The sequence below is a fragment of the Bidens hawaiensis genome, unplaced genomic scaffold (assembly GCF_021521415.1).
Source record: "Bidens hawaiensis isolate Kalapana, Puna unplaced genomic scaffold, B.hawaiensis_p1.1 tig00024256_1, whole genome shotgun sequence".
Lineage (NCBI taxonomy): Eukaryota > Viridiplantae > Streptophyta > Magnoliopsida > Asterales > Asteraceae > Bidens > Bidens hawaiensis.
Window position 1 is genome coordinate 244,381 of NW_027493822.1, and position 70,115 is coordinate 314,495.

General features: G+C 34.0%; 4 protein-coding genes and 1 pseudogene across 7 annotated transcripts; all 5 read left to right on the plus strand.

The window, feature by feature from the left end:
• Positions 1-38,126: 38,126 nt before the first annotated feature.
• On the plus strand, positions 38,127-43,402 carry LOC143568950 (uncharacterized). The gene is made up of 10 exons (XM_077054974.1): positions 38,127-38,196; positions 38,310-38,405; positions 39,227-39,316; positions 39,403-39,531; positions 39,619-39,747; positions 40,418-40,856; positions 41,157-41,696; positions 41,783-41,928; positions 42,082-43,007; positions 43,397-43,402. The coding sequence occupies exons 1-10, from the start codon at positions 38,127-38,129 to the stop codon at positions 43,400-43,402; spliced, it is 2,571 nt and encodes an 856-aa protein (XP_076911089.1).
• A 92-nt stretch (positions 43,403-43,494) lies between these two features.
• On the plus strand, positions 43,495-43,899 carry LOC143568951 (uncharacterized). The gene has a single exon (XM_077054975.1). The coding sequence runs from the start codon at positions 43,495-43,497 to the stop codon at positions 43,897-43,899; it is 405 nt and encodes a 134-aa protein (XP_076911090.1).
• Positions 43,900-44,081: 182 nt separating this feature from the next.
• LOC143568952 (uncharacterized) lies at positions 44,082-45,202 on the plus strand. The gene is made up of 2 exons (XM_077054976.1): positions 44,082-44,175; positions 44,346-45,202. The coding sequence occupies exons 1-2, from the start codon at positions 44,082-44,084 to the stop codon at positions 45,200-45,202; spliced, it is 951 nt and encodes a 316-aa protein (XP_076911091.1).
• Positions 45,203-54,376: 9,174 nt separating this feature from the next.
• On the plus strand, positions 54,377-60,062 carry LOC143568958 (heterogeneous nuclear ribonucleoprotein 1-like). 3 transcript variants are annotated; one of them, XM_077054981.1, is made up of 5 exons: positions 54,377-54,511; positions 54,624-54,713; positions 54,823-55,124; positions 56,421-57,600; positions 59,678-60,062. In XM_077054981.1, the coding sequence occupies exons 3-5, from the start codon at positions 54,873-54,875 to the stop codon at positions 59,689-59,691; spliced, it is 1,446 nt and encodes a 481-aa protein (XP_076911096.1). In that variant the 5' UTR covers positions 54,377-54,511; positions 54,624-54,713; positions 54,823-54,872; the 3' UTR covers positions 59,692-60,062. The 3 variants fall into 3 exon arrangements, with proteins under 3 accessions (XP_076911096.1, XP_076911097.1, XP_076911098.1); XM_077054982.1 differs by having other exon boundaries at positions 54,834-55,124; XM_077054983.1 differs by lacking the exon at positions 54,377-54,511 and having other exon boundaries at positions 54,569-54,713; positions 54,834-55,124.
• A 3,621-nt stretch (positions 60,063-63,683) lies between these two features.
• LOC143568959 (kinesin-like protein KIN-12C) lies at positions 63,684-69,269 on the plus strand (annotated as a pseudogene). Its single transcript, XR_013141654.1, has 15 exons — positions 63,684-63,993; positions 64,066-64,200; positions 64,280-64,363; positions 64,437-64,562; positions 64,747-64,806; positions 64,896-64,949; positions 65,052-65,144; positions 65,255-65,350; positions 65,840-65,988; positions 66,103-66,249; positions 66,763-66,892; positions 66,990-67,700; positions 67,792-67,877; positions 68,060-68,716; positions 69,015-69,269. The product of XR_013141654.1 is annotated as a kinesin-like protein KIN-12C (transcript).
• The last annotated feature ends 846 nt before the right edge of the window (positions 69,270-70,115 follow it).

Sequence of the window (70,115 nt, forward strand, 5' to 3'; positions counted from 1 at the left end):
TTGTGTTTTGCACGGTTAAACCTTCATAAATTATATAGGTTATGCTCAAATTAACCTGTTATATTGTTTGATTAAACATGCTCCGCCAACCCATAATTATAATCAACTAAAACGGTTAACATGTTTATAACTTGATTATACTCATTACAATTTGTCAACGGTTTGAGTCATTTATGGAAATGTGTAGAGTTGAGGCCGAGGATTCAAGTGCTCTATACGAGCCTGAAAAAAAAACGAATTATATAAACAGGTTTCTTTAAACGACGATTAACGTTGTAACAATAAACATAGCAACACCATAATATAAGTTTTAAGGTTTTAATGTTGTATATAGAGGGCTCAATAAGTTTTTTGATTTTACTTTTTTTAATATAGGTATAGGGGAAGGTTCAAGAGAGAACTCGAGAGCTAATAAAGAACTTGCAAAAACTTAAATTAAACATATATTTTTCATCATTCTTATATGTTATTATTCCTTACCAAAAATTTTAGAAAAATAAAAAAAAATGTCGATCATGATCTTACATATATGTTTTATCGTTGTGTTCCATATATGTAATATTATTGTATTATATGTATATAATAGTGTTAAATTACATGTATGTAATACAATAATACTGTTATATTACATATAATATGTTAAATATCGCGATCAACTTTTTTTAAGAAACGTAACTTTATAATAAAAGAAATGAGAATTTTTTATAAAGAAATTATGTTTGGGTTGAGTTTTCGCGAGTTCTCTTTCAAAGTTTTATTTTTAAGGAATAATTTTCTCATGATCCTTAAGAGTCACCAGAAGAAAAGTGCCTAGACGGGTAGTCTACCTCGTCCTTGCCTGGGTCGGACCCTATAAATGAGTTAAATGAGTGTGTCTGGGTAACTCGTTTTTAAGTGTGTTTAGGTTAAAATTAATATCTTTAACACATATTAATATACTAGACGGGTGCCCGTGCGATGCAGCAGGTGTTTGAACGCGAACCCTATTAATCACATAACAATTATGAGTGTTCATGGTTCGGTTTAAAACCTTGAAACCGTTTAAACCGGTCATCGGTTTAGTTTCACGGCTGGAAATTTTTCTTTCAGTCGGTATTTTTACTTCCTTTATCATTTTAACTATCATATTTTGACTTAGTTGGAATTGATGATACGGTTAAATTAATAATCATTTTAAACAAATTTTATTATCAAAGCTTAAACTGTTAAACCAAACCAAACCAAAACCAGACCGTTAGTAACAGTTTGACTTTCAATTTTCAATGGTTTAGTTTTGGTTTTCGATGACAAAAGATGGGTACTAATGGTTGGGCTCACAAGCTTAATTTAAAAACAATCAAAACCGGCTTTAAACACCCATACGTAACATATTAATTTTTTTAATTGAAAAAATTATAACAATATTATACTCAAATTAAAGAGAATAAAATACTCGTTTTTATGATGCAATAATTTTACAAAAATATCAACGTATGAAAAAGTTATTGATGTTTAAAAATCGTGGGTGAGAAGTTGGTTTAAAATTGAAACTAAAAAGAGAATATGGTTAAAGATGAGGGAGGCAAACTTGTAAGTTGGATGATTTGTGTTTAAAAGAAAAGTTTACCCGTAATTACACATTTACTTTATGTATTAACACTTGAAAAACTCTTAAAATCAAGTATTTTAATTTTTCCTTCCTTGATTTATTATATATAGTATAGATGAGTAATGTTCGGATTCCACGATTCAATCTACAAACACGACATGACTGACGTCCTTTAGGAGTGAGGTAGAATGAGAACTTTACAACTGGGGTTATAATATTTCTTTTACATTTTGATTATCTACTTTATCGATAATAATATATGGCAACAAAATGAAATAAAAAGAAATACTACTAGGCCGGGATGGGTGACGGTGCAAAGTCGAAGTGGATGTGACTAAATTCAAATCGATCAAAATAGTGTAGCCCAGCCTAGTTGCCTAATTTTGTGCCGGTTTGCTCATTTTAAACGATGTCTTTGTATTTAAATAAAAGAACAAAATCCGGTGTAGATCGATAAACTTTACGAGAACTAGACAGGTACCAAACCAGGCCGAATCAATAATTGGTTTTAGAAATTGTGTGAATATAATTTTTCTTGTAATGCACATTTGTGTATTGTTCGTAATTGTTAGGGCTGTTCACGAGTCGAACCGAGCGAAGGCTTGCTCGTTGTTTGGCTCGTTTACAACCGAACCGAACGACTAAAATTCGAACCGAGCGAAAAACAAAACGAGCCAAAATCAAATCGAGCATTTTTCGATTCGACCATTTTTTACTTTCTTTTTCACTTTAAAATTTTCAACAAGAAACAAGTGTATACTTATATTTTATATTTGTTGCCTGTATATTTATATGTTTGTTCATATATAATATATATAAAATAAATTAAATAATATTCGAGTTGAACCGAACCGAGCATACCTTTGCTCGTTGCTTGGCTCGTTTACAAACCGAACCGAGCAGAGCGGCTCATTTATAATCGAGCAAAAAAACGAGAGATCATTTTCCGAGCAGTTTTCGAGCGAGTGGCGAGCGAGTTCGAGCGACGAGCGATTCGGGTTAGTGGTGGCGGATTGAAGCTAAGCCTAGTGGGGGTAGTCACTCACTCAAATTTAATGAGACTACGTAATGATTAAGTTTTATGGTGATAATTTTGTCAAAAAAATAAAAATAAAAATAATCAATTAAGACTCCTTATGTTTTGTAATTAGCCATGTATTCTGTATTTCTTAGAGCCCTATAAAGTGATAAATAAGCCAATTCTTTCTTTTTTTAATGATCAATTACTGTTAAATGAATAAGAATATACGATGATATCTTATGATCTAACTATCTATATAATTGCCTACCATAAAATCCTATGTGTCGCTCATAGGTTGTCCCCCCCCCCCCCCCCTCCCATTCCCTAGAGCCACCAGATTGCCTGATTTCTAAATGGAGTCTTTTCATGCATTTGACCCGAATTCGCGGGTATGGGTCTTACCAAACCCACATAGTCTTTAAATGAGTTATAAGTTATAACATCTCATTTATTTGTGAAACTCTTTCATAATCAAACAATAATTTTCGCGGGTTATGGGTCTCACCAAACCCGGATAACCCTTAAACGGGTTATAACATCTCATTTATTTGTGAAATAACCCCTTAATCATCAAAGAATAATTTCCAAGGTTATGGGTCTTACCAAACCCTCATAGCTCTCAAATGGGTTATAAGATCTTATACATTGGTAAATACTTTCATCCTCAAACCCTAATTTAATTTATCTTTTTTACATGATCTCCATTGCTGGTCTATCATCTCCATCGCCGGTTAACTTCCGATACTACTTGCCATCGTCGGCTACATCAATGTCCGCTTTTTATTAGACAAATATTTGTATTCATGTTTGTTCATTTAAAAAATCAACATGTTCGTGTATCTTTATTCGTTAAAAATCTAAAAAACCTACACATCTCAATTGAAAATACCCAAACGCAAAAAAGTATAATAACAAACTAATATATATGTATTAAGCTAAAACAAACTACGTTAAAAAATAAAATAAATCATCATAAAATAGCAAAACGATTAAAAACAAAAACCTAAGTAAACTCCCGTAACACGGGAGGATCAAACTAGTTTAAACTATACGTCTCTCTATTTTGGTTACTTTAACTCCCCAGTTGACTTGGGGATAAAGTTAGAATATAAAGGGAGACAAAAATAAAAAGTGTAAGAAGAGTTTTTGACCACACAAAAAACCCTTTAAAAGCAAATTTTAAAAAAATAATTAAAAAAATCATAACTTAAAATATAAATAAAAAACGAAAAAATTTAAAAATTAAGGTGTTTCCGTCATCATTCCCGTTCAAAAAATATTAAAAAATACAAAAAAAATATATAAAAATTGACAAAAAGACACAATGTTGAGATAAAAAACACAATGACGAAAATGAACAAAATATAACTAAAAAAAGACACAATGACAAAGTTATAACTAAAAGAGACACAATAGATCGCAAATTATAACACAATGCCGAACAAAATATTGCACAATGTTGAGTAATAAAACACAATATAAAGAAAAAAGACACAATCAATGACGAAAAAAAAAACACAATGATAAACTAAAAGACACAACACACTTTTTCACTTGCCATTGTGTTTTTTTATGAGAACGAAAAAGACGTGAAAACATTTTTATGTTTTTATTTTTTTTCGTGTTTTTGTTAAATTTTGATATAATTTTTTTAATTTTTAATTTTTATTTTTATTTTTCTTTTAGGGGTTTTTATTTTTGACCTATAAATTCTTTTCATTCTTTTTATTTTTGTTTCTCTTTATAGAATAACTTGACCCTTAACTTGTAACTCTATGTACCAATATATATGCATAAAATACATACCAGGTTTAATATTAGAAGTATTCGAGCATATAGGTGAAGAAATCCCTCATTTTTTATTCTTGCTTTCATGTAGGGATGGCCCATTAACGATGATGGGGAAGACAAGGGCTTAGAGTCCCAATTAAAATAAAAAACTATACACGCTCCAAGTATATGGGCCAAGTCTATTAATGATAATCTTCGGGGGATTATAAGAGCATTACATATTTGTTTTTTTTTTAATTTGCTTTTTTACCTACTGAATCTTTATCAATAATTTAAATATTCAATGACAAGACGGTTTTAACTATTTTCTCGATTAAAAATGGTTTGTTAGATGACGGTGTTTTGTTAATCATTTGCATCCAATAAAGCTAGAAAAGTATATAAAAACATGAAAGAAATTAACCCCGTCAAGGCGTCAACTATAAACTTTCTAGTTTATTATTGTTAATTACATGTGCGGTTAAAAGATGAGTGTTTATAACAATAACATGTAAAAAATGGCTTCATTTTTATTTATATATGTTTGACTTAAATGTCACAAACACAGAATGTCATGTTATTAGTCCCAAATTACAATTGCGTTACTCAAGAACAATAAAATAAATGAAAACATACAAACCGTAATGAACAAACAATAAACTAAGGATGACATTTTCCCAGATTAAGATGTGCGTTATAGACTTATAGGTGTGACTTCAGCCCATGAACATTGCTACAAGGCCATATCCTTCTTACTTGCTTTCAAGCCCAGTAGCTCTTATTAATAAACAAATAAGCTCATATGCAAAATGGAAAAGGAAAAAAAAGTAAGAGAAAATTATGATTTGCCTCCTTGGGTAAAATCATTGGGAGCACCATAGAACCCTAAAAACTAAATTACGCTTGCTGCGCCCTTATCTTTCTCCGGCAGGCTTAGTTTGATCGTTTCCGTCAGTTGACCGTCGTTGACTGACCGATGCCAAGCGTATTTTGGTAATCCTCTCTTAACCTAATAATAATAATAATAATAATAATAATAATAATAATAATAATAACAATAACAGATCTTTAATGATCTTCATCATCATTAATCTCATTCTGGAAAAACATATTTGATGTTCTTCATCATTATCAACCTCAAATCCTCAAACCCATCACCAAGTAATCCCTCTGAATCTCATCATCTTCATAACAAGTAATCGAAAACCTTATTTCTTTCAACCCTAGATTTCATCACTCAAACCCTCAAATATCTCAAATCCCACCACAAATTTCTTCAATAATTCAACCACCGCACCCATAACTCATTCTGATCAAAACCCTCTAACCTCCAGCACTATACCGCCTCCATGGATTTCGGTCATCTCGTTTTTCCGGCATCAAGTAGGGTTCTTAAGACGGAAAGTTGATTAAAAGTGGGAGTTATTGGCTGGTGGGAGTTTGGGGTTTGTAAATGCGGGCGGAGAGTGGGGTGTCCGGCTGGATAACGATGTGTCTTTGGAATGAACGCCGAAGGCAGGGTCGATGCCGGCCGGGACGGTTTCGGTGCCAGAGAGTTTTTCGATACGGCCGTCTTTGTATACCCGGATGAATCTTGGGATTTCTACTTCGATTTGATCAGGTGATGAGTCCATGTTTGGATTGGATGGATGGTGTATGGGTGGTGCAGGTTTTGATTGGTTTATATTTGGATATGGATATCAATGATATATTGGTATAGTGATTATTTGTGATGTTGATTTAGATCTTAATTGTTTTGTAATTACATTATGGTATTGTTATGAACATATGATGTTGTTCACGATCGTAATCGAAGATGAAAAATGAGGCTCAAAATCTTTGAAAGGTGTTAATAAATCTGGAGATGATGATAAACTTGAGATGATGATGGTGATAATGATGATGATATGGTGATGATGATGATGATGAGGTGTAAATAAATCTGGAGATGATGATGATAATAAACCTTTAATGAAGTGATGAAGTGGTAATATATATTTCATATTATACAACTATACCAAACATCAGATTAGGGGTGTTCAAGAAATCCGAAATCCGAAAAAAACCGAAATCCAATGTAAGGCCCCGTTACCGGTAGCCCTACTTTGGTTTTGGATTTACTCATAAACGCAGTTCTAAAATCAGAGTTAATTAAAAACTTTCGCGGAATAATAAAATAGTCAACCATTCGATACAATCATTCATAATTTGTCCTTTTAAAACATAACATAAAACATAGTGTCTAAACATCACGACAAATCTTCAGATGCCAGCCTCTTCAGTATTGCCATGTGTCTCCCTCAAGCCAGCTGTCTCAGTCGATTAGTCTGCGTGCATACTAAAAGTCAGCTACGCTGAGTGAGTTCTAGTTAATCAGGCGACGTACAATACATTCACACATTCACATATGCACCCGAGGGTACTTACCTTCATATTGTCTTACATACTTACGTACTTTCATTCTTTCTTTCATATTAACATACATACTCTCATTCATACACATACATTTTAAAGAGCCTTCCTCCCTATAACCTTCGCCGATATTATTAGGGTCGGTTCCCTACATTCGTCGATATTATTAGGGTCGGTTCCCTACACTCGCCGATATTATTAGGGTCGGTTCCCTACATTCGCCGATATTATTAGGGTCGGTTCCTTCATTCGCCGACATTATTAGGGTCGGTTCCCTTGTTCTATCTATACCTTTTGTACCTTTCTATACATTCATAGTTATAACTTTCATACGTCCATGCATCATCTATACATCATATATATGTCAGTCATAACTTTATACTATCCCTTGACGACACATGCAATATCCGAAGATCGTTCATGCATCGTCAAACATTCATTCATACATAAATCACATAAGGCCTACACTTACCACTCAAGGTAAATGTATTAACTAATCACATTGAGTATGCACACAGCCCCGAAAACATAGCAAGGAAATGGGGCTAGAAACTCACCTGAATGCGGTTACGTTCACCGTTAATAGTTATTCCTTTCTTCAGTTAGGCACGGCTAACTGTATAATAATTACATGCATCAATTAACTATTGCTACTCATATCGCACATCTATCTTTATATAACCCACAACGAACGGGGGTCCGGGGGCAGCGCCCCTGGCAGCGGGGTTCTAGGGGCGGCAGCCCCTAGCGGGGTCCAAGGGACAGAGCCCCTGGCTGGGGTTAAGTTTGGAAAAAAATTTATTTTCATTAACTTGGAAATATTTTATTTTCATTAACTGTCTTAACACATTTTCCATTAACATTTTAAAACATTTTCTAAGTTGGACTTATTTATTTAACTTATGGAAATGGGCCAACTAGATTGTTTGAGGCTCACTGTTTGGCTTTTGGGTCCAGCTGGGCCAAGCCCACAGACCATATTAATTCATTAAGTGGCCGAGAACATTGGGTTAGCCGAGAACATCATGTTGGCCGAGAACCATTAGTTTGACCGAGAACTGGTCCTGGCCGAGAACTCCACTTAGCCGAACACCCATGTTGACCGAGATCACATGGTTACCGAAATCGATGGTTGACCGAGAACCACGAGGTTTGACCATGGATTCTCCTCCTTGGCCGAAAACCCCCAGCTCAGTTCACCCTTCAATCCTTTTTCATTTTTAACAGCCTCGTAACATGTTCTATGGTTCATATTATGAACTTTTAATCATCATTCATCATCATTCTTACCCGATTACACCCATTACTATCATGGTTTCAAGATCTATCCCGTTTTTAGGCATAAAGTTCGGACCTTTATAAATTTAAAACGTTCTAGGCTAGATCTAGGGTTCATCTTGAGCCGTTTATACCTATGAGTCCATACCGTCCATTTTAATAATCAAGTTTGCATTTTTACAAGATATCTAGGTCCAATCTACTCTAGGGTCAAGTTTCATGGCTAACTGATCATAAAAACGTAACCTTTAATCATAGAGAACATACCTTTTGATGCTTCTCAGTTACGGCTAGCTTGATATAGGATCTTGGACTCGTTGTCTAGCTTGTATGGTTGAAGATCTAACGTGGTTATGATCGATTTAAGGTTTGGATTTGATCTCGGCTCCTAGTTCTTGCTTGAGGCCGAAATGGAAAAGAAGGGTGAGGGTTTTAGGTTTAGAGAGAGAATAAGATGGATATTATGGATGGAAATGGAAAGATTTAGGGTTTAAGGGGTATTTATACTCCCTTAAGCCCATGGACCTAAGGCCCATCTTTCCTTTTTAGTCCATGATTAATCCATTTAATCTACTTACTTATCTTTCTCTCTTATTATTATTATTTACTAACCCAAGTAAACTTTTCCATAACATAATATGTAAAATATTATTATTTTAAAATTTGGGATGTTACATCCAAATAAACCGATCCGAATTCTTATTCGGATATTCGGATCGGATCAATCCGAATATCCGAATAACTAATTCGGATTCGGATCGGATTCGGATATGGTATTTTAAAAAATTTGGATTGTTCGGATTATTCGGATATCCGTTTAATCCGATAAAAAACATGTTTTAGTGGTATTTTCCGGTTTGGTATATTTATTAGACTATTATTTGAAGTTTAAACTTTAAATTTGTGTTAAGAGTAATTTGTATTTTTTGATTTGTATGTTTATTGTGATTCTAAACTATTAAATGTTATGAACAAAAAAATAGGAAATTGTTTTAGGTTTATTTCGGATTATTCGGATAATTTCGGATTATTCGGATATTATCCGAATCCGATCCGAAATGAATTCGGATAGATTCGGATCGGATCGGATTTCGGATAGGGTCCAAAAATTTTCAAAAAACCCGAACCGAATAACCCGTTATCCGATCCGATGAACACCCCTACATCAGATTAGCTTACCTGGTAGGTTTTGTGTGTTGTTAAACTGAAGGTCGGGGGTTCGGACCCCATCATCTACACGATTCTGCAGTATAAATTTTATAATTAAGTATATGTATAGGGGTAAAATGGTCATTTCAACCTTTTTTTGACAAGTCAACGGCGGTCAACTAACGGTAGGAGCAACAATGACCCTGGAGGTGTACAAATCGTTTTTTTTTAAACCGGTTCGGTTTTTTTTGTTAAAAAAACCGGTTTTTTTTAACTGGAACCGGTTTAAACCGGTTTCAGAAGTATTAAAACCATAACCGATACTAACCGGTTAGAACCGGATTGTAACTGTTTTAAAAAACCGATATAAAAGACCAGTCTAAAGGACCGGTCTAAATAACCGATCTAAAAAACCAGTTTAAAAACCGGTCTGCTGGGCTGCCGCTGTTGTTTTTGTTCCTCTGAACACTTCGCTCAGCAAACTATAATCCATACCATGATGATAATATAATGATGATAATAGAAATCTAAGATTGTTGTTGCAATAAGGTCAAATGAATAAATAATAGTCAATCTTGTATATATATGAATATTTTTACACTCATCTCTTATAAGTATCAATCAAAGGCCTAACAGAACGTTAAAAAACATAAACGGACTCGCTTTACGATCCAAAAAAAGACTTATAATATCACATATTGAGCTTTTTGCTGTTGTTTTTTTTAAGAAAATGTAGTTTTTTTTATAAAAACATAACAATGAAAATGTAAAAAGTGAACACATCATACGATTAAGTCTTGGAACAAACGGTTACATACATAACTGGCTAAATACGAATTCCCACTACTAGTATATATTATTTTTAGTGGGACTAATATATGTCTTGATGACCGCGTTTAATCTTCTTTGCCCGAACCCGAACCCGAACTAGAACTATCGCGTAAGAGTTCATCTAGTTCGGCTTCTTCTTCGGTCATTGGGGTAGTCAATCCGGCTTCAACCTCGTCCTCGTACGCTTCGGCTTCTGTAACAACCCGGACTTCTCGAAAACTGTACCTTTATTAAAACTGTAAGGCCCCGTTACCGGTAGCCTTACTTTGTACGTTGGATTTACTCATAAACGCAGTTCTAAATATCATAGTTAATGAAAACTTTCGCGGAATAATAAAACTTGAACCATAACATTTCACATAACCATCAAATCATGTCTTATAAAATATTCGTAGTTAATTAAAACAAAACATAGTCTTTAAAACATCACAACATTTCTTCGAGATGCCAGTATCTTCGATTCCATGCCATGGGTCTTCAGTCACGCGAGTTGCCTCGATCTATTTGCCTGCGTGCATACTAAAAGTCAGCTACGCTGAGTGAGTTCTAGTTAATCACATAACTTACTTTTCATTCACATATACGTGCCCGACGGTACGCATTACATACATATCATGTTCAGCATTCGTCCATACACAATCATATCTAACCATACATTATAAAGGGCGTTTCACCCTACATACCTCGGATATTATTAGGGTCCGGTCACCCTTCATCCTCGGATATTATTAGGGTCCGGTCACCCTTCATCCTCGGATATTAGTAGGGTCCGGTACCCTTCATCCTCTTATATTATTAGGGTCCGGTACCCTTCATCCTCGGATATTATTAAGGTCCGGTACCCTTTCTTCCATTGCTTCATACTACACCTGTTCTTAAATACTCTTCCTGACAATACGTGCAATCTCCGAAGAGCGTTCACGTACCATTAACATGTCATACGTACATTACGCATACATCATATATATTATACCTGTTCTTAGATACTTTTCCTGACAATACGTGCAATCTCCGAAGAGCGTTCACATACCATTAACATATCATACGTACATTATGCATACATCATATATATTCATACATGCATTTTATCTTACATCATATATAGCAATCACATCTTTAGCTACCACCTGACGGTACATGCAATATCCGAAGATCGTTCACGCACTGTCAAGCAATCATCATACATACATCATACAAGGCATACACTTACCACTTGAGGTAAGTGTATTAACTATCACATAGAGTATGCACACAACCCCGAAAACATAACAAGGAAGTGGGGCTAGAAACTCACCTCAATGCGGTTGCGTTCACCGTTTACGTTTATTCCCTTCTTAAGCTGTGCACGACTAACTGTATAATAATTATACGTTTAAGTAAACTATCACTACACGTATCGTCTTTCTAGTTTAATTATTACCCTCAGCGAACGGGGGTCCGGGGGCAGCGCCCCTGGCAGCAGGGTTCTAGGGGCGGCAGCCCCTAGCGGGGTCCAAGAGGCAGAGCCCCTGGCTGGGGTTAAACTGCCAGGTCAGCTTGGAAAAATTTTATTTTCATTAATAGTCTTAACACATTTTCCATTAGCATTTTGAATCATAGAATAATTTGCTACTTAAAAGTTCAAGGGCTTATTTGTAATTAAATCATTCTTTTCTAAGTTCAGGGACCATTCTGTCATTCTGCTAAACTTCTAATTCGTTACTGGTTCACAGCGAATTGGATTATCCTAGCGAACTGGTTCCTATAACGAATTGAACCCTTAACGAACTGATCTCCTTAACGAATCCGTCCATATAGCGAACCAGTCCAAGTAGCGAATAGGACCTTCTAATTCGTTATTTCTTTTAACGAACTAATCATAACGAATCAAGGGTAATTCGTTACCCTTTTCCCTTAACGAATCAGAGACGAATCATAGGTGAAGTAGAGCTAGTTCGTTGTGCCCCCATATGAGAATCAACTAACGAATCACCTTCCAAAATGTTAAGTCCCCATAGCGAACTAGGGTTAGGTCAGGGAATGTCAGAACATTCCCTGACATTCCTTATCCTCGTACCACTATTCCGGCGCCGCCTTTGTCGGAAAGCCACGGGAAAACCGCGAACACGTCGGAAAAACGAGTTTTAACTCGTTTTTCACCGTTTTTCGTCTCATTCGATCCAGATCTGAGCTAGGGTTACCCCTAAGCTCATCATAGGTTCGGTTTATACCCGATTCCACTCGGATCTCGTGACTTAAATGGTTTAACGGTGTCGGCTCGTCGTTTCGTGACCATAACTAACGAATTTAAACTCATACAACAAAATACTATCATACCTTAGGTCGGGATCCGTTTCTTTTTCTATATTTCGGCTAGAGTGAGAAAGAAACTAGAGAGAGAGCTTAAGTGTGTGTTTTGGTGGTGTAAGGGATATGTGTAAATGAAGGATTAAATGGGTAATTAATAGTTTATATAATTATTGATCATGGGCTTAAGCCCATGGTCTTTCCTTATTTCCTCCATAACCCAAATCCATAACCCATATCCATTTACCCAACACTAGCCCGACTCCTAACAACTCAAATTTCGTTAATTAACTGAAATCAGAAAACAGGATGTTACAAAAACCCGACCCATTTCGAAGCTCGGGAGATTTTACTGCATTTCTCGAGTAATTTAATTATTTTTTACATTATTATTTAACTAATTATATATTATAAATAAAATAACTTTCTTAACTTGGCAAAAACCACCCAAAACCAAACCTTAACCTATTTATGCTTCCACTTTCACTCTCTAGGGGCTATAGTGCAAATTATATATAATAATATTATCCCAACCCCTTTAACCCGTTTACCCTGATCCAGACCCAAACCCGATACCCGTTCACGAACCCGATTACCCATTGGATTAGCTTGGACCTCAATCTTCGCATCTAACATGGTAACTGAATCAAGGGATGTATTATACCTTCAATGAACGGCCAAACCGACACTCATAATATGTTAATTAGATCATATCAAATCCGCAAATCGTATTTCTTAAGCAGACCCTAACCCTAGATTAATATACATATTAATGATGTTATTAAACCAATTAATCTTCCAGTAACCATCCACTACCCATCGCCGACAATACCCCCTTATATAATTGTATTAATTTGGTCATTTTTATACTCGTTCATCACCTATTACGCCGCCCACTGTAGCGTCGATTTAACCTAGATCCGATCATCATAAGAGGTAATTGATTACATGGTTTAATTCGCGATGTTGTCAGGATCAAAAGCCTTAAGATCAATTTGATTAATGTTAACTGGATTAATCAAATTAAGTTGTTAGGGTTCTTGACCAATTTCGTTTGTTTCTGCTTCTGTATATTAATTTTGGAAACCAACCTCTAACGCATGTCGCTTGGTAGCCTGCTGGTTTAACACTTGGGCTATGGGGGCTGAGGTCGCGGGTTCGACCCTCTGCACCCCGTTTTTATTGTTTTGTTTTTGAGAATTAATTATATTATTAATTAATCATATTAAAAGCATTAAGTAATATTATAAATGTTTCAGAAACCTGTAAATAATGTATGTGTATGTTAAAACCGACATATTAACTGTTCATTTTTCTCGAAGCTTGGTTACAACTATATATACTTGTGTGTGTGTGTTAAAAGTTGCTAAAGGTTTTAAATTCATAAAAAAGATTTCTAATTTAATATATAAACTACGTTAATACACGTATTAAAAATAAAGTTACAAGTATATATAAAGGATCATATTTATATATTATTTATTATCAATTAGTTGCTATTTAAGCAATTAATTTAAAAGAATTTTTATTAATAACAAGAATATGTATTAAAAGTGTTTTAGTATAAAATAAATTATAATATTAAATATTCATTATATATATATATATATATATATATGAAGCAACTAATCGATTTTACAAAGATGTATTTTATAACCCTTTTATATTAAACAAGTAAAATTATATAATACACTTTAATAAAAAATAAAAGATCTATAAGTAAGTTTAAATAACTTAATAAAATAATATTAATCATCTAACTCTCGAACCTTATCTTATCCATCGGCTTCATTTATTTATTTCCACATTCAATATCATAATAGGCTTTACCATCAACACTTGATCTTCAATCCTCGTTCTTATAATTATCTTATTCGCGTTTGCTCGTCTGATAAGGTGAGTACCACATTCCCCTGTTTTTACTCGTTTTCCACGTTTTGTGGACATATGCGTAAATTGTATTTCTCATATATACTTATACACAAGACTGCAACTATTGTCTTATGTGTTAACAACTTATACTTTATTTGTTTATGTGCTTATATGCTTTCACATTCGGAGAGGTCCAGCGTAATCGCAGAATAGTATGATCATACGCCAGTCGTGATAGCTTTGTGCTTCTTGACATCTCAGTTATACTTGCTCATTTGGTTAATTTGTTATTCTCATATGACTTGTTGCAAATACTTATTTTCTATATGAACATTTAAACTGGTGTGTTGCTCACTCAACCTTGTGTTGACAAAACCATTATATTTTCAACGCATATGCAGGTTATCGTTTGATGTGAAGTAATTGAAGTACAAGATCACTTAAGGATTTTATGCTACAAGAAAATTTATTGAGACATATTGTTATTGATTGATTTATGTACTTCGTTTATTTGGATTTTGTATGGATGTTTGTTATTTGGAAATTTATTTAATAGATATCAAAACTTTTAATAATGCATGTTAGTAACCTTGAGAGCTGTGACAATCATTTCACGCCCCGACATTTCCGCCGTAGGTTGGGGTGTGACAGCTTCGTAATCTAATTCTCCCTCGAGTGAGCGTATGTGTTGACATCTCTCCGCCGTATCCAAGTAATCTTTCAAGCAAATCGACATCTCAACCGCCTTTGGTGTTAGTCGAGTCCTCCTTATCGAAATCACCCTACCACTTATAGAAAAAACACCTTTCGAAGCTACCGTGGAAGCTTGGACCGTTAGTAAATCTCGGGCCATGGTGGCTAAGATCGGAAATTGATCTTCCTTACTTTTCCACCAAGCCAACAAATCAAAGTTTTTAAATTCTTGTGAAGTCATCGATCGTAGAAAGTTTGACCCACCATACCGACCGAGTTCGCTACTGATAGTGTTACCATGTTGCATTTGACTCGACTCATCAAGCAATTGGTTATAAACATACAAATCTTGATCTTCCATATTTGATGAACCTTCGATGAAAGCGGCATTTCTCATTGACTCGTGAATGTGTGACGTGCAAGAATCATATTTTGATACATAAGCATCAAACATTTGGTTAAGTAGAGTATTGAATTTGGCACTTGCGGCTACTCCAAAGTTTGGTTCTTCGGGGGTGTTTAAATCCAACACATTTGCAATTTTTTCAATCAAAGACCCGGTCCCAAAAATATTAAAACAAGGGTTTAAAGCGGCGGCACAAGTGAAAACCGTGGGTAGTTCTTTAAAATATTTTCTTAATTTTTCCTTCATCGTATCCGCCATATCACAATATGTTCTACCTCTACCTGCCAACTCGTTTAACTTTAAACACATTTTAAACAAATTGTGAAGTACCAGTGAACTTGTTGGGTAGTAAACCCCCGATAAAGTCTTTGTTGACGTTTTGAAAACATGAAGCAATTGTGTAACCGATTCAATAAGATTCCAACTCGATGGGTGGTAAGAAGAAACCTTTCCACAACTCGACAAAATGTTATGAAATTCTATTAAACTTTATTTTTAGATAATAGCTTTTTCAAACATGGTGCAAGTCGAGTTCCATCTATGAGCAACGTCCCAATTGGGTTTGTAGCATACTCGACCCACTTCCTTACACATTTTAATATATTTTGAATGTCTATGCGCATGACTATATATATGGCACAACATTCTTTTGAAAGCTTCTTTTTGTTGTTCAATAACCTTTAACCATCTTGAACGGCCAAATTTATGATGTGTGCGACACATCGACTATGGAAAAAAATACCCTCACAAATCGGTTTGTACTTTAATCTTAAATGTGACACCGCAAGCGTATTGTCTGAAGCGTTATCGAAAGATATTGAAAATATTTTTTCTTTCAATTTGTACGTTGCAATACATTTGTCGATTGCTTTATATATAGCTTCACTGGTGTGAGGGTAATTGATGTGCTAAAAGTAGTTATAAAATTATTAATTAAAAATAAACTAATCTAGACACTAAGTAATACTCTAGACCCTTAAACTTAACTTAAACTACTAACCGGCAAGTGAACCGGTCGACTCTAGTACAGCTAAGTAAGTCCGGATATCGAACCCACGAGACTCTTTTAATTAAGTAAACTAGCTAAATTAGACTCAACTACAAGACGCGACTATTTATTAATAATATTTGAGGGGGATTAAAACTAATTATTAAAACTCTAATAATAATTAACTAATGATTACTTAACTATTAAACTAATAATAAACTAATTAAACCTAACCCTAATAATAATAATAATAATAATAATAATAATAATAATAATAAAACATAATCATTAACTTAAACTTAGATAATTAATTTAAACTTAACCTAATTTAATTTATCTAATAAACAATTTAGAAAACTTAGATTAATTCAGATGATTAGATTAACTACCCAGACCGGAATCCCCAAAGTTACAGTTATTATTTTAAATGGAAAAACGCAAGTTATGGAACCGGGATCATAAGATAGACCCTTGACAGAAAACCCGAAAAGGACCCTTGAACTTCAAGAAGACGCCTATGGGTTTCTAACAAGTTTTAAGACTCACCAGTTTTATATTAAACTTTCTTACGGTTATTTAATCGCTTATGTCTGAGTATCTTTTATGACGAAAACCTACCTTACAGCGCGGAATTCAAAATATAGCAAAGCAAACCCAATTAATTTAATAGACTAAGCTGACAATCAAATCTAGACGGACTCCTTACGAAGAACTAAATTTAGCAATCCCGACAAGCAAAGATCTATTAATAGCCTATCACATTACAGCTTTTTAGACTAGCAGCTCACTTTTATTTGTTTAATTGATTTTACTGTTTCTATGATCTTAATCGATATCAATCATAAACTAGTCAAGAACACACAGTAAATGACCTAACAAAACCCTATCCTATGAAACAATCAACAAGGGCAATGTGAAACAATAAATAAAAGTAAACAAAACCAAGCAATCATACGCATCAACTAAATAAAACTCAACCGTTTACTTAGAACATAAAATCCATAACAAAGCAAAAATCCAAATAAAATCAAACCGAACTAAGGTTCATCACGACCTAGGCAGTCTATGGAATTTAGCCTAGCATATTAAAATCTAAATCAAACAAAACAAATAATAACTAAAACATGGTGAAAGTATAAGAAGCGGGAAATCGAAGATGATAAAACCCGTAAACTAGAACGTGAACGTGTAGCTCTTCACCGGATGTTCTCTCGCCTTCAAAATCACCAACAAACTCGTAAAATAGCTCCAAGAACTCTCCAAAATCGGCCAAGGGTTTCAGGTTATGTCAGGTTTAAGTTAAAGGTGTTTAAATAGCTAAAACAAGGCCCGACAATAAGCAAAAACGAATTAAAAACCCATCAGCATTGCCTAGGCGCCTCGCTAAGGGCTTTTTGCCTCCCCCATTCGCCCGACGTGGCGTGCTTCTTCAAAGGGGCCGGTCCGGTCTGAACGGTTCTCTGTTCTGGTTCTTCCTGACGCGTTCCAGATCTCCGTTTCGGCTCGTTTTTCGCCCTTTTTAATCACGATCAAATCCCGGAACCTACGAAACATAGAAATGTTAGTAGTATACAAATCTCGACTAGAAACGAACAAATGATATTAAAATATTAATTAAAATATATAAGGGAAACATAAACATTTAGCATTATATCAGTAATCAAAAAGTTTAAACAAATCGTGCGTTTTATCATTTTCCACGTCGCCGGTTCAATCCAATGGGCGGTGACACAAAGATATGAGTCGAGTGAACCGTGTGGTGCGGACCAAACGTCGCTGGTCAAGTTAGTATTGGTTTCTAGTTTTTCAAAATAAGAAATTAATTCTTGTTTAGCATTTTTCCACAATCTTAACAATCCCTCCTAAGAGTAGCACGACTTACATGGGTGCGTGGTTAGAGCGTTTTTTGAATCATCTTTGTGTATTGTTGGTTGTCGAAATGGTTGAACGGCAAACTTTCTTGGATTACAAACTTCGCCATTTCCTCCCTTGCTAGATCGTAATTGTAGGCGAAAAGAGAAGCGCCTTCGCTTCCCATGGAAGCTTGACCGCTAGTGGTTTGTTGTTTCAACACCTTGCAATACGGTTTTTCGAAGTGATATCTCAATGTGGAGTTTGCCCCAATGGCGTAAAAACCATTACAATGGTGACAACGCGCTTTTCTTGACCCGTTCGCCATCTCGCACATATCAAAATGTGACCAAACTTAGCGGTTGCGCTTTGTTGGAATAACACGAACCACTGTGTCGGTTGTGGACTCACCAACGTTGACCGAATCTTGACGAATAGAGCTTGCCATGCTTTTTTACGAAATATCGAATAAGAAAGTGAGCCATTTTAAGAGTTTTAGGAGATTGGAGGATGGTGTGGTTGAACCCAAACACCCACCACACTTTTATACATAATTGGCGAGCATTATGGGCAAAAAAACAACAAAAAAACGGCTAGTTTAGCCAAAAAACGGCCATATTTGACCTAATGGTGCAGCTGCCATAAACCGGTTTTTTTAACCGTTAACGATTAACCAGTTATATAACCGGCTTTTTCCTAAATCGGTTTTTAACCGGTTTAGGAAAAAACTGATTATGTCACTGAACTAGCATAATATACTCAAAATCGGTCTAACCGGTTATAAAAAAACCGGTTTTCCATCCTAACCGGTTTCGGGTTTTTTTTCGATTTCAGTTACATGGTCAGTTTTTTTTGCACATCTCTAAATGACCCCGCCGGAGAAAGATAAGGGCACAATAAGCGCAATTTAGTTTTCAGGGTTTAATGGTGCCCCCGGTGATATTACATAAGGAGGCGAATCATAGTTTCTTAAAAAAATATGTAAGCACCATCATTCTTTTGGATATAGATAGAAAGAACGATGCTTCACATTTTCAACATTAAATTACTTGTTTTATTATTATTTGTTATTTAAAAAAAATGAAAGAAAGATATTTACCTACAAAATTTTTAAGATGATTACAAACTTGTATCTGCTTCAGGTACTCATGTAAGTTATATCGATTTCAACATGTTAATTATTATACGTGCAACTGTCAATACAAAACATTCAAATTCGTACAAGATAACAATTATGAAAATACCATATATTAAAATTAAGCAATTAATAAAAACCCGAGAAGAACCAAAATAAAACAACAAAAAGAAGACAACGACTCGTTAAGTAGCCAACCATCTTAAACTAAATCTTGTTTTTTTTCCTTAAATAATTCCAAAAAAATCCAGACACACCGACGAACTCCCTTTATAGGTTATATTTTATGGGTAATCTTCCTGGATAAATCAAAGTATTTAAAAATTCAAATAAATCATTTTTCAAGTTGTGGTGGACGGGTGGGCGCTAAGCCGCTAACCCCATGAGACGACGTTCATTAATGCTGAAATTTGACACCTCCTAACATTAGCAAATAACTAGTTTTTTTTACCCCCGTGTTGCGGGGGGTGGGAGATTCAAAAGTGTCAAACCATACAAAGACTAATGATGACAAACCACGAAATCAATGTTGATTAACTTTGACTAATGATGTCAAAAAAAATTATCACGAAATCAATGTTGATTAACTTTTGTTTGTAACATTGGAGATTGTTGAGTTGTGATAAAATTCTCTTTTTAATCTAAAACGCAAGTTTAAGTTTTATAAAATTTGAAGATTTCAAAGTATAAATCCATAAAGAATACCATGAACATAACATCAAACATAATAGTATTTTTGCCAAAAAGAAGGCTGGCATAAATTAGAGACACTCTACTTAATAAAAAACACAAAGCTCTATTTTTAAGAGTACCACCAACATTCCATTAAAACACAAAAATTACAGAAAATGTACAACAGGAAGAGGCTGACTAACAACACTTGCATACAAAAATTAAGTGCGGGAAACCATGGGATCCTACAATACTCTCCATGAACTCAAGCAGGGTACCCGGTTTTTCTATTGAAAGGCTAGGCCAGTAGGCCAGTATTGACCGAGTGGCGGCCCATTATTGGTTCTTTATCTTCTTGCATTATGTATAAGAAGAACCGCACAAACCAAAAACATATCATTATTCTTATCATCGTTATTAAATTACCCAATGATTAATTATTAAATCTTGTAACTCAAATATAACTTTTCTAACTATAAAACAAACCCCACACACCCTATACCTTACCTCACAAAACCATCACTCATAGCCCATATTAATATATTATTGAGAAAATGTACCATTTAGGTCAATTTTTGAGAGTATACACTGTCGTTGTAGATGCAAAAGTTTTATTAAAAGAAAAAATATATATGATTTGACAGCCTATACTAACACCCGCTCTGACCCAAACCAAAATGATCATTTATTAGAATGACCCTTTCAGTTGAACCCATTTTGTCAAAACTTATTCTGACCTGAACGGAAAATATCATTCTTTTTGAACAACCCGTTTTGATCCAAACCCATCTTGACCCGCCCATTTTGCCAAGCATACAAAATACCTAAAAGTTTACAACTATTCTTATCAGTTTGAATTCAAAACACACCTGCAAATGACTTACATTGTCTTCACGGGCAAAACCTAGAACACTCATCAATTCAAGAATCCTCTTCGGCACCGTATCTGAAAAAATACACAACATAACCACATTAATTTATTTAACTTCCAACTAAAACTAACACACCCCAACTTTTAAAAGAACACATACTATTAGTACCAAGTTGGTTAACAACACGAACAAACTGCTGATGCAACTCAACAAACATGCGCCCTTTTCGACCAGCCCGTCTCTACTTCACCATCATCTCCATCTTTAATGTTTTTTTTTCTCGCTTCATTAGAAATTGGACCCGGACTTTCATTATCAACATTTGACCAACCTTTGGCAAACCTAGGGTAAACCAAAAACGGAAGAGAACCAACGAAAAATTAAAGCCCGTTTAGAGATAGAATCACAGACATAAATGGGTCGTGTGATCTTTCGACATATCATGCAACGGTTAAACAACTAAAAGCTGATAACACAAATTATTCATATGACTGTGACAAATAATACAGAAATGAGATTTGAAGATTTAGTAATCATATCAAATAAAAAATAAAATGTAACAACTTTGGCTTTATCCCTACATATATTCTCATACTCTCCTAGGAAGGTGATAATAATGGGTTGGCCTGGTTAGCAGCTGCAGCAGCTTGCATAAGTTGAGCAGACCCATCACCATCTATATTGAAGTAATTTTTTCATTAAACATGCAAAACCATTGGAAAAGTTATTAATAACTTGTAAAGAAATGCTAACAACATTAAATAAATCATAAACTTTTCTGCATGTGTATAAACCTATCTATGGTTGTTAATATATTTATTAGTCATTTCATACTTTCATTATTAAATGCATAAATTTCAATTCCTTATGTTCAAAACAACCAAAAAAATAAATAAGTAAACTATAAACCCTATTATAGTTGCAATTCAAGAATCCAAAATCAAACAGTGTTTTATGATGAAGCAAACTATTTATTACATTTTATGTGCGGCTCGATTTTAATAAACAAATCCGGGAGTCAAACTTACAGAAATAAGCTAATTAATCAAAGCAATACGGCTTTACCTTGTAGAGCTTGTGAAGCCGTGGTCACATGTCATCTTAATCATAGCGATCCAAAGCAACCTGCATGGCCTTGTTTGAACCTAGTAAAAACATTAAAGTTAAATACATAAATAACTAAGTGTTAGGCCTCAACAACTCAACCTGAATAATTACAACATTATGTAGTTTAATTGAAGAGTTTGAAACACCTTATGAGTTATTATATCCATAATTAAACTCTTGGAACACTCAAATGAAAGAAAACCATACCACAAATTGGGTTTTTTAGGGTTATAAAACCTTTTCGCAACCCAAATACAAAAAAGAGCAAATCTTATCATAACATGTAAAAGAAAGTATTTGGAGTGTACCATGTCGGTGAAGTTGATACCATGGTTCTGTTCAGTTGAAGCTTCAAAAACCATCTACATAAACAGAATAAAAACAAAGGTCAAATTAGGGTCAAGACTGCCACCACCAATACACTTTAAAATCGGTCAACGCCATAAACAACCACCTTCCACCAACACCACATCACCGCCACCAAGAGTCAGGAAACCCAACCCGGCAACAGTGACCAGTGCTAGGTTCTGTTTATGGAAGACGTAGTGTGATGTGAATACAGTGGAAAAGCAACACGACGATGTTAGCACCAGGTGGTGCGGTGGAAGACGATAGGGTATTGAGACTCCAGGAGACAAATGAGTTGTGCATCTGAGTCGATGGAACAAAAGATTTGGCTCAAAATAATCAGAAAATATGGGATGAGGGCAACACGTGGAAAGCAAAATGACACGCGTCTACCAAAAAATTTAAAGGGCCCACAACACAACACAACACAACTACACACTTGTAAACAAAGTACATAAGTTTATACAAATGGTACAACACGTTAAACGTCCACTTCCCTGAGATTGTTAATATACCAGAACATGAGAATGACATCAGCAATGTACACATTTTAAAAGCATAAGGTACAACCCTTGATGCACAATATTAGTTGAAAATGTAAATATATAAATGAGAAGCAGGTATAACTTGGAAAGCAGGCAGTACAACTTAGTGAAACACAATTCTCCAGATTTTGTTAATATATAAATAAGCCATGATTTTTGTAGTTAAATTATATTTATTTGTTTCCTAGTCTAACTCCTAGAATCATGGAGCAATTGTTGTAAACTCTATTATTTATTACAGTGAAATGCTCAACCATCTGTACGGTTGATTATTAACAATTTTACATATCTTTAAATACTATTAAAGCAATACAATGTGGACACATGACCTTCATCTAGGCTATCCACATGTGCAATCTAGTCATAAAGTTACCATTTTCATAAGGTCTAATATTGTGCCACGTGTCCTGCTCTCCAAACACCTAAAATAACAAAACCCGGTTTATTTTTCACAAATAATATTGATGCAGCCACCGATTCTCTCTAATCTCCTGATGATTATACGAACCCTAATTCCGCCGGTGAGATCTACAATCAATTCCACCACTGATATTCTTTGTAACTTCCTGATAAATATAAGAATCCTACATCCGTCGTTCAGATCCACCATGGAACTTCTAGAGTGTTTACTAACAATACGAGCCCTAATTCCGCCGTTAGGATGTGCGCCTATTGGAGACATCAAGATCCTTGGAATTGATTCTCCGATGATTATATTCAAGGTAACTAACAATCCAATTTTGCATTTACAATTAGTTTATTTAACAAATTTTCCGTCTTTCCGGCCAATATGTTATACGCATATTTTATTTTCTCTGACTTTTCCAGTCAATTATTTATTGTTTTGTTTATTTTGTTTTAAGAAATTTATATCTTACCTATTTCTGGACAATTTTATGAAATTTTGTATTTTTTTTGTTTATTTAATTTTAAGAAGTTAATTAACAATCCTTCAATACTTTATATCCGACCGATTTTTGGTTTTTTTTATTTTAAATTTTTGAATTTTTTGTTTGTTCAAGTATTAAAATTTTCCGGCTAACCTGTTCTTATAGTTTTGTTATTCAAAACTTGATATTTAAATTTTCGGCTAATTCCCGTTCAATATATTCTGTCAGTCATTTTTGTATTGTTTTTTTTATTGAATTTTCAATATTTTATATGCGACCAATCTCAGGATATATTTCTGTTAAATTTATAATTGTTTTCTTTGTCGAATTATTAATTTATTCCGGCTAACCTGTTTTTATAGTTTTGTTCTGCAAATCTTTATATTTTGATTTCACGCTATTTGCGTTCTAATTTATTTTCCAGCCAATTTATTTTTAGTTTAAACAAATAACATAAACTTTTAATTTTGTTAAGATTATAAGTTTAGTAACCTTTCTAAATCATAATTGTGAAATTTTAATTTTGTTAAGATTATAAGTTTAGTAAGTTTTGGAAATCATAATTGTGATTTTTTAAAACAAACAATTTATTTTAAAATTGACAATTATAACAATAATTAAGTAAAGAATTTATGATTTCATTAACTTATTTCGTTAACCATAAAATAATCCTAAATTAAGGAATATATTTTAGAATATTTTCAATCGGTTTTTGTTTGGAAAAAATCGTCTACAATAAACCTGTTTCATTATATTAATAATGTTTTAAGTTACCTTAAATATTTAAATATAATCAATCGGTTATTTTTGGAATAAGTAATTACAATAAACCGCTTAAATTATATTCAAACTTTATTTAGAAACCTTCTAAACATAATACATTTACCATAATTTATATTCTCTACATTCTACTATATAAATATCTACGTAATCACGTAAGCCATTATCATTCTTTTCATAATTATAAATTCTCCAACAATGTAAGCTCCTCCCCTTTTAATAATTTTGTTTATGTTTCAAACAATTTATTCTAATCTTTTATATTTTAATTTTATTCATAGGACAATGGAAGCTCAAAATTTACCATACTTAATGAGATTGATGTTCTCAAAACATCACCATCAACTCTGAAGGTTAGACTTGGAGCATAAAAGACAATAAAAATGTGAATGAGGATTTTCTGATCGAGATGGTGCTCATGGATGAAAATGTACGTATCTAATTATGAATCTGTATCTAATTATTGATTTGACTTTTAATTGTAATTCTCATATATATTTTTTGCTTTAATGACAGGAGAATCGAATCCAAGCAACCGTTTACAAACAGGATATCTTTAGATTCAAAAGATTCCTCAAGGAAGGCTCAACTTTGACTATAGTTAATCCGAGCGTTGGTTTAAATGGATCGAACTACAGTGTGATTGACGGTTCCAACAAATTGGTGTTGGGACCAAACACACATATGAATTCATGTCAGGAGTTTGATGGTTGTCTGTTTGGTTTTAAGATGATTTCTTTTGAATCACTAATCAATAAAGATATTTCTTTGAAATCGACAGTTGGTATAAAATAATTTTCTGACATGCAAATAAATAGATTTATAATTTTAGCGTTAGATTTCCATTAAATCTGTTAATTAATTATTTATTTATTTTTCTTTGTGTTAGATATTATTGGTCACGTGGTTCATGTGTTCAAGAGCAATGCTTCAAACGTCAAGGATAAAAACAAGCGTACAATGGAGATATCTGATTTACGGTATTACTATTACACCTAACATTTGATTACATATTTTTGTTAATAAAGTTTATACTTATTACTGTTTCTAACGCTTCTATAATTTCAGTGGAAATTGTGTGTATCTCACACTATGGGATCATTATGCATCTGAGCTCTCCAAATATGTAATTGAACATTTTGATGAAGGCCAGACCATTATTGTACTGCAGTTTGGTAGGGTTAAGTATTACACAGGTTCTGATGGTAAAGGTAACTATGTCTACTGTTTTTAACTTTCTTGTGTTTTAACATGTCACTAACTTAAACTAATGTGTTGTTGTATAATTTTCATTTTTTCAGAGAAAGTGTATGTGTCGAATTCTTTTGGATCTAATGTTAGCCGTTTCTTTATAAATGACTTTTTATTTGAAATAGAAGAATACAGAATCAGGTAATTATTAAACCAAATATTGTTTTAGTTTATATATTTAGTTTTTAAATTTCATATTATGTTATTATTCCTAAATTTATTAAATTTTAAATGTTGTAGTTTCGTGGATCTGCTAAATGGCAATGATGTTTCTGTTCGTAAACCGATTCCGGTGAAGATGTTGTCGGCTGTTAATGATGAGTTTTTTAGAGCAACAGATTTTTTTAATATCGGTGATATTTGTAGCATTATATTTGTAAGTTAATTATTACAATCTTTATTTTATCCTAATTATCTTTCAATCCTAATTGAATATTTATTAAGTTCTTTTGTACTATAATGCAGCCTAAAAGTATCATTATCCTTGGTTCAATTAAGGTAATTCGCCCATATACGGAATGGTATTACATTGGTTGTAATACTTGTAGCCGTAAGCTCATAGAAAATAGTGGTGAAGGTGGAAAGGAGTATGAATGCAAAACAGTAAGATGCAATGTTTTAGGTCTTATCCCTACATCTAGGTATTTATTGAATTCAAATTCAAATGTGTAATTAGTGCATTGTAAAAGTATATGGTTTTCTTTCTATTTACCTATTTATACACGTTTGTAGGTTCAAGATCAAATTAAGGGAGCAGGATTCCACTAGAGTTGTGTCGTTGACTCTGTTTGATAGAGATGCTAAAATTTTGACTAAGAAAACAGCAAAAGTATTGATTGATTCTCAAAATGAGGTTTGTTTTCAATTAAAATACTTTATTATTTATACATTATCATCTATATAAGAGATGGTAAGTTTAACAATGATTAATATTATACTTGTTTCTTTGTCATCTAATTTTATTACAGAATAAGGTGGAAAATGGTAGATTTCCTGCTGAATTGGATTGTTTATTAGAAAAGATATTCGCTTTTAAGGTCGATGTGGCAGATTTTAACTTCAGAAACAATGTCGAGGACTATGGTATAAACAAGTTTACTGATGACACCAATATTATCACAGAGTTACAGAAAAGGCTTAATGGTCGTTTGGTAATAATATAATCTGAATGTTAATTTAAACACCTACATTTAATTTTATAATTATTTCAACTAACATATGTTGATTTTCCATTTTTGTGTTATCAGTAATCAGATTCTAATTCTGTTACATTGGGAGCATCTATTTCTGAGTTCCAGTCATCCGGTTCTGTTTCTATTAAGGTATGGATATTTTGTTTAATATAATACTTCAAACTTATAAATATAGTTAATAGAAAGATGTTGTAAGGCCCCATTACCGGTACCTCACATTGGACGTTGGATTTACTCATCAACATAGTTCCATTAATCAGAGTGAACAAAAGCATTCGCGGAATATAAAAACTTTCAATAAAACATACATAATAATCCATAACTTGTCTTAAAACATTCTTCATGTCTTTCAAAATCAAAACACAACTTATAAACATAGCAGATCTTCAGATGCCAGGCTTTTATTCTTCTGCCATGTGTCCCACTCACGCCAGCTATCGCATCCTACTCACCTGCGTGCATACTAAAAGTCAGCTACGCTGAGTGAGCTCTAGTTAATCATACCTCATACAATACATACATACATACATACATACATACTTCACTTATACTTTCATACTTTCGTTCATACTTACTTACATTCATATCTTACGTTATAAAGAGCATTACGCCCTACATTCCTCGAGTATTATTAGGGCTCGGTACCCTCCTTCCTCGAGTATTATTAGGGTTCGGTACCCTCTTTCCTCGAATATTAGTAGGGTTCGGTTCCCTAGTTCTCGAATATTAGTAGGGTTCGATTCCCTATTCGTTAATATACAACCATACATCATACCTCGAGTATTATTAGGGCCCGGTACCTTCTTCGTTACCATACATTAACCTTGCTTTATTTACTTTACAATATTAATACATATATGCATAAATATCATACTTACATTATCCTTAACCTTTCAACTTATCAGTACGTGCAATATCCGAAGATCGTTCACGTACCGATAAGCCATCATTTCTAACTTTCACATAACCACATAAGGCATACACTTCTCACTTAGGATAAGTGTATTAACAATCACAACGAGTATGCACACAGCCCCGAAAATATAACATAGAAATGGGGCTAGAAACTCACATGGATTCGGTTGCGCTCGCCGTTAATCGTAATCCCCTTCTTTAATTGAGCACGGCTAACTGTTATATATATATATATATATATATATATATATATATATGTTAATCACCCGCATACTTAATTAAGTGGGTTATTTAGTTAACCTATGCATCATCTAAGCTGGGCTTGTTGTTAGACTTAGGATATGGGCCGGCTCGTTCACTATTTGGGCCCAACTGGACTCAAGCCCAAAACCCAACAGAGAACTAGAATGACCGAGAACTCCAAGGTAGAGAACCATGGTGGCCGAGATCCTTGGTTTGACCGAGAACCCACCCCTTTGACCGAAAACACTTTTTGACCGAAAACACATTTTGGCCGAAAACTCCATTTGGCCGAAAACCCAAGGTCTGATGCTTCCAGTTCTTATTGTTTTGTCTAATTAGTCGTTTAGGCTCAAAAACGGTTAATGGTCTATGATTTCACTAAAACCCCAAACCTCCCCATCCGTTTACGTTTGTTAACAACCCGTTAACCTCACGGCTTCAAAACCAAACTCATCCTAGGCATAAAGATTGCACCTTTAATCCTAAAACGTTCTTTAAGCTAGTTCTAGGGTTTCATTCATGAACCGTATCTAATCTGAGCCTTTTCGTCCATATTAATCATCAAGTTTGCTACTTTATGAACTAACTAGACCCGGTCTACTCTAGGTTTGAGTTTCATGATTATTCGTTCATAAAAAAGTAACCTTTAAGAACATACCTTTATGATGTTTCTACGCCACGGCTAGCTTTGATTATGAGCTTGGATCTTTTATCTAGCTTGAGTAAGGAAGATAATCCAAAGACCTATGCTCGTTTGATCTTGGATCTCGTTTCCTTCTCTTGCGGCCGAAAATAGAAAGGTTGTGTGTGTTATGGAGGTGTAGGGAGAATAAGATGAATAAGATGGATGTAAATGGAAAGATTTAGGGTTTAAGGGGTTTTTATACTCCCTTAAGCCCATGGACCTATAGCCCACATTTCCTTTTTAGTTCATGATTAATTCCCTTAATTTACCTACTTATCTATCCATCTTTGTTATTTTATTATTTACCCATCAACTCTAGTAAACTTTTCCATTATAAGAAATAATATGTAAAATATTATTATTTGAAAATTCGGGATGTTACAAGTCTTCCCTCCTTAAAGAGGTTTCGGGGATATTTACCCATCAACTCAAGTAAACTTTTCCATTATAAGAAATAATATGTAAAATATTATTATTTGAAAATTCGGGATGTTACAAGTCTTCCCTCCTTAAAGAGGTTCCGTCCCCGAAACCTAACTATTACACGAACAAATTAGGGTAAAACTTGCGCATCTCATCCTCAGCTTCCCAAGTAGCATCCGATCCCTTGCGATTCTTCCATATCATGTTCACTAAGGGTATAACCTTTTGACGAAGTTGCTTCTCCTTGTGATCGACAATCTCTATCGGTTGCTCAATGTAGTTCAGCTGTTCATCAACCTCAATGTCCATCAGTGGCACGTGGGACGTTTCATCAGCTAGGCATTTCTCAGATGAGAAACATGGAAGGTTGAATGAATTCCTTCTAGCTCTTCGGGCAAATCCAGCTTATAGGCTACTTCACCCATACGATCTAAGATCTTAAACGGTCCAATGTACCTTGGACTCAACTTTCCTCTCTTTCTAAAATGAATGATTCCTTTCCAAGGCGAGACCTTGAGCATCACATTGTCACCAACGTTGAACTCAATCGGTCGTCGCCGTTTATCAGCATACGACTTCTGCCTGTCTTGAGCAGCTTTCATTCTAGCCTTAATCTGATCGAACTTTGAAGACGTTTCTTGAACAACATCTAGGCTTCCCATTTCCTTCTGTTCAATCTCACCCCAACACACCGGGGTTCTACATCATCTACCATAAAGCATTTCAAACGGTGGCATACCAATACTTGAATGGTATCTATTGTTATAGGAGAACTTTGCCAGATGTAGATGATCATCCCAATTTCCACCAAAGTCTAAAACACAAGCACGTAGCATATCCTCAAGGGTTTGGATCGTCCTTTCAGACTACCCATCGGTTTGAGGATGATACGCCGTACTGATGTTTAACCTCGTCCCCATAGCTTCATGGAACTTCTTCCAAAATCTTGAAGTAAACCGTCTATCTCTATCTGACAAGATCGACAACGGTACGCCGTGCTTAGATACAACCTCTTTTATGAACAAGCTTGCTAACGTTTCTGACGAGATAGCCTCTCGTATGGGCAGAAAGTGAGCACTCTTGGTCAAACGGTCCACAATCACCCAGATGGTATCATGGTTCTTAGCTGTACGAGGTAGCTTAGTTATGAAATCCATGGTGATGTGTTCCCATTTCCATTCTGGTATCTCAAGCAGTTGCATTTTCCCATAAGGCTTTTGATGTTCGACTTTGACTTGTAAACAAGTTAAGCACTTACTAACATAACCGACCACATCATTCTTCATCCCTGACCACCAGTAATCTCTTTTCAAGTATTGGTACATCTTTGTAGCTCCAGGGTGAATCGAGTATCTTGACTTGTGAGCTTTATCTAAGATTCGACCTCTAAGATCTCCTTGGCGTGGGATCCACATGCAGTCAAATCTAGTCTTAATACCATGAGTGTTTTCCATCAACTCATTCTGCTGACCGTAAATCCTTTCCTTCTTCACTAACCCTTCCTCAGCTAGTACTTCTGTCTGCACTTTGATGATTTCTTCAAAAAGGCTTGAGTTCATAATCAGCTGATAGGACTTTACTGTTGCAATGACTTCCTCATTCTTACGACTTAGCGCATCAGCGACCACATTGGCTTTACCAGAATAGTACTTTATATCACAATCGTAGTCTTTTATCAGCTCTAACCACCTTCTCTGTCTCATATTCAGTTCTTTCTGCTCAAAGAAATATTTTAAGCTCTTATGGTCGGTGTAGATCGTACACTTAGTACCATATAAGTAGTGTCTCCAAATCTTGAGGGCATGTACAACTGCCGCTAGTTCCAAATCATGCGTCGGGTAACTACTCTCATGGACCTTCAACTATCTAGACGCATAGGCTATCACTTTTCCTCGTTGCATCAACACACAACCTAACCCACGACGCAAGGCATCGGTACAAACAACCAGGTCCTCGTCACCATTGGGTAAATCAAGGATTGGAGCTTGCGTGAGTCTTTTCTTTAATTCCTGAAAATCTTCTTCTTGGAACCTTCCCCAACTGAATACTATCGTCTTTCGGGTCATACTGGTCAACGCTGCGGCTATCTTAGAGAAACCTTCGATGAATCTCCTATAGTAGCCGGCTAACCCTAGGAAGCTTCGTATGTCAGTCGGATTCTATGGAGTCTTCCAGTTCGTTATCGCTTCAATCTTAGCTGGGTCCACAGTGATGCCTTCAGGATTGATCACGTGCCCTAAAAATTGCACTTCCCGTAACCAGAAGGCGCATTTCGAAAACTTAGCATATAACCTTTCTTTCTTCAGAGTCTCCAATACCTCTCTCGGATGTTCAGCATGATCAGATTCATTCTTTGAATAGATCAATATATCATCTATGAAGACGATAACTGATTTATCCAACATCGGCCGACATACCCTATTCATCATGTCCATAAATGCTGCAGGAGCATTTGTTAGACCGAATGACATTACGAGAAACTCGTAGTGCCCATACCGCGTACGAAACGTTGTCTTAGGGATGTCTGCCTCCTTCACTTTTAGTTGATGGTAGCCTGATCTGAGATCTATTCGTGAGAACCAACTTAAGCCTTGCAGTTGGTCGAACAGATCATCAATTCTTGGAAAAGGATATCTATTCTTCACCGTAAGCTTATTCAATTCGCGATAATCGATGCACATTCTCATGCTTTCGTCTTTCTTCTTCACAAACAACACCGGCGCGCCCCACGGGGAAACACTCGGTCTAATAAAACCCTTGTCGAGGAGTTCTTGCAGTTGGGACATCAATTCTTTCATCTCGGACGGCGCTAGACGGTAAGGCGTTTTCGCGATGGGTTGGGCCCCTAGTACTAGATCTATCTGAAATTCTATTTCTCGCTCCGGTGGAAACCCCGGAAGATCCTCTGGGAAACTTTCTGGGTAGTCTCACACAATAGGAACATCTTTCATTTCTTTCGTCTCGGCCGTAGCGTTGACAACACACGCCAGGTAGGCACCGCACCCTCGCCTTAACAGTCCCTCGGCCTTTATCATCGAAATGACGTTAAGCCCAGAACATTCCTTATCACCATAAACCGTCATCGCACTACCATCCAAGGACTTTAACCTTATTATCCTACTCTTACACACTATCTGAGCTTCATACTCAGATAGCCAATACATTCCCAAAACCACATCGAACCCTCTTAAGGTCATAACGTACAAGGTAACAGGGAACTCGTGTCCCTCTAACTCTATCTTATAGTCCTTGACCATTTTCATTATTTTAACAGAGGTGTCGCTAGCTGTTTCTACTATAAAAGTTTCAGACACTCGGAAACATTTTATTTTAGCTAATTTACTAAATGGTGTAGCTACGAAACTTTTGTTCGCACCAGAATCAAATAATACTGAAGCGGAAATACCGTTTACTAGAAACGTACCTGTGACGACATCTGGAATCCGCTTGGCCTGTTCTTGAGTCAGCATGTAGGCTCTAGTCGTTGGCCTTGTTGGTTCAGCATCCTTCTTTCCACTTCCTCCGACTCCACCATCGGTGCATTCCTTAGCAAAATGACCTATCTTGCCGCACTTGTAACATGTGGGCTTAGCGCTGCACTCATAAGAATAATGACCCGTCTTCCCACACTTATAGCAAGCGTTAGACCCAACTCTGCACTCCCCCGCATGCATCTTGCCACACTTATAACAAACGTCAGAACCCTTACCCCACCTACACTCACCACCGTGTGCTTTGCCACAAATCTTGCACGATCTGTTCTCCCATACCTTCTGTTTCTTATCCCTTGAGCTCCACAACTGAGTACCGGGTCGCTTAGTAGGAACAACCCATTTCTTCTCCTTCTTCTCTACCACCGCAACTACATCATCCGCAGCCAGGTCCTCATAAACCATCTCTGCGAGTTCGACCGCAGAGTCAAAAGTAGCAGGTTTACTTGTCCTAAATAGCACGCGGACTTTGTGTGGCAATCCCCTCACATAGCACTTAATTCTTTTAGCCTCAGTGTTGACCATATCGGGCACCAACCTAGACATTCGGTTGAACTTGGTGGTATACTCACGATGTGTCATTGTTCCAACCTTCAAATTCAGGAACTTCATCTCCGCACTCTCAACCTTGGCTTTAGCACAGAATTTCTTCATAACCAGTTCCTTCAGATCCTCCCACTTCAAAGCCTTGATTTCCTCTGGGCTCTTTCTTTGCTTAACCGATTCCCACCAATACATCGCCTCATCACCAAATGATTGGGTGGCGTAACCGACAGCTTGGTTAGGCCGACACTCGCTGATTCGGATAATTTTATCCATGGCGGTTATCCACTGAAGAGTAGCGATTGCATCACCCAAACCAGTCAGCTTTGGCGGGTCACATCCTTTGAAGGACTTATAATTGCACCCCCCCTCGGCCTCTTTTCCTATCACCGGCTTTCACAGACTTAACCCCACTCGAGGCCTCCCTCTCTTCTTCCCCATCTCTCCTACCATCACCACCTGCCCCTCCAGCAGTTCTTTCACGGCTTCCAACAGACCCTCCCAGAGTAATATTCTTCACAGCAGTGGCTACAGCTTGAACAATAGCTGCCCGAATTACGGGATCTAGTTGAACCCCTTCGTTGTTGACCGGACCTCCTCCGGCTGCACTCCCTTCATCTCTGGTGTTGGAAGTTGTCTCAACCGAAGGTTGCTGGGCACGACGAGGCTTGTCACGTCGTCCAGTGCGACCTCCCGCTCCCACATTTCCTCCCGTTCCAGCCATCGTATTCTAAAGAGAGAACACACAAACATCATCTCTCAACGAACTATTAGTACAAGGATAGTAAGACTAACAGGTAATAACAGTGGCCAGCTGTGATTTGATTTTTTGTAAACTGGTACTTTATTTACCTATATTTAATGTCAGCCATTTTGTAAACTGGTACTTTATTTACCTATATTTAATGTTACATTTGATTTTTGAAATCTGTATTTATGTATAAACTTTATGAGTTAATATATGGTTATTTTGGAATTGTTGTTAATATTATCCTTTTGTTTGTTTGGTCTGTATATAATCTATTAATTTGTAATATGCTATACAAGTAATCTTTTAATGTGAAACAAATATGTTTTATAATCGAAACATAATTTAATTTACAATAACCTTGTATTTTTATAATACGAAAATGTGTTTTTTCATTAAAAGTAAATAAATTAGTGTTTCCATTTCAACATTTTTAATTTCTAACACGTTTTTAATATAACAATAAATTAGTTTTTGTTTTTCCACTTTTGTCTAATGTCTAATTTTTATACAACGGTTTCGTTTTAATTTTTGTATTACAAATATATAGTATATTTTTTAAAATATTTTGTATAATAAATTACTAAATGTTACACATTTACAAAAATGTTATTTATTAATTAAGTGGAACATATATTTATCAATATCTTTATAAAATACTGAATTTAAATTTTAATTTTGTAACAAATCAGGAATAGAAATTACTAATTAACTTCTATAATTTTGTTAAAGATTTTGCCTAATTTTATAAACTTTTAACATGATCCAATACAAAAAGCCCATTCCATTAGGCCCATACCCATATTTTCTGTACACATTTTTTAAAATAAACGACTCTTCGTTTATTATTATTGTTAATTATCATCAAAAATTCTATTACTTCGATTTTTCTGGAATTTCTTGCTATTTGAACAGAAGATTGACTCATCTCTTCGAAAACCTTCTTCTTGCTTTGATATAGATCTCAATCCATGGAGAATGTAAGTACTATTATGTGAGATACTTTAATTTTATTAATTTTCTTATTTAATATTGTTCTAATATTTTTAGCCCTAATTTATATTAACCGAAGATGATTTTTAGTCACAATATTTAATGTTGTTGTTTAGGGTTTAGTGATAACATCAAGCTTTTCTATTTAGTTCATCTTCAAATTAATAAACTGATTATACTCTCTGAGCATGCTTGAGGGTGTTAACTGTAATATTTGTATTTTTAAAGTAGACAGATGTGTTATCAGTTTGTTGATAACAACTTATTGGTTTTTGATTCTTAGTTTATTGTTGTTATGTGTCAATGAATTTGTTTTGTTAAGATTTTGGCATAAACATGTTTTAATAGGTCTAATTACTATACTAACATAATCATATAATTATCAATGAAAGTATATGTATATATAATTTACATAATAACATATCAGTTAGTGTCTTTAACATGTTTTATTATCTCATATTGAATTTTAATTAAACAGAATGTTATTCATGCGGTTTGCATATTCTATCACAGTTTAAACGGAGAGACGGTATGTATGATAAACTCTTTATTTATGTTTCAATTCTTGCATTATACTTTACCAATCACATTAAAATAATTTCAGACACTTCCAGCTGTGTTTTGTCAAAATATTTTTGAACCAGGTGCTAATATGCACCCGGTTGTTTTATATCACAAAGACAAAGATTGGTTATTCAAGTAGAATTCACAAACGGACGTTATGTTTTTCAAAATGGGTGGGCTTAATATGTTGTAGACAATCAGTTGATGTTTGGAGATGTCTTGGTTTTTTCTCCAATTAACGAAAATGAATGGACATTCGTTTACGTTAGAGATCATCCAGTGCATGACGACATGGTTGTTGATGTTGTGGTTCGTTACCCTACTCTTAAATATCTTGTAAGTAACGGTGTAAATGAGTTATTAAATATTGAACAAACCTTTTAGTCATTAATAAAAGGATTACTTTTATAAAATACTATTGTTTTTTTTTTTGTAGCCATTGAGAGATGATCAGGTTAGAAGCTACTTTAGTTTACAGCCAGGACAGTATGATGAAATCATTGTTGAGTCTGTTGATGGATTAAAATGGAATCTATACATTCAGTGTGTCAAACCGACTACTCCGAGATTTGGTTTTACTGGTATGTGGGAAGACTTGTCCAAGCATTGTAAGCTTGTTGTTAATTGATTATTTGGTGTTTCAACGTCTTCAAGGTATGTGGACATTCAGAATGTATGTTTTTGATAACCGTGGTATCGGACGTGTAAATTTTGATGATGATTTGGTATACACTGGTCCAAATCTCCATCCCGAACTCGGTTATGTTCCAATGGTTATTGAGATTGAAAGTGATGACGAATTTGAACCTCACAACCTTGATGAAGGTATTTTTATCAATTTTTTATATCTTATATATTTTTGTACACTTTAGTTTAGTAATTACTTAATAACTTATATGATGTGTATTTGTAGGACTCAATGTTGCTATAGAAGATGATGTTGGTATGGAAGATGTTGATGAGCCGGTTTTGGATATTATTATTCCTCATGTTCATGAAGATAACATTTTGGAAGTGATAGTACGGGATAGGCTGGTAAGTAAACTGATTTTATACAAACAGTTTAATTTCATATGATAGATGTTCAAACAAAAAACTTTTTAATTCTACTTTTATTTATAGCTTTTGCCTGTTGAGTTTGCATGGAACAATTACTTGGATTACGAATCAGATTTGGTTTTAATAAATCCAAATGGTGTTGATGTCTCCACTGAAATTGCTATTGAACTGAATGGCTATAATGAGAGGTATATGGTTAGAAATTGGACAAGTTTTGTTCGGTTGAATGGGCTTCGGTATGGCACATTAGCGGTTTTCGAGTACAACGGGGCTACTCATTCGTTGATACTCACTGATGTTCTTGGTTGATGTTGAAGTTGATCATGGATTGTTTTTTATTTTGATACATTAGGTTTTAAACACTACAATTTTGCTAACAAGTTCTATATATATCTGTTAGCTTTACTTATGTAAATTATCCTACTTATTTTGTTAGATTTAATATGTATGGTTTGTACTACTAATTATCACTTTATGTTATGGTTTTTTGGTTATAAGTATAAGTTCATTGTCATTAGTTGTCTTGTATGTATCTTTTATAAGTATATATATATATATATATATATATTTGTAAGAATTATTACCTATAATATTTATTGTCAATGGTTCATTAGGAAACAAATATATACAACCTAAACTTGAATGCCATTAAATATTTATTCTATAAAATAATTCCTATACAATTATCTATGCTATAAAATATTTATTTAAAAAAAGCTTTTAAATTATTAAATACGAATACTTATATGTTATTTATTTTTAGGGATTAATAATTAAATTAACTATAATATCGTAAAATTTATTATCATACATTCAGTGCAGGAATTTTTTTTATTTTAGTCCTCATATTTCTAATTTATTATTAGCATATTTCTTCCAAAAATAAACAAATCCTAATATTATGACAATTATTGCTTCCATTCAAAGAATATATTTTACATTTTTTGTGTATATATACTTTGTCACTTTTCATTATAAATAAACTTCCTCAACAGCATAACTTAATTTTCGTTCCTTCATACATGTTCTTTATAAACCAACCGAATTATTGATTTTGTAAGTCTTTTCGACATTCTATATTTATTTTCCGAAATTTTTTTGGGTATGATGTGAAGCATGTCATAGGTTTATGTTTGGCAGAAACCAAACATTGCTTATATTCAAATAATAATTTTCGGATTAATTTTTCGTTCACAAATAGCAATTATAAAGTTTTGTTTTTTTCAATTTCATTTTTATTTAACTATTGTGCCGACTTTGATGTTTATACAAATCCAAATATATAGATATATAAAATTGATTCTTAAGAAAGCAGTTGTTAAATTTTGGTTTTTTCGTTTTTGTGTTTAAAATTTTATTGTTTAAGATATTCCGGTATTCTTCATTTACATCGATTTTCATTTTGAGTTATATTATTTAATGGTGTTTTGAAGCTTTAATCTATAAGACTTTATTTTTGTATCTTATGGTTCAGTAAAGTAGGCTTGACGCAACTTTGAGGGTTGTTATCTATATTTTTTGAAGATGTCTACATCCAAAAAGAAACGAAAAAATGAAGGATCTTCATCTTCTCAAAATAATCTAAGTAATAGTGGTAGGTAGAATTATTTTATTTGTTTCTACCCAATTAATAAGTTTTCAATGGTTTTAATTTGTTTAACAGTGCAATAATGTTATTATTTTAATTTTTCATTTTTTTAAATGTAGGCCAAAGTCAACGTTTACCTTTGTCTACCATAGCCAATGATACAAACTACATCAATTATCAATCAACACCGATTGTCACTCTACCATATCAAGCAAGTATGTAAATTTTATTAAATCATGATTTTCAATTTGAAATCACATTTTAAATAAAATAATATTTGATATTCTTAAATTTAGGTGGTTGTAATTTACCGCTTAATAGTTGCCAAGAAAATATAGATCGTTTATCTAATAATACAAATTATTATCCGCATCCAAACTATTCCTCCTTTAATCCTTGTGTCCCTGGTACGTTAATAAAATAATGGTTATTACTATATTATTTATCAGTTTTTTGTTCTCATTATGTTTTTTAATATGTAAAACGTTACAGTTAATCGCATCTTTGAGACCTTGCAAAATATTTCATCATCAACACAAGTATTGTGTTTAAAATATAATAAGGAGAACGTGTCTCCATCAACAATTTCGAATGTCTACTCTTCGAATGTAGTAAACAACGGTTAGTATTTACAAATTGTTTTCAACATAAATATACTCTTTGAATATTTTTATTAGTTTTTAAAACCTTTATTTTGGCTTAAATACTGATATTACAACCTTTGTAATTTCAAGACACTCAAAGATGTACACCATTTTTCAACTCTGCTAAGTCCAAAATGAAATAAAGACGATCAATTTTAGATGTAAAAAGAACTTCCTCCATTGACGGGAAGAAAAATGTTCTAAAAAATATCTGTTCAGGTATATTGCATTTTCTTTATAATTATTATTTTGCTTTTTTTGTATTATTTTTAAATAAATGATAAGCATATGGCGTAATACAATTTGCAAGTTTGTAACTTGTATTAAAATTATTAATTTTTATTATAAAATTTATTTATAATGAAAATTAACAAATCAAATGTCTATTGCAGGTTCTTCTAATATACCTGTTAGTGGTTTAAGCAACAATCAAAATTATTTTCCCCATAGAACATATAACTCATTTATTCCTTGCATCCCTGGTATGTTATTAAATTGTTATTCACTATGTATTGTCGTCATCAAATTTTGTTTCTCATGTTTATGATTAATATTTTAAACGATACAGTTAATCGAGATTTTCACAATTTGAAAAATATACACTCATACACACAAGTAACACGTGTACATTCTGATAAGGAGAACCTGTCTCCATCAACATCGCCAAATGTCTACTCTACGATTGTATTAAACAACGGTTAGTGTTTTAAAATATTTAAAAGTAAACAGCTTTGAAAACCTTTGGTTATGCTTAAATTGATATTATTACATTTTGAATTTCAAGACTCTAAAACATCAACACCATTTGTGAACTCTGCTACGTCCAAAATGAAAGAAAGACGATTAATATTAGATTCCAAAAGAACTGCTTCTGTTGACAGGAACAGAACTGGTGTCCGAAATAACTCTTCAGGTATATTTCGTTTTAAATTTAACTATTATTAACATTTTTTAGGTCTCTTTGTTTTAATGAAACACTTAAAAGTAAATGGAATGCTAATAAATTTTAAGAATAATTTCATTTTAATAATAAGCCTTGTATTAAAAAAATATTATATTATTTACATTTTCAAGTTCCGTCCGGATTTTACAACAACAAATAATATTAACATTGTATAATCAAACTTTTCATAATTTGTTAACTTAAAGATGTTACAATTTAACACAAAATAATATTCATATAATATAATTAATACGGAGTAATTAAAAATTTAATTTACAATTTTTCTTTTGAAATATCATATGTGTAGTTGTCGATATTTTGTTGACAACCTTTATAATATTGAACAAGTCGTATAAATAAATATAATGTTCAAGAAGGATCAAACGCGTCTTGTGTTGTTGATGACATTCCGGAGTCGTCTACAACCTTTCGTAGAAGGTTAAGAAAAAGAACTCCTATAGTACCTATACCTATGGCTGATTTAAAAGAACATGCTACAACTAGTCATTATCAAAATGTTGTAGATTTTTTAAAGGAATATCATCAGGTATGATATATATTTCATAATTTACTTTAAATCATTTATTATGTATTTATGTATACTAAGTAACTCCAAATGATTATATTTAAATTTTACTAGAATATTTTGATCATGGAAATCAATCTGTTATGTGTCCAAGTTGCAATGCTTTGTTGTGGAAAGTCGAAGTTAACAGACCAAGTAGTAGTAATGAAGAAGGAGCTTTTTCCCTTTGTTGTTATAATGGCAAAGTTGAACTTCCCGATGTTAGACAACCAGATGATACTTATCTAGAATTATTTCGTGGTGATAGTGCCATCAGTAAGTATTTCTTGAAAAACATTAGACGTTTCAATTCGATGTTTTCGTTTACGTCTATGGGAGGAAAGATTGACCATTCTATAAACAAAGGCAATGCGCCATATACGTTTCGACTTAGCGGTGAAAACTATCATTGTTTGGGAAGTCTTTTACCATTACAGGGTTGTAAACCACAGTTTTTCCAACTTTACATTTACGACACGGAAAACGAGGTTTCAAACCGTCAGGGTGTTTTTGGGTAAATACTTTAAACGATATTCTTCCACTTTTGTTATGTTATTAATTTTTAGTATAAGTTTTATTATTTACAATCTTAGGAAATGTATTTTTTTGTGGGCAGTGATAATAATTCAATGGACGATAAGCTGGAGATGCATATTATTAATTATTTGAAGACGATGTTAGATTCAAATAATCATTTGGTCCAAGCTTATCGGATGGTAAGAGATTGTTTTGAAGAAAAACCACAACTCGATTTGAAGTTGCGTATTATTGGAACAAGACAGCATGATGCGAGACAATAAAACTTACCATCCAGTTCTGAAGTTGCCGGTTTAATCGTCGGTGATATTGGTGACGCTGTCGATAACCGAGATATAATTGTTACCAAGCAATCTGGTTCCTTAAAGCGTATAAGTGAACTTCATCTATCGTATACACCTCTTCAATACCCGTTGTTTCATCCTTTTGGTGAGGATGGTCATCAGGTTAATATACTTCATAAGAATGTTTCATCTTCATCAACCACAGCACGCAAGAAGGTTACAATGCGTGAATTTTTTGCTTATCATATTCAAGATAGGCCAAATACGTTTTCAACCATGTTAAATGGTAGACGTTTGTTTCAGCAAATATTAGTTGACAAATATACGATGATTGAGGCACAAAGATTACATTTTATCCCCGGTAAACAACATGAGCTTCGATGTGATACTTACCAAAGTTTACGAGGTATGCAATCTGTTGGAAATACTGATGTTTCAACTGCTGGTCAACGTGTTATTCTACTATCCTCATTTACTGGTGGAGCAAGATATATGATGCAAAATTACCTAGACGCTATGTGTCTCTGTAGATGGTTTGGTTATCCCGATTTTGTCATAACCATAACCTGTAATGGTTTGGTTATCCCGATTTTTTCATAACCATAACCCGTAATCCCAGTTGGACAGAAGTTAAAAGATTTCTTAAGGATACAACGTTAAAGTCGGAGGATAGACTTGATATTTTATGTAGGCTTTTTAAGGTCAAACTTGATGCAATGATTAAATTGGTGAAGGATAAGTCTTTGTTTGGAAAGGTTCAAGCAGGTAAATTTATTTAATTTGATGAGTATAAATTTATAAACATGATCTACTTTAATATTTTACTTTGTATAAACTTAAAATTCAATTTAAACAAACAGATTATTTGTTTACCTATTAAAACTTGTGGAATATTTACTTTTATTATGTATGTTGCAGTTATTTACACGATAGAGTTTCAAAAAAGGGGGCTAGCTCATATTTGCATATTTATCCATCCATGTAGAAAGATTCATAATCCACAAGATGTAGATAAATTTATTTCTGCTGAGATTCCAAACAAAGACAGTGATCCAGACCTATACAAGCTTGTATCTGATCATATGATTCACGGTCCCTGTGGTGATGCTAATCCGAAGTGCACGTGCATGGTAAACAAAAAATGCTCCAAAAGTTTCCCAAAAATGTTTAATGATGAGACAACTGTTGATTCGCAAGGTTTTTCGGTATACGAAAGAAGAGATAACGGGCAATATGTTGTTAAGTCATATATAATGATGGATAACAGAACTGTTTTTCCATACAACAAGACTCTATTAAAACAATTTCAAGCACATATTAATGTTGAGTGGTGTAATCAAGATGGATCGATAAAGTATTTGTTCAAATACATTAATAAGGGTCCAGACCGAGCAACAATTTCTCTTGTACAAAATAACAATGGTGATAACCCAGATCCTAATTTAGATGAAATCAAAGCGTTTTATGATTGTATATATGTCTCTGCATACGAGGCAACATGGAGGATATTTTCATTTGATGTGCATTATAGGATTTCGTCTATTATGAGACTTGCTTTTCATTTAAACGGTGAGCAACAAGTAATATATGGTGCTAACGAAGATATTGATGATATTTTAAACAAGACAACTAATGCTTCTTCGATGTTTACTGCCTGGTTTGAGTGTAATAAGAACCATGACCTTGCAAAAACTCTCACATACGCAGAGTTTCCAACAAAGTATGTCTGGGAAAAACAGTTACGTAAATGGGAACCTCGCCTAAGGGGTTTTACAATAGGTAGAGTACACGTTGTTCCACCCGCATTCGACGAGGCTTACTATCTAAGAATATTATTAAATAAGGTTAGAGGCCCATAATGTTTTGAAGACATTCGAACAGTTGATGGAGTTGTGTGTGAAACTTTTCGAGATGCATGTTACAAAAGAGGTCTTTTAGATGATGACAAGGAATACATAGAAGCCATTGAAGAAGCAAGTTATACATCCATCGGATATTATTTAAGAAATTTATTTTCTACAATGTTGATTACTTATAGTTTATCTAGACCTCATTTTGTTTGGGAAAGCACTTGGCAACTGTTAGTAGACGATATACTATACAAACAACAAAAAGATCAAAATAACCCCGGTACGATTTACTCATTTTTTAATTATTTCAATTATGGAAAATAGCTAATATCCATTAATATTTCATAAATATTAATTTAATTAACTTTTTATTCTATTTTCAGGTTTGATTCTTAATGAAGAACAGTTAAAAAACCTAGCACTCCTGGAAATTGAAAATTTTCTAATTTCAAACAACTCCAGTCTTAGAAGATATCAATAAATGCCATTTCCAGATATGGAAACAATTTCAAGAGCAACTAATCCGTTAATGGTGGAAGAGCTCTCATATGATACCGAGACCATGAATAAAGAATTTAACAATCTGTTTGATTCACTAACAGATGAACAACGAGGGGTTTATAACGAAATAATGAGTGTTTTGATTGATAAAAAAGGTGGAGTTTATTTTGTTTATGGTTACGGCGGTACTGAAAAAACTTATTTATGGAAAACGTTATCTGCATCGATAAGGTCAAAGGGAGAAGTTGTGTTGAATGTCGCTTCAAGCGGTATAGCTTCTTTGCTTTTGGAGGGTGGAAGAACTGCACACTCGAGATTTTTAATACCTATTAATCTGACCGAAGATTCCATTTGTCCGGTTATATTACAAGCCAGTTTATGTTAATTATTATATTAATGATTTTTTTTATTATATATGGCTTTATTTGTTATTCCAATATCAATTTACTTTTAAATATCTTACTTTGTTTATGTTTTTTTTATTCTTTCATAAAATAGGTTAAATGAAATACCGACATATATGAGTTATTGAAAAAAACAAGCTTAATAATTTGGGATGAGGCACCCATGATTCATAAGCATGCTTTCGAAGCGTTGGACAGGACTTTAAACGATGTTATGAATGGTAATTCTGGTACTACTTCCGAAGCACTTTTTGGAGGTAAGGTTGTTGTTTTTTGTGGTGATTTTCGGCAAATTTTGCCCGTTTTACCAACGGTACAAGAAGTGAATGTGTCAATGCTTGCATAAATTCTTCTTATATCTGGTCAAAATGTAAATTTCTTAAACTAACTAAGAACATGAGGCTTATAGTTGGATGTTGATCTTCAGGCGTTGAAAACATCAGAGAGTTTGCTGATTGGCTATTAGACATAGGTCAAGGAAACGTTGGTGGTACAAATGACGGGCAGTCTGTTATTGATATTCCAGATGATCTTTTGATTTTGAACTCAGTTGATCCGATGGATGATTTAATAAGCTTTGTATATCCTAATATATTAGATAGATTCAACGAACTTACTTACTTTCAGGATCGTGCACTGTTGGCACCTTTGAATGAGGTTGTTCAAGAAATTAATGAACGTATGTTAGCCATATTTCCTGGTGAAGAAGTCGAGTATCTAAGTTCCGACAGTTTAGCTGAATGTGAAGACGTTTCAGAGGATTTTGATCCACAGTTGTACTCTCTTGATTTGTTAAATGGTTTAAAGATTTCAGGAATGCCTAACCATAGATTGGTCCTCAAAGTTGGTGTTCCCATCATGCTATTAAGGAATATTAATCATAAAAAGGGTTTGTGCAATGGAACGCGCCTTCAAGTCGTTAGTCTCGGTAGGCGTGTAATTGAAGCTAAAGTTGTCTCTGGTACGAATATAGGATATCAGACTCTAATTAGTCGAGTAAGTCTTACACTAACTGATAAGAAACTACCGTTCAGATTAAAAAGAAGACAGTTTCCTATCTCAGTATGTTTTGCCATGACAATCAACAAGAGTCAAGGTCAATCTTTATCAAGAGTTGGATTGTATCTTAAAGATCAAGTATTTTCCCATGGTCAGCTTTATGTGGCTTTGTCAAAAGTGAAGAGTCGAGATGGTATTAAGTTAGTGATACTCGACAAAGAATCAAAGCTTACAAATAAAACAACAAATGTTGTTTACAAGGAGATTTTTGGAAACGTAGAATGATAAATAGTAAATTTGTCATCTATTTGAAATTGTTCTATTCTACACTTATGGTTATCATGTAACTTTTTTTGTTTTATACTTCTTTTATTTAGTTCTAAAACGTTTTGTATTTTTGTTTGTTATCATATCTTATAAATTGTTATTAAGTTATAAATAATTATTTAATGTTAATATATACAAAAAAAACTGGATCCAAATGTTTAATAAGATGCCATTGTTTATATGAGTATTTCAATTTTTAGTTAAAGTATTTAAAATAGTAAATATAATATCTAATAAAATATTACAAATATAGGGTAACTATACATGATATACTCATTCGATAGATATGATCATTTAGATCTTTGGAAAACTAAACCGTCACTTCGTTTATATCTTTTATAATTATCAATTTAATTCATCATCATCTTCTTCTTCTTCTTTTACACTCTAAAGGTTTTCATAACAAAATTAATATAAAAAAAATGTGTACCATTGTCAATTGAAAGTTTTCTACGGTTTTACGTATGTATGAATTCCTGTTTAGCGATTTCCTCATGATACACAAAGATAATATTGTATCTGTGATGATGTTAAATAACTTCCTTAAACATCAGATTCATGAGATTGGTGTTCGGAAACTTTCTCCATGTATAGAGGAAACCAATCTCATTAATCTTTTACATCATTACCTTGATGATCTTCACCAAGATGTTTTACCGTTTGAACATGTTAGGGATTGGTTTTTTTATCCTAATCAAAACAAAGTTGTTATCAAGTTTGAGAATGGCCAGTATAAAAATCTGAATCCTAAACAACTATTGTCATGTGATGATTTGTTCATTTTGAGAGAGCTAGATATGTTGAAGTTATCTAATTATAGAAAAGAAATTGCACATCTTGAGTTGGAAAGGGAGGTTGATTTGCAGGTTAAATAGTTAGCCGAATGTGCAAACTATGTAAGCGATTATGATGGTTATCCCTAAAAGTTTGTTGTCCGATGACGAAGGAGAAGGTAATATATTAATGCTTTAGATATTGTTCATACATTTAATAAAACATGTATACTGTCAACATCTTTTTAGACCAACTAATAACTATATTTATGAAATTTAGATTTTTTAGGTTGTACATAACAATTTTGTAATGTTTAGATGTTAGTAATTATTAAACATGTTGTTATGTTAAGTTTAATTTAATTGAATATTGTGTTGTTTTTATAACTTTTCAGGTTATTAGGAAATCGGAGTTTATGTTGGTATAACTTTTGAAGACTTTGATGATGTTTTAACATCAAAGAACATGGTTAGTGTTTTTGTTAATGTCTTTTGGTTGTTTTGTTTCATTTAACTTATTGTAATTTTGAAGTTTGAATGTTAAGACAATGTAATTTTATAATACTTTTGTAACAAATATGAACAAGTAGTATGTTAACCTAAATCTATGTTTAAATAGATTTTTGTAGTGACATGTTATTCCACCTGCGTGTCATGCGGGTCAATAACCTAGTTCTACATGGTATCAGAGCAAGATTTATGTAAATGATGATTGCAAAAGACGTTGATGCAAATGTATACTCGTTAGTTAGGTTCATATGTTTATGTTACCAGATTGGGAACTTTGACGTTAGTACCAACTTACGTTGCATCATGCTTATGGTAGTAGATAGTAACATCCTTTACTTTTTACTACATAAGAGAATAAGTATTACTACGGTTTTTTAGTTTTAATAATTTATTTCATTTTATACATCTATAATATTAAAATGCCCTCGTTTATACTTGCCTAAATACTCTAGAGGTTGTTTTGGATTCTTGTCCCTAATCGAGGTTCCACATTGTGTGTATTCTACACTAAATCTAGTGTGCGGTCTAATATGTACATTGTTGTGAAAAATAAGAATGTGATTGTAATTGTGTGAGATTTTTTAATAAGCAAAGTTGATTTTGATAATTTTTTGTACGTATGCTAGTGACAATTACTGCCATAAAACTCAAACAAAACATGAAACCTTTTAAATGTTGGTTCACTCGTGTCTTTTGAGGGGAAGTCCTCTTAACTTTGAGTTTGAATGTGTGTTAACTGCTACATATTTTTATAACAAGACTCTTTCTTATGTGTTATTAAGTAGATCTTTGGTTTTCGATCTTCTCTTCGACATTTAAGGAATTCTAGTTGTTTATGCTTCAGCAAAACATCATGTAAGCAAATTCAACTAGTAATGTGAAAGATGGTTTTGATTAGGCATTCAAATGTAAAAGGAGTTAACATGCTGGAGCATTGATTAGAAACAAGTTATATTTTCAAGACAAGTAAAACTTTATACAAATGTGTATCCGTTTACTAGGGGTATGTATATATTTTTGTGGTGTGATGTAGTAAATATGAGAAGTAGAAGATATAGTGTAAGAGGATGTTAACTTGTGGGGTGTGGGCATCAATTTACTTCCCTTCTTACTGTGTCATGTCAACAATTGAAATAGGGGGGCCGAAATACATTTTAATAAATCTGATAATTAATATTCACTTCTTCAATGTTGGAATGTATGTAGTCATTGTTCGGAGAATACGATATGGCATACTTTGGTGCAATTAAGAAGAAAATGGTGTCATCTCTTATCGTTGCTTCAATATTTTCACTCTTTGTTAGAACTTGCTTAGGTATGATCCATAACCTAATCAGTGACGGAACCGTTGAAAACAAGTGACAAGTATACAATAACAAACAAAAAACGAAACAAAATAGTAACTAAATGAAATAATATAAATAAAAATGAATGTAACTGTATACTAAATAAAAATGAATATATAGGCTGAGTGCTATGTGGCTAAAAAATCAAACATAAGCTCTTTTAATAGCTAGTTTGGAGATATATTAATGTAACTGTATACTTAATAAATTGAGCTATTGCATTATAAACCAACTAAAATAGTATATAAGTGAATATATAAAATAATATATATCAACGATCAATAAAAATGAATATATAAATGAGGAATAGTTAGCTTGATCAAGTATAGGTTGAGTGCTATGTGGCTAAAAAATCAAACATAAGCTCTTTTAATAGCTAGTTTGGAGTATTTCTCTTCATTTTTTCCTCTTACTTTTTCTTCACTCTACAAGAACCAGAGCTACAATATCTGATAAAAAAAAAATAAAAGATAAAAAAATTGATCCGCTTACAAATAAAGCCCGCCGGATAAGAGTGTCGATGCATGATGTTGAACGGCCGAGCCTGGGGGGTCAGGACCCCTCCCCGGCCCCGACTAAGGTCCACCGTTGCATATTATATCTCACTCCACTCTACTCTCTTACACTCTATCAAGGAAACAATGACGAAATACTCCCCAACTTTCTTTCCTCTTTTTTCAAATAAAATAATAATAAAATATCTAAAATTAAAATAAAATTTAATATAACTAAAAATAATACTGCATAGAACATTACCAACTAATTAATCAAAAACATTAATTTATAACTAATATATATAAATATAAAATTAAAAAATATATATAAAAATTCGAGTACTCGTTGTCGTTGGATAGTTTAAAAAAGTAAATATACTTCATCAATTTTTTGTTGAACGACCAACTAAGTAACGCTGAAACTCTATTAATTTTACTGGTTCAAACACGTGTCAAATTCGTTGATGTACCAAAATTATATTTTTTCCAATAACAAATATGCGTTCGGTAAAATTTATACTAGGATATTTAGAAAACAATTTCTTTTATACAAACCTTGGTATTTAGTTTTTTTTTTAATTGACAAATACAAATTATTAACCAAAGATTAATTGATATGCTAAATTAATTTAAATAGCCTTATGAGAAACATTAGGACCCCTTTGGGACTTTAAGCCTTGTGAGGATTTTAGTTCGAATCTCAAACTCATCAGGGTTTTCGTCCCATCATGTGTTACGTTAAAACGTTATGTTCTTGTAGAGGCATAATGGCTGTCAAGTTGCAGCCGACGGCATAGTTTCCTGAGGGAACATCCAAGCCAAACTTTAAAGTCGTCATAAACTCGTCAAAACAACATAGTATGATCAGAAAAGACAACGAGACTCTCCAGTTTATGAAATACAACAACCTTAAAAACACAAGAAAATCAGTGTTAAAAATATATAAAGAAAGAAAAATGAAGAGGTAGGTCCCCGCAAAGCCCAGTTGGACCCGCAAGACACACCTTAAAGAGGTACGTCTGCGCAAAGACTAACTGGTCCCGCAGGACCCACCATGCTCAGAGAGATGAAGACCTTACACGCAGTAAGCCAGTTGTTCCCGCAGGAAAGCCTCCCTTGGTACAGTACCCTGCCTGTTCCCGCATCTATGGGTACAAACCAAGAAGGAAGGCTACCCGCACTAACGGTAAGGCTACACGCATAAGGCACTAACTCTTATACTTCAGCAATGTCACCGGAAGAAGGAATGAGCAAGGCGGGAATATTCCCGCCCAAAAGAGCCAGTCCGTACGCTTCTGGAAGATCTTTTGTACTATACCTGCCAAGGTATGGACAAAATAGACAAGATCTGACCAAAGCAGCCCATGAACCAATCACAGGGTGACAGCTCACCGACAATAGTACGAGGAGGAGCACGCTCTAGTACAAAACGTCACTATCAGCCGCTGCCTACCCACCAGCTCCCATCGTGGCACGTACATAGCCCGTAGTTGATGGAAAAAGAATAGTATACAGCCGGCCATGTCACTATCAGCCGCTGCCTACCCACCAACTCCCATCGTGGCATGTACATAGCCCGTAGTTGGTGGAAAAGGAATATTATACAGCTGGCCATACCTGCTTGGAAACCTACCTTCGGCTATAAATACTCCAACACCTTGGAACGGTATCATGATCTTATCTTCTCTAGCTATTTCTCTCAATATACACTTATATTCAGAGCAATCTAGTCTGATTCTCACGCCGGAGGGTGGTCACAAGGAGGAACCCCCCCTTCTCAGTGACGAGCTCACGGTGTCTGTTTTGTAGGTCAAGAAGAATAACCATCTTTGCCGGACCTAACCCTCATGGGAAACATTTACTTAACCCTAAGATTATCCATAATCTGCCGGGGTCACTTAGTGTTTTTTCAAAAGAAGTGGTTGCCAAATGCCAAGTTAAATCACATTTAAAATATGAGTTGATATTTCTAGAATGGTTGCTTTGTTTGTAACGAATATGTATTAAATGTAAAAGAATATTTTAAAACTTAACGTCTATAAAATTCAATATTTGTAGTCCTTGATTTTAACTAAAAAAAGCAGCACGTGGCATTTTGTATTGGTTTGGATCGATCCAAATATGAGAACTAAATGAAGTCTAGAACACGAGCATGAACATGAATTTTGTTTATTATAATTTTTGGCACTACAATATATCCATAACCATCTACTCATACAAATTAACAACAAACTTATTGTATGATAACCTTATAACATTCAAAGCAGTGGCAGATCTAGACTCGAAACCGAGCCGGAGCGCTCAAAATATTTTTTCCCCATATTTAATACAATGTTAACGAAACAAATATAAAGAACACGACAACAAATAAATTTAAACTAACCGGGTTAACGAACCAACAGTGACGGATCTAGGTTGGGCTATAAATATCTCCTCTTCAGTTTTTGATAGCTTGAAAACGAGTCATTACATCTTCTTCATTTACTTTATCAAACGTTTCTCTTTCGACCGCACAAACTAAAGCATTGTTCAAATACTCATTACCCATTCGATTGCGCAAATCCGTCTTGATAAGCTTCATTTTAGATAAACATCTTTCAACGATTGCAGTTGCAACTGGTAAAACCAATGCTAGCTTCAATATCCGATAAAACAAAGGAAAAGTTGTGTGTTTTACGGTTTCCACCATTACACGAGCAAGATCACCCATTCCACCAAGTTTTGCAAATTTATCATATTCCTTTAAAGTGCAATAAAAGGTCGTAAGATCACCCGGAATACACCCTCTTTCTTCGTTAGTAAAATCATTTGGATACATCTCTAAAAAAGCCACTATCTTAGATATGTTAAACTTGGAAAACAAATCACAAGGATTTAAACCCGACATATTTTCTAACAAAGTAGTTGAGACCTCACTAAATCTATTTCCAAGTTCTTGAATTTGCATATCCAAGACCGTATTAAAAACTTCAACCTCAAAATGATGTCGATTAGTAATGACATACTTCCGGTTTCTTTGATTACCATAACTTTCCTCCATATTTAACATCTTAATGTGCTTATGGATTATCTCTTAAAATCAAAGCTTTAAAGTTTTTAATCCATTAAACTTTCCTCGCATGTTGCTTGCACCATCATAACCTTAACCCCTGACATGTGTGAACAATTATAAACTATAAGTATAAGATACATATATAATATATTTTATTAAAGTTTATGTAACAAAAGTATGAAACGTATTACTTACTTGATCAATGCTCAACTGGTTATTTGATAATAAAGAAACGATGGCTTCTTTAAGAGTTGCAGAAGATGTATTATTTACGTGAGCAACTCCAATTAAACTTTCTTTAACAACTCCGGGTTTATCTTAGCCGGAACGTTATTTTTTTCCAGCCGGAACGAAACACGAAAATCGACCAATTTTTTTTTTTACACTACCCGTAAAAGTTTGAGCCGTAGCGGAGGCTACGGCTCCGCATAAGGTAAGTCTGCCCCTAATTCAAACATTAATTAAATATTAATTAATTTAATTAACTCTTTCACGTTTCTTCAACTTTCTCTTTTAACTCGTTTTAAGATTAACTTACAGCATTTCTTCTTCATTTTGGAACCAACCCGTTCTTTTGCTCTTTTCCTTGATCTAGGGATGAGCTCAGGATGGTACCGATACCGATCCCGGAAATCTCGATCCCGAAAATTCGAAATATTTGATACCGGTATTTTGTGCAAAAATCGAGAAACACCAGTACCGTACCAATACCGAAAATTAAAAATTTGGTACCGATTCGGTACCGGTACCGAAAATGCTCATCCCTACCTTGATCGAACCACACAGGTCTCAATCGTTCTTTCTTCTTGCTCGTTTTTTATTCTTGCTTAATTGCTCCTGCTTTCTTTCTTTTTCTTTTTTTCTTTCTTACCTTATGTTTTCAAGATCCGGCTCTTTATTACATTTTTTTTTTTCAAATGTGACTCTTGACTATATTCTTTTTACTTGTTTCAAGATTAACTTTATACAAAATGTGAGAAAATGGTTTGAACTTTTATCAGTTAAATTAGTTTGTAGATCAGATGTGAATATGTGATGGCAAGTTAACATGTTAAAACAACTAAAAATTTAAGAAAAGAAAAACATAAAAAGAACAAATCCAAGCTCTTATTTAAATCCAAATCCCAATATATAAAAAAAATCCAACATGTAGGATTCTTTCTGACAATTATCCTATTAAAATGACGCACCATATTTTTGATTTAGGGAAACACCACTATTTTCGGGAAATAGTCTATTTTTTAGCCAACATGTGTGAAATTTTCACTCCGGAATCTGAATATTTTTATAGAGATGTCAAATCAAATAAAGATTGTACCAATTAGGCAATTAAAATGATACGATCTTTTTTTAAACGACATTTTGACTCCTTCATAAATTACCATTGGGTATATCAATCTCTAATATTTGAGTTCAAACATTGAGAAAGAATTTCAACAATTATTCGTTTTGACACTCAAGAGAATCGAACTCAGGAGTAAACCCCTGATGAAAAATCAAGTGACCACGAGACCAGAGTCCTAATGGCACAACGATACATCCAACTGTGTATAGCGTGTTTATGCTGTTCAATTAAAACAACACGTTTAAATTATGTAACAAAATGTTTGAACTAGTTATAACAGCTTGTTTAAATTAATTCAAAGATCATCATCATCATCATCGTACTCAGTATATCCCACCAATAGCAATGCTATGGTAGGGTCTGAGGAGGGTAAGATGTAGACAGCCTAGGGATAGAGAGGCTGCTTCCGGTGAGACCCCCGGCTCGATAGTAGTTTTGAATCAAGCCTTGGACATAAGACACATAACACTCAATCATCGGGACACCGGCAGATTGGTGCATGTGCCCTTGTCTTTCGGCTATCAACGCCACCACATGATGCCTGATTAACCTTCCGCCACTTTTAACGTTATTTTCACGTGATTAGTAAAATAACGTCAAAATTAGTGCAATTTTACTTTTGCCCACCCAAGGGTTCACACATATATACATTATATGTGCGCACCGCAAGCAGGGCGTAAATTAATTCAAAGATGCACTGGTAAAAAGCCCAATCAGCCGCGGTGGCTGCTTGGAGCCCCTTTTTGCAAAGGCCCAAAATTTTTATATATCTAACAATAACAAAATAACAAACATATAAACACAAAGTACAAACTTAAATATACTCTTTTTATTACAATTTTTTAAAATCCCGGCTAAACAACTAAACATTAATAAACTCGCCCACCAAAAGCAAGCCTGCATTAATTAATTAAACAACCCACAAAAGAAAAATGAGGATTTCAAATGTCGAGCAGGAAAATTAAGGGCTATCGACAATAGCATACTAGTAATGTTACGATAACACTGTATTATTTATTGCATTCGAAATATAAAAATCGACAACGCACACCGGGCATTAAAATCTTGTGTCTTAGTTGTTTAGGTTGAACGCTCAAATGAATTGGACAACCAAGACATTATGCCCAAACACTTACATCGATGCATATATAACCAAATAAACTTATTTTAACCAATATGAAACTTAAATGTGTTGTCAATGTCTACCCACTTCTTCAATTAACCTATTTAGCCTATAATATTTTTCTTCATGCCATGTTTCCTTGTCGTCATGTCATGAGGTAACAACCGTATTACTCGTATTCATAAATGAACGTAAATTGTATTGACCCAAAACACAACTCGAACACAACACAAACTTAAACAAACCTCTGTCTCAACATGCTAACCCGTCAAACCAAAACTCATTAACCTGTCAATCCGCCAGCCCGATACCAGCATAACTAGTAACAAACCAAAAAGAACCCAATCCTATACCAAAGATGTACAAAAGTATAAAACCAAAACATGTCCTTTTTCACACCACCCTTAAACTATGCCAATAAGTACAAACCAACCCCTTAACTTCCAGTCCACAACAAAAGTATCCTCTACGGGTTAAAAACCTTACAACACACCCTTTGCCTTTGGTGAAGAAAGAGAGTGGACAACACAACACAAAACACAAAACACAAAACACTCTGTTCTCAATCTCATTTCCAGATCTTCCTTTGTCTTCATCCTTTCTCAAATCCAGATTCCACTAATGGTAAGTCCTTAATAACACAATCTTTATATTCAATTTCACCACTTTTATTCAATTCTCACTTGTTCCCATCATCTTATTCAATCCGATCGGTCTGCGATCTGTCGATTCGCAGGAATCTGAATTCAAATCCAAAGCTTGATGCTTTTATATCTGAATGTTACTAATCCGATCACTGGGTTCTGTTTAATTTCACCAGAACAAGGTAATTAATTAGTCTTTTGTGGGTTATTTTTGTATTTACATATAGATCTGTTAAACCAAGGTTTATGATTCAAATTAGTGTATTGATTGTTGGGTTTTTTGAATTGTAGTTGAAATTGAGGTTAAGGTTAAGATTATTGTTGTGTGAGTTATTATTATTATGGCAATTCAGCAAGGGGTTGTGGAGAAGATGGAACCGGAGAACGGGAAGCTGTTTGTTGGTGGGATTTCGTGGGATACGGATGAGGATCGGTTGAAGGAGTATTTTGGTAATTACGGGGAGGTGAGTGAGGCGGTTATTATGAGGGATCGGTTGACGGGTCGTGCGCGTGGATTTGGGTTCGTTGTGTTTGTTGATCCTGCTGTTGCTGAAAGAGTTGTGATGGAAAAGCACATGATTGATGGTCGAACGGTATGTTTTTTGTGTACGAATGCTAGTATGCGCTATGCGACACAATGTGATTGTCTATAGTTTATGGGATAATGTATGTGGAGGTAACTTAGAATTCAAGTATTCTTTTTTATTACTAATATGCTTTTTAAAGTATCTTGGATTAGGTGTCAACATGATATTGAGTGAAAAATGTTGTCTTTTAAGTAAAAGATGGCATTTTCATCATCCATTATGTTTTTTTACTAGAATTAGTATAATAATGAACAAGATACATGTTGAGTGACTTATTCAGGTAGTTTGAATATATGGATTGCCTTCATGATAAAAAAGTTGAATACTTAGGTGTCGTCCACATACATTATCCCTATTTTATCGATTGCTCTCTTAAATAAACGCTTAAAAGAGTGTCATATGTGATTATTACAAGTTTAAAACTTCAAGCATCATAGGCACATATGATAACTATTTTCTACACAATGTTTATTTACAATCAAAAGTGATTATGAAAATTAAAGTTTTATTCCAATCAACCTCATGTAATCACTTACAAAATGCACATCTAATTACCCCCCTTTAGGGCTGTAAACGGACTGAACCGAACCGGACGAGACCTTGTCCGTGCTCGTCTGTTAAGCTTTTGTCGGACAAATCGAACGAAAATTTGTGTCCGTCCATTAAGGAATTGAGTTTGTCTGTGTCCGTTCGTTAATATTGTAAATGGACGCTAACGGACAAATGTACACTAATGGAACCTAATGGACACACAAACAAGGCATTAGTGGATGCTAACGAACAAACGTACACTAATGGAACCTAATGGACACACAAACAAGACATTAGTGGACGCTAACGGACAAACGTACACTAATGGACACACAAACAAGACATTAGTGGACACTAATGGACAAACAGACACTAACATATATTAATGAACATTAATGGACAAACATACATAAACGAATCTAGTGAACAAACGAACATAAACGATTACATGTTAATTTCAAAAAGTATAATCACTGCTGGACGTTTACGAACGCTATTGAACAAACACGATTTCTGTCCGTGTTCGTCCGCTAAGCTGAACGAAGGTTTTAGTTCATGTCCGGTTCGTTTATTGAACGGATGAACATAAACGAACTTCTTGTGAAATGGGCACCCGGACGTCTGGTTCGTTTACAGCCCTACCCCCTTAAGTCTTGAAACTGATTCGTGAAAAGTATTTTAAAGATAAAAGAGAATTTTCTAGGGTTTAGATTCTTTATTCATAGTTTTGTACTTCATGTTAGATTATTATTTTGGTCTTCAAATTTCAAGGTTGAAGCCAAGAAGGCTGTTCCAAGGGAAGACCATCATGGACTAAACCGAACTATTAATAGCATTCAAGGATCACCGGTGGGTCCCATTGGGCGCACAAAGAAGATATTTGTAGGTGGTTTACCATCAAACATAACCGAAAGTGATTTCAAAACTTATTTTGATCAGTTCGGTACAATCGCGGATGTAGTGGTAATGTATGACCACAACACTCAAAGGCCAAGAGGTTTTGGTTTTATTACATATGATTCAGAGGAATCAGTGGATAGGGTGTTATACAAAACGTTCCATGAACTAAACGGTAAAATGGTTGAAGTCAAACGGGCCGTCCCTAAAGAGTTATCTCCAAGCCCAAACCGTAGCCCGTTAATCGGATATAATTATGGGTTAAATAGGCCAAACACATTTAGCTACCCACAAGGTTATAATATGAGCCCAATTGGCAGTTATGGAGTTAGAATGGATACCCGGTTCAGCCCGGTTGTTGGTAATCGAACCGGGTTTCCTCAGTTTAACTCACCTGGTTATGGTATGGGCTTGAATGTGGAGCCCACTTTGAGCCCGACTGCATTCAGTGGGTCCTCGGGGTATGGGCGGGTTTTGAGCCCGAATTTTGGTGGGAATCCAAACAGATATAATATTCCTATTGGGTTTAATCAAGGTGGTGGGAGAATCGAGCCGCCTACCAATTCATCAGCCCGAAATGTGTGGGGAAATGGCGGGCCCATTAGCCCAGTTGGGTCGGGTTCGTATTTGGGTTCGGGAAGTGGTGGATTTGGAGTGTTTGGTAACAATGGAGCAAATTGGGGCTCTTTGCCCTTAAATGGAGGGAGTTCTTCGGCTTATAATGGTGGAAATTTAGGCGGGTTTCGGGTCGAGGAGAATAACTGTGGGCTGGTTGGTAGAAACAGTGTTACTGGAGTGGCTACAACATCATCATTTAACAGGCCAATTAATGGGCCTATAAATGGGCCAGGTAATGGGCCAACCAGTGGTCACCAGGGGTTTTATGGTAATTTGTACCGTGGGGGGTCGATTTATGGAGATGCAACTTGGCAATCTTCGTCTAATGAGGTTGATGGGCCAGGCTCATTTGGGCACGGGCTTGATAATGCAGAAGATGTGGTGGGTGAAGAGTATGTCGGGAGTTATAGTATCGCAAATAGACAAACAAGTAGAGGTAAGTTTATCATATCCTTTTAATTTTTGAAGTTTTAATAATTAACAGTTATAAAGTATTTAAGGGTATTTCAGTAAATGTTCTTCTAAAAGCTCAAAATTTCATGATATCATCTTTGAAACAATAAAAGTATCATATATATCCATTAAATAGTATATTAAATAAAATCATGCTACTAATAACAATTTTTTTAATGAATAAACAAAGAACATTATTACATTTTGCACTAAAATATGGTTTTCTTTTGTTATATGTTTATTAAGTGAAACAGGCGATTAGAATTACCGATAAATATGATATATTTTGGTCTTTGAAAGGTGAAATATGATTTATGAATTTAGAAGAACGTGCGCACGCACGCTATGAAATTTTGAAGTTTCAGAAGGATCAAATACAAATAGATTTAACGTAGTAAGCATACAAATAACTAGAGTAATTATGCCAACATTATTACTCACCTCAATTTTTGTTGTGTAATTACTCTAGTTCAACACCGTAGAGTAATAATAATTACTCTAGTTATTTGTATGTTTTGTAGGTTAATTTCATTTGTACCGGATGCCACTCCTATATATATGTGAACTTAATTTAATAATTAAAGAGTGGTTTGCTTATTAATCTATAAACTAAATGTACTATTGTTTGCAAGAATGAGTGAATGCGGATAGTTGTGGAAATTTTTGTCCAAATCACCTGTTCTTGCAAAATATAGTGTTTGGCTTTGCATTTTTGCAGAATTTAATGGTTTTGTGTACAGTAAATAGCAAGTATGATAGTTTAAAAAGTTAATTACTCACATCTTAAAATTGATTCTGGTTGTTAATTAAAATTACAATGCCACTCATCTGCTTATTAGAATTCTCTTATATTGTTAACAATGAAATGTATAAAAAATTATCTAAGATGTTACATTAGCGTCTTTTGTTTTTGCTTGTGTACATGAATTACAATGGCTTGAGATGTCATAACATTGAAGATACATGAAAGAGTAGAATGAATCCTATTTGTAGAATTTAGAGGTGGCTATTAGGCATGTTTATTAATAAAAGTACCGATCTCAAATTGGTCAACTGGTCAAATAAAAAGGTTTAGCTATAAGTCGAACGGGTCAAACAGGCTGATAGTTAGCCGTAATTATTTTATACATACAACCTCCTAAATTGTTTCATACAAAGATTTAGATTATTATTCTTACTATCATAATGTATCGTATTTGCAATCACAGTTGGCACATTCATTATTTGTATTAATCTTTAAAAGTTGGACAAGATAGTGTTTAGATGACCAATCTAGTATCACAGTGTAAAGTGATCCATTTTGACCCGTACTTGAAGATGGCTCGTTTCAACCCAAACATGTTTTGACCAATTACCTTCCCTGCTTATCTTGACACATCTATTTGAAACCATTATTGTGAAAGTACAAACATATACTACAGTTTTGTACAGAAATTGCCAAGCATTATAGTTATTTTGTATTTTACATTCCCATATTCTGTCCACAATTGCTCATTCAATGCAAACTTTTAAGTGTTTTCTTGACAATTCATTATAACTATGATTATATACTCCCATAAAATAAAATGGTATGCTAGTAATCTTACATGATGGCATATCATGATGTTTTATAGGACTAATTTCATATATATTTATCTGAATTTCATTATAGCATAGATTTATATTTACCTTTTAAAACACTAAAATAATTCTATTTACACATTGTTAATAAAACAAAATTAGTTTCTTGTAACAATGTTTTACATTGAATAAACCTATAGGAAAAGACCGTAGTTTTCGAGGATGTCATTGCATAGTGTAACTGTTTTTATTTTATTTTGCTATTTGATTGATAAATATGGTATCTTTAGTGTATTGAAATGGTAAAAGATGATATTACTAATTTAAAAGTATTAAAAGTATGTATGAAAATTTTAACATGTACAATGATGTATATGAAGTTATCCAAAATGAAAAGTACAAAAATTTGATATACTAGTGCATGAATAGACTGTGTTATGTTCTTATTTAAATTCTTAATTTTATTATTAACAAATTTTTTTTCTTCTTTTCTTTTACAGAAATTGCTGCATAGAAGACGTTTTCGTGTTCTGCATACGATAAACCAACTTTAGGAGGAGGACCGATTCTCAGTTGAACTGAACTGTGAGTTTCGTACATATCCCTCGTTAGCATACGCCATGTCAGTATCTTTAATGCAAAATTTGATTCTTGATAAGATACATTTATACACATCAAGAATGGCAGTTTAAAATGGGATTTTGTTCAAGTTTATGAATTTTGATTTCTAATTGACATTTAGGTTTAATTGAAGTTGTAAGATCAAGAATGAGTGATATATTGTGCATCCCTTAAATAAGGATACTAGAATAGAGGAATAATATCGTTTATCTTTTTTGTTTTCCAGTATTTTTCCTGCAGATTACTTGAGGTTGTTCTTGAATATTTCATCTGTTAATTGTTGTGTCTTTCATCGTGTTTGTTTCTAGGGTGTTTGAGATTGCTTATTGAAACTTCCTTGATTTCTTTAGCTGTTTTGATGTTTGGGGTCGTTTTGCGACCTTTGGTATAAACTAAAATTGCAATTAACAACTCATCTATTATCATAATTGTGATTATATATTTGTTATTATTTATATGTTATAAATAATAATAATAATATTATGTGTGGTGGTCTAGCACACAAGAGAGTCGTCGTTTAAATAAATAATATTATGTGATGTCTCTTATAGCTTAATTGGCTTCACAATCATAAAGTCCTCTTGAACAATTTAGTGACTTTTAATTTCATTTATAGTAGTTTTATTATAAGTTATAGTTATTTTTTGGGTCGTTTTTATTTGAATATATATGATCCAAGTTTGTTGATTGTGAGTGAGACACGACGAACAAAACAATTATAAAAAAACTTCCATTTGAACCGGAGTCGTTAGTTTGAATTATCACAAGTAGGAATGAGATCGTTACCGAACATGTACCGAAAGTACAAGTTGAATTTTAAGAAAAATGGGCACCGAATGCCAGGGTAAAGTTAAAATACAAAGGACAACAAAAATGAGAAGGGCGAGAAGGAATCCAGTCCATTGATCTTATATTTAAATGGTTGAGATTAATTTAATAAATAAAAATTGATGAAAAGGGCATGAAGGTAATAACCCATCTTTGTTGACTTTCTCTCTCCACATGCAAGGCACATGTCAATTCCTCATTCATTTTAAAATGTCCATAACTTTTTCATACGACATTATTTTAAAAAAAAAATTCACCATAATAATAAGCGTTTTTTTATCTTTAATACGAGTATCATATTGTTATATAAAAATTAAAAAAAAATTAATGGGTTTTCTTAATTGTGTTTTTTTGTTGTTCATTGTGTCATTGTGTAATATTTTGTTTCCATTGTGTCTTACGTTTTAGGTCATTGTGTTATACGTATGCACCATTGTGTCTTACGTTTTAGGTCATTGTGTTATACGTATGCACCATTGTGTCTTACGTTTTAGGTCATTGTGTTATACGTATTCACCATTGTGTTTTACGTTTCAAGTTATTGTGTAACATGTATTAAGCATTGTGTTTTATGTATTAGATAAAAAGACACAATGGTGTGTGTAAAGGCACAATGACGAAAAAAGACACAATGATAAGCGAAAAGCCACAATGGTGTGCGAAAAGACACAATGACGAAAAAAGACACAATGATAAGCGAAAAGACACAATGGTGTGCGAAAAGACACAATGACGAAAAAAGACACAATGATAAGCGAAAAGACACAATGGTGTGCGAAAAGACACAATGACGAAAAAAGACACAATGATAAGCGAAAAGACACAATGGTGTGCAAAAAGACACAGTGATAAGCGAAAAGACACAATGATAAGCGAAAATACACAATGGTGTGCGAAAAGACACAATGGTGTGCGAAAAAAGACACAATCAAGAAAAAAGACACAATGATAAGCGAAAAGACACAATGACGAAAAAAGACACAATGGTGTGCGAAAAGACACAATGACGAAAAAAGACAATGATAAGCGAAAAGACACAATGGTGTGCGAAAAGACACAATGACGTGATTTTTGTTTTAAATTTTATATAACAAAAATCATACTCATATTAAAGATAAAAAAAACGCTTGTTATTATGATAATATATTTTTTTTTTTAAAATGTCATACGAAAAAGTTATATACGTTCTAAAATTTTGGGGGTATTAACATGTGCATTGCATGTGGAGAGAGAAAATGTGTACAATTACCTCTATACCTTTTTTATTTTGGTCTCCACTTGACACATGTTAATTATTTATGGCTTCTTACACTTTTCATTTTTGTTACCCTTTGTAGAATAACTTGACCCCCGAATGCCATGCCAAATCTATTTGTTCAGTATGGGTACCGGTACTCGATACCAAATGCTCATCCCTAATCACAAGTCACCATATATTACGTACATTCGAAAATGAACATTAAATAGGTTGGCCCAAAATGTGTCCGGATCAAGGTTGATGTAGTTGATATGAGTTTACATGTGGGTCATGTTTGGGTTCACCTACCCAACTTGTCAACCCGCCAACTTGATATGAGTATATGCAGTCATGCTAAATGGGACTTAACTTTTCATGTTATGTATAGCGTAGTAGCACACTAGCACATAACAAACACTGAGAAATTTAGCCAATGCCATATCACGTATAAAATGCGGATCAATTTTAAGATGTTTCTTACGTTGATGAAATACTAGATTAACCGATAAATAATTGGCACCAATATCGTTGCACTAAAGTGTAGGTGAACATGCTAGAGGAATACGGGGCTCATGTATAATCCAATGAATCATGGTAGCAGTATGAGAAGAACATGATACTCAACCTCTGTACTAGAACGTGCAACATTAATTTCTTGTAGGTTTAATTGATAAGCTTGGGTCCAAGAGAAACATAGTAGCTTGTGGTAAGATGGTCGATCATCGATCAGGGTATTTCCTTCAATCTGTATCGAATAGGCATGCAAGTCAAAGCTAGTGGATAGTTGGATAGTCCTATCATAAGCGATCACATCCTTAAGACACCACAAGATACGCTTAGCTACAACGTGATGATGATCAATAGGTCTTTCTAGAAATGAAGAAAGCCTTACCAACCACATAAGCCATCTTAGTTCAAGCCAAGTAACGCTTGACTCCATCATTGTTCTTTTTTTTCAGTCGACTTCAATATTTTTTTTATTCAACTCGTGTAATACATGGGTCTCCAATCTAATATTATTAATATAAACATACCACTATCATTCTACCAACAACAAAACCAATTTTCATTCGAGTTTACTTATTATTAAAAAAATGGAGTTTACTTATTTAACCAGTTAAATGCAAAAATTTTAATCCAAATCAACTCAATTTCATTTAATGCTAAAACTAACAAACACATAAGGCCATGTGTTCTTTTGTCGCCGGCAAGGTTTAAATAATAATAATAATAATTATATTAATAATACCGTTGCAACGGTCAAAAGTAAAAAAAAATTATTTAATTAAAACAATATATATATATATACACCCTTTTTTTTAGTTATGTATTTTTTTATCTTCAGTTACGTGTTTTTTTTAGTTATGTATTTTTTTTGTATTTCTTTTTAATTTTAATGCATTTTTATTTAATTATTTAAATAAATTGGTTTTTATTTGTTTAGTTTACTTATAAAAAGAAAATAATAAAAAAAGATACTGTGGGTCCAGTTTGTAACCCCTACACCATTACACCCCAAGAATAAATTCTCACTCCTTGCTGACTGAGCGTTACGTATCACAATTCACCCTCATTTGTAGCCCCTCCACTACGCATAGCCAAGAATAAGAATTGATTTTGTGGGTTGAGCTTTGTTGGTTGGGCTTTAATTAGCTGGGCCAAAAACGTAACGGCTAGAATCGAGGGCACAATTGTAACTTCATAGGACCGCCAAGTGGACCGCACCAAGTGGTTGTATAATATAACGGTCATCTCCCAATCAAACCACCAATTTTCTCTTTTCACCATTTTTCAAATTCCAGCTCTAACGCTCCAAATCTACTTCACACACTTAATTAATCAATTTCATCAATTCGAGAAACAAAGCCAAGTATGAAGTCGTACTCTGAGATCTCGCGGAACCGATCACCAGGAAGCATTTCAATTTCATCAATTCGAAACCTGCTTCCGAGATCCGGAGCTGCTAAGAGCAAAGTCAGCTCAAACCCTAACCCTAAGATATTGCGTTTCAACGCCGAAAACGTGCCGCCGGAGGATGTGAACGTTATGGTTAACGAATCGCCTTCGGTTGTGAAGGAGTCGGTTCGGCTACATGAGGAAGTATCTTTTCCTGCAGATCCACATGTAAAGGTATGATTTAGCTTTTAGTTCATTGATTTTGTTATATATGGAATAGGATTTGAGGTTGGGGGATTTTGTTAGGTTATCGCGAGGATTAGACCTCCTAATTCTCACGAAAGGGAGGATTATACGGTTCGGAAAGTTTTGGATAATTCGGTTGCGGTAGGGGATCGGAAGTTCACTGTGGAAGCGGTGCTCGATTCCAAATCTAGCCAGGTCTGTGGAATAACTAAATCTGTTATGAGCTATTGTTAAGTAGGTATTAGAAAATTGATAAGATATGCTGTTATGATAGGAGGATGTGTTTCAATTGGTTGGTGTGTCCATGGTTAAGAGTGCAATGGCTGGTTACAACACATCTATGTTGGCGTACGGACAGGTAACAATTGTTTTTATGATAGCTAATTAACTGTATAGTGGCTGTATCTCCAATGGTTGTTAATGTCTTGCAGTCTGGAAGCGGAAAAACTTACACGTTGTGGGGTCCACCAAGCGCGATGATTGGAGATCAGTCGGCTAGTGGTGATCTAGGAATTGTTCCACGTATCTTCCAGATGCTGTTTGCTGAAATCCAACGAGTAAGCAATCGTGTTCTTGTTCTTGATTTACACAAATAGAGAATACAAAACCGACTTTTTAAATATAGAACTACTAGAATCATGTAAACAGCTGTATCTTTTGCTTTAACCGTGATATATAAGGCAATAAGTGTGTTATGTGGTTTCTGGTGGTTCTGTATTGATATTTTGAGTTTCAATTCAGGAACAAGATCAAGCGGAAGGGAAACAGATAAATTACCAGTGCCGTTGCTCTTTCCTTGAGGTATGAGCTTTCTAGCTGCTTTCATCTGCCCCATTCTTACTTTTGAAACTTGATGATGAATTTTTGATGTCATTGAATACTATTTACAGATGTACAATGATCAAATTGGGGATTTGCTTAATCCAACCCAGAGAAACCTAGAGGTGGATACTACCTCTTAATTTTTGTTGGTTTAAGTGATGTTAGTCAATTTCTTTATTTCTCTTCTTGATGGTTGTAATGAGACAATACAATCTAAATTTCAGATTAAAGATGATTCAAAACATGGGTTTTATGTTAAGAATCTGACCGAGGAATATGTGACGGACTATGAATATGTTACTCAAATTCTGATCAAGGTAAGCAGATATAAGGATATGGATATCCTTGATATGATAGAAATGTATTTTTCCTTAAATATACCACAAGGACAATACTACAACATTAAAGTTGCTTGTTAATGCTGCAGGGCCTTTCCAATAGAAAAGTTGGAGCAACAAGCATAAACTCCACAAGTTCAAGATCGCATGTCGTGTTTACATGTGTCATTGAGTCCTGGTGCAAGGTAAAAATGAAGTTATACCTGAATATCATCACTAGCTGAAAGACTTTTATGTTTTCATCTTTTCAGAAAAATGAAAACGTACTTCTTATTTGTAGATCATGTTATCGCTTCTGAAACATCTGAGTTGTCGTATGATCTATATTTTTGATGCCTAATTGTGTGTTCAATTTCTGAATCTTTGTAGTGTTATGTCATTCATATCATGTAGATGATAAATTTTTAACTTGTTTTAAGGGACCATCTTATCACTTCTGGAACATCTTTTGTCTTATGATCTTGCTATTTGATACCCATCTCTGTTTAAATTTTAAATCCTTATAGTACAATTGTTATTCGTGTCAGAAGGGACACCCATTACACTTCTGAAACATGGTGTGCCTTTTGATCTTGCTATTTGATACATATTTGAGTTCAATTACTGAATAAAATTGCTATCAGATGCCTACTTGTGTTCATTTTCTGAATCTTTGTAATCATACTGTTCATCAGGGTACAGCTTCAAAGAATTTTGGTAGTTCAAAAACAAGCAAGATTACACTCGTGGATCTTGCTGGGCTCGAGAAGAACAGAATCAATGACGCTGGTAGAGAGTGTGACAAAGAAGGAGAATTTGTGAAAAAATCCATATCAGAACTTGGGTATTTCAGTTTGTCACTAAAATACAACCCTTTAGGCTGTTTGTTTGATAACAAAAGATGGTTATATTCCATATAAGTGTGTTTGCTTTATATCTCAAGTTGACTCATGTGCAGAAACTTGGTTAATATACTTGGTACCAACCGTTCTGGAGAATCTAAAGACATCCCATACAACAATTCCTGTTTGACTCATCTGCTGAAAGAATCACTTGGAGGAAACTCAAAGCTTACTGTTATATGTGCCATATCCCCAGATGACATGTAAGTTTACTAATCTTAAGAGATCTAAGTTCAAACTAATCTACTAAGATGGGCATATTGGTATATTCAAATTTTGTTCTCTCTCAAATGGGTCAGAAGTAGCCCAAATGTACTTGAATGCACGAAATTTCCTAAGCCATTTTACTAAAAAATATTTTTTTAAGCATATCAAAAACACCTGTAACCTTGCATTCGTGTGGGCTTATATGTTTTATGTCAACCAAAGTCATTTTTCAGATAATATAATTTATAATGACATCTGATACATTTCTTAAACCGCTGGACAAACACCAAAATTATCTGTTTTGGTCCCACCTATTAGTTGATAGCTTGATATGCAACTTGAACTCTTTTATGGACATATAGGTGTTACCCGTTTTACCCAAAATCAAACCCATACCAAATAGTCAAAAGTAGCCTAATCTACAATAAGTTATTTAACAGAAGTCTATCCACCACCTGCAGTATATCTATCTTCAAAGTGACTTGAATCTCTTTTCTGGAAATATATAGGTGTTCTGCTGAAACTATTAGCACACTCAGATTCGGACATCGGGCAAAACTTATACACAATAATCCAATAGTAAACAGATTAACAGAAGATGATGTTAATGAGCTTGGCGATCAAATTCGTGAACTGAAGGTATATTATTCTTTTTTTTTCTACTTGAGAAGATTTACTTTTCTGTTTGTTTGCTAATAAATGATAATTAAATATGTTTGACTTTATTTAATTCTAGGAAGAGCTAATAAGAGCAAAAACAGATTCTAGTTATAAAACTGGAAATGTACGACAAAGCTTAAATCAGTTACGAGTCAGCCTTAACCGCTCACTAATCTTCCCACAACTTGACACTGATGTGAAAGAAGAAATGGATATTGATGAACATGATGTTAAAGATTTACAACATAGGTTTGATATGCTACATAGTTCTTCTGATGATGAATTTCAAGAAACCTCTGAAAGTAAAGACACAAGGTTTTTCTCTATGGGTGGTTGTGAGGGCGACATCGCAGGTGAACAGTATGCCAGCTGTCAAGAAGACAGTGAGCCTGAAACTGATGCATTCAATGATCCTACCTTATCAGAATCTCCAAAATTCGGAAATGTCATGCAAAAAAGTGCGGTTTTTTGTCAAGATAATGCAGCCTGGGAATCAGTAAAGATAAGTGATCAAATCATGTCTTCTTTGAGATCAAGTAAAATGCTTGTCGGTCCCACTGGATCGATTGCAGCTAGTCTTCAAAGAGGGAGAGAGATTATTGACAACCACCAAAGGAGCTCGGTTTTAAATAAGTCACTGGTCGCGTTGTCATTTGATCATTTGGCTAAAAACACAAACGATACATCTGTTGAAACAAGAAATTGCCAGCAAAGAGCATCTAATGATGTTGATGAAAGCTTCAAGACATGGGTTGTTGGAAAAAACAATCCAGGAAACTCAAATGAAGTAAGAAACTAAGAATGAATTTGGTTTGTGTTTCTATTAATTATTCAAAAGCAGTTTATATAAGTGAACTCAAATTGTTTATGTGCATCAGGTTGCTGCAGAAAACGTCAAGAAAGTGAAAGACCTTGAAAAGCTTTGCAGGAACAAGCAGCAGAGATCCAGAAGTTGAATGATTTGGTTAGTTTTTTCTTCTCATTAATGCTATCAAGTATATGTGGATTGAAAGTTATGTTTTATGCAAATGGGTCACACAGGCAAAGTGAACAAAACAAATACCAAAAACTGAACAAAAATGTTTTGGTTTAAACCTTGCTTTTCCATTAAAAAGTAGGCAATAAGATAACATATTGTTGTTCCAGGTATTGCAATACAAACAAGAAAGAGAAGGTGAAGCATCACTCCTTGATGAGCTAAGAAACGGCAAATCATCGTCTCTTATATTACAATCCCTCCATTTACGAAAAAACAGATTAAACGACACAGTTCCAGAATCTGAATCCGAATTCCAGAACGAAAGAGAAAGATGGATGGAAACCGAAAAGCGAATGGATCTGTTTAACCGATGAGTTAAAATCCGACCTAGAAGCCACCCGACGTCGTTTAGAAAAAACAGAAAACCGAACTGGAGGCACATAAAAAATGCACGGAGGAACTAGACGATGCATTGATGAGATCTGTGGATGGGCACGGTAAGATGATGGAGCATTATGCGGATTTGCAGGAGAAGTATAACCGAATTGGAGGAGAAAACACCGGTTGATATTGGAAGGGATAGCCGAGGTGAAACGGGCAGCTGCGAAGGCTGGGACATAAAGGGCATGGGAAGCGGTTTTCGAAGTCGTTGGCAGCGGAGCTGTCGGTGATGAGAGTGGAGAGAGAGAAGGAGAGGGAGATGTTGAAGAAGGAGAATAGGAGTTTGAAGATTCAACTGAGGGGATACTGTGGAAGCTGTTCATGCTGCTGGTGAGTTGCTTGTTAGGTTGAGAGAAGCTGAGGAAGCTGCAGCGGTTGCACAGGTATGGATTCATTTTAAAACAATAACGGTCAAATATGATAATTTTTGAATTATGTAAAATATCAAAGTATAAACTGGTTGCAGCAGACTGGAATTCGGTTTTGGTGCACTCGATATAACAAACAAAAGAGAACCCAAAAAGTATATTCGTAATATATTCAAAACCGAAAGAATTCCAGCCTGCTCACTTTGCCACCTCTATGTGGTCCAAATCCACTAGTCGCTTTGGAAAGCTGACATCACATAGAACTTCGGTTTTGAAGCTCCTTTAAAGCTATTTTTATCGTCATTATGTGCAGGAAAACTATGCAAACATTCAGGAAGAAAGTGATCAGCTAAAGAAGAAAATAGATAAACAAAAAAGAAAACACCAATTAGAGATGATCACAATGAAACAATATCTTGCTGAGGACCGATTGCCTGAATCCGCATTAAGACCTTTCTACAATGAAGACTCGGATGCCAAAGTCAATGAAAAATGATGATAATGATGATGATATGATGATCAAGCGTGGAGAGCTGAATTTGGACCAATATATCCAGACCATTATTAAGTCTTCACTTTCATTCTTTCTATATAATATTCTTGTTACTTAGTTTTTTATATGATGGGTTTTTTAAGGTTGTTTGTGTTCTTGCCAACCACCAATAGTGGTTTGTTGATGAGAAGAGTTCGTGTGTTTTGATTTTTTTTTGAACATAAAAAAACCATAATGTAAAGTATTTGGTGGGAAATATGTTTGTGGTTATTGATGGGTAATTATTAATTTTTTATTTTGGAGTTGCTAGTTTTTTCCTAAAGTAGTGTTGGTGAAAAAAAGTATTTACTAAAATGATGTTGGTTTTAAAAATATTTACCAAACTAATGTTTTAGTTATTTGATGGTTTCTCACTTCTATATATTATTGGTTAACTTCAATAAATTATATAATTATTGACCTTAATCATCTTAATAACTATTCTAGCCAAGTTTGTTATTATATTAATTATAAAGTAAACCAAATTATTATCTATATCATGAAATTCATAAAAACCTGGAACAAAACAATATTATTTTTTAAAATCAATAATATGAATATCGTATGAATCTTTTCACACGTTAAATCAAGATACATTAAACTCATAAATGTATCAAACTATTTATATAAGTAAAAAAATTGTTAGTATATTAAATTTCTTACTTTGTAATATATGGCAACCTTATATTCAAACACTTTGCGTATCTCTTAAATATTCCAACTACAACGTTGAAAGATACAATATCAAATATGATGAACCTAACTAGCTAGTAGTGCGTGTTCATGACACGATATAAATGTTGGGTGTAGATTTTCTATCCTCAGGATGAGCTATCCTGTCAACGTTAATATTCTGAGGATGATATTTGACTAACTCAATTG

Excerpts from the sequence above, each read along its gene's own strand:
- LOC143568958 (XM_077054981.1), top strand. The coding sequence starts at position 54,873 with ATGGCAATTCAGCAAGGGGTTGTGGAGAAGATGGAACCGGAGAACGGG. Across the intron at positions 55,125-56,420 it reads ACATGATTGATGGTCGAACG|GTTGAAGCCAAGAAGGCTGT; the intron begins GTATGTTTTTTG and ends TCAAATTTCAAG.
- LOC143568952 (XM_077054976.1), top strand. The coding sequence starts at position 44,082 with ATGATTCATAAGCATGCTTTCGAAGCGTTGGACAGGACTTTAAACGAT. Across the intron at positions 44,176-44,345 it reads TTCCGAAGCACTTTTTGGAG|GCGTTGAAAACATCAGAGAG; the intron begins GTAAGGTTGTTG and ends GTTGATCTTCAG.
- LOC143568950 (XM_077054974.1), top strand. The coding sequence starts at position 38,127 with ATGTCTACATCCAAAAAGAAACGAAAAAATGAAGGATCTTCATCTTCT. Across the intron at positions 38,406-39,226 it reads CACTCTACCATATCAAGCAA|GTTCTTCTAATATACCTGTT; the intron begins GTATGTAAATTT and ends TGTCTATTGCAG. Across the intron at positions 40,857-41,156 it reads AACCGTCAGGGTGTTTTTGG|TTCTGAAGTTGCCGGTTTAA; the intron begins GTAAATACTTTA and ends CTTACCATCCAG.
- LOC143568951 (XM_077054975.1), top strand. The coding sequence starts at position 43,495 with ATGCCATTTCCAGATATGGAAACAATTTCAAGAGCAACTAATCCGTTA.